The sequence below is a fragment of the Electrona antarctica genome (assembly GCF_951216825.1).
Source record: "Electrona antarctica genome assembly, chromosome: 6".
Classification (NCBI taxonomy): domain Eukaryota; kingdom Metazoa; phylum Chordata; class Actinopteri; order Myctophiformes; family Myctophidae; genus Electrona; species Electrona antarctica.
Window position 1 is genome coordinate 40948078 of NC_136811.1, and position 71541 is coordinate 41019618.

General features: G+C 42.2%; 7 protein-coding genes across 8 annotated transcripts in view; 3 read left to right on the forward strand and 4 right to left on the reverse strand.

Annotated features, from left to right (window-relative positions):
- Positions 1–443: 443 nt before the first annotated feature.
- Positions 444–6990, reverse strand: LOC306924800 (uncharacterized protein). Of its 2 annotated transcripts, XM_079503449.1 has the most exons (5): positions 6613–6990; positions 3422–3601; positions 1759–1869; positions 1593–1671; positions 444–483 (listed from the first exon to the last, which is right to left on the reverse strand). In XM_079503449.1, exons 1-4 carry the CDS (start codon positions 6845–6847, stop codon positions 1622–1624), a joined length of 576 nt encoding a protein of 191 aa, XP_079359575.1. In that variant the 5' UTR covers positions 6848–6990; the 3' UTR covers positions 444–483; positions 1593–1621. The 2 variants fall into 2 exon arrangements, with proteins under 2 accessions (XP_079359575.1, XP_079359574.1); XM_079503448.1 differs by lacking the exons at positions 444–483; positions 1593–1671; positions 1759–1869 and having other exon boundaries at positions 2010–3601; positions 6613–6975.
- Positions 6991–10214: 3224 nt separating this feature from the next.
- LOC306924812 (E3 ubiquitin-protein ligase TRIM35-like) lies at positions 10215–16056 on the reverse strand. Its single transcript, XM_079503462.1, has 6 exons — positions 15275–16056; positions 14805–14900; positions 14070–14300; positions 13604–13626; positions 12900–13018; positions 10215–11544 (listed from the first exon to the last, which is right to left on the reverse strand). The coding sequence occupies exons 1-6, from the start codon at positions 15731–15733 to the stop codon at positions 11006–11008; spliced, it is 1467 nt and encodes a 488-aa protein (XP_079359588.1). The 5' UTR covers positions 15734–16056; the 3' UTR covers positions 10215–11005.
- A 1890-nt stretch (positions 16057–17946) lies between these two features.
- Positions 17947–22863, reverse strand: LOC306924877 (E3 ubiquitin-protein ligase TRIM35-like). The gene is made up of 6 exons (XM_079503559.1): positions 22131–22863; positions 21766–21861; positions 20921–21151; positions 19690–19712; positions 19300–19418; positions 17947–19128 (listed from the first exon to the last, which is right to left on the reverse strand). The coding sequence occupies exons 1-6, from the start codon at positions 22560–22562 to the stop codon at positions 18581–18583; spliced, it is 1449 nt and encodes a 482-aa protein (XP_079359685.1). The 5' UTR covers positions 22563–22863; the 3' UTR covers positions 17947–18580.
- A 10880-nt stretch (positions 22864–33743) lies between these two features.
- On the forward strand, positions 33744–35519 carry LOC306925077 (C-X-C chemokine receptor type 3-like; the record flags this gene model as incomplete). The annotated part of the gene is made up of 2 exons (XM_079503758.1): positions 33744–34100; positions 34683–35519. 2 exons carry the CDS (start codon positions 33744–33746, stop codon positions 35421–35423), a joined length of 1098 nt encoding a protein of 365 aa, XP_079359884.1. The 3' UTR covers positions 35424–35519.
- Positions 35520–41256: 5737 nt separating this feature from the next.
- Positions 41257–42656, forward strand: LOC306925568 (C-X-C chemokine receptor type 3-like; the record flags this gene model as incomplete). The annotated part of the gene is made up of 2 exons (XM_079504482.1): positions 41257–41514; positions 41895–42656. The coding sequence occupies 2 exons, from the start codon at positions 41257–41259 to the stop codon at positions 42654–42656; spliced, it is 1020 nt and encodes a 339-aa protein (XP_079360608.1).
- Positions 42657–51424: 8768 nt separating this feature from the next.
- Positions 51425–58158, reverse strand: LOC306925557 (C-X-C chemokine receptor type 3-like). The gene is made up of 3 exons (XM_079504460.1): positions 57716–58158; positions 56621–56980; positions 51425–55478 (listed from the first exon to the last, which is right to left on the reverse strand). Exons 1-3 carry the CDS (start codon positions 57734–57736, stop codon positions 54699–54701), a joined length of 1161 nt encoding a protein of 386 aa, XP_079360586.1. The 5' UTR covers positions 57737–58158; the 3' UTR covers positions 51425–54698.
- A 4545-nt stretch (positions 58159–62703) lies between these two features.
- Positions 62704–71541, forward strand: part of cnfn (cornifelin) — a 10170-nt gene continuing 1332 nt past the window's right edge. Inside the window, exons 1-3 of the mRNA XM_079503151.1 lie at positions 62704–63038; positions 70945–71070; positions 71206–71342. Of these exons, the coding sequence (XP_079359277.1) occupies positions 62852–63038; positions 70945–71070; positions 71206–71342 (450 nt within the window). The 5' untranslated portion in view covers positions 62704–62851. The remainder of the gene's footprint in view (positions 63039–70944; positions 71071–71205; positions 71343–71541) is intronic.

Here is a 71541-nt window from a genome sequence, read left to right on the forward strand (position 1 = left end):
CCTGAAAAATGATTATGGCGTACAGCTCATTAAAATAAAAAAAATCTATCTCAACGAATTAGAATATTTTACGAGACCACTAAAAATGAGGAAACTCATGGAAACTGGAAGAGAGTACCCTGCAGGACTTTTAGGCATCAGAGCTTTTGTGGTACCAACCTTAAGCATTCAGCGCCACAGAGTTAACATATCACCAAATATTTTGCTGTTAGAAAAAGAGCTCCATGCCCTTTCATTAGATGTCACATTTCAGCCAGCTGCAGAATGTCATTTCATGCATTCATTTCACAGATTAATTTTATTAAAGTAATGTTCAACAAATATAAGATTAGCAACACATTTACTTGGTTTGGCGATGAATGGATCTTCTTTTATGTATTCTGGTGCGAAAGGCCCTATAGGGGCCTCCCACACCCCCAATATTAGGCTACATAAACACAACATGTGGTAGCAGTGGGGTGGCAGAGGGAGGGTGAGCAGCATCTAAGAAACAGCAACAGCAAACGTAAGCAAGAAATGAACAATACAAACTCCTGTTTAAATGGAGAGCTCTATTAGTGAAGTTAGTATGTGATTATTTGAGAAGAGTAGGTAGGTTGTGCACATCCAGTCCCTTGCTGGTGTTGGACTAAAGGTAGTAACAATGTAAAAGGAATGAGAAGTCCGCAGACAGCTCTGCTCTGCTTAGTTTCATTTTACAGGTTGACAACGTTTCGGCCATTGTTGACCTTCATTAGGGGCTTAGACAAAAGAGAGACGATCCGGGCACTCAAAAGTTAAAAGGAGAAAAGCTACTTTTTTTTTGATCTCCGGTGAGCACCTGGTTATTCCCTCTTTTTCTTCATTAGGGGCTATTTAGATATTTCTTAATTTAATTATTTTACTAAATACATGTTTTATGCACGACACAGGAGGGCAGAAGTGATGTATGGCTGTGACATGTAAACATGAAGCATGAACCAACCTGCAGTTTTAGGATTGATGTCCATGCATAGCCGCAAGCATTATATTATTTTTAATATCTGGAATCTAGAGTTGAAACATCAAAACTTGACAGGCCATACGTCCAAACAGAAAAGTCCTATCTGATTTAATTAAACAACATTAAACTCACCAACATTGCAGCTGTACGGTCGGTAAGCTTGAATTATCCTCTTTCTATCTGCAAGACATGTAACTACTTTCTGTAAAGAAATTCCGTACAGGTGCAAGTGTTGTAGTTTGGAAACGATCGTTGAAAATCAAGCAACGGTCCTGGGTACCTATAGTTTTGAAATTGCACATAATGCATTGCACGAGAAACATGCGATTTGATGAATGATGAATTCCTGTTCTGTTCTTATGCGATTTGATGAATGATGAATTCCTGTTATGTTCTTTGACTATATAAGGGTCTATTTGTACGTCTCTAAATGTTTTGATGAATTGAACATGGTGAACCCTCTTGTAAACAAGTGTAATGCTTAATTGGGTCGTCCCCTCACAGTTAACAGTCTTTGTATTGAGTTTGTGCTTGAAATGTAATGTAATTCTGCAAACTGTTAATAAATATTTCAATCAATCAAAATTAAAATGTATTTAAAAATATTTACCTTTTTTTTGCCTCGGTTAGCTTCCGCGGCTAGCATCCATAGGCCTCGCTCTCATTGTATAAACAGCGTACATGATAATCTGCGGTACACGTGCACAGGGTTATTAGTCTTATTTATGCTCAGAATAATTATAGCCTATTAAAACGTTAATCCAAGCTGCGCTGACCATCATCGCTGCTCTGGGGGCCATCGTCCGTCACTTCCGGCTCGAGCGGAAGTGACCCGTCTTCTCTGCTTATTTTTGCGGATTTTGCTGGCACTGGCACCACGCTCTGGCCTTGAGGGATGGGCAGTATTGTTAATGAAAAGTTTTTGTAAAGATCTAGAACAAAGGATCCATAGCGGTGAAACCTTTATTAAAATGGTAACAGAAGAAATGCCTTTAGAAAAATACCTCTATTAAGACGCAAAACATGTGTAATGTCTTGCTGAGACATCATTTGATAGTCCAAACAACACAAGTGAACACACAGTGAACAGCTACAAAGATTGTGCGGCTTCTCAGAACTTTATTGCATATACATAAAAACAACAATGGACACACCTTCTGAAACAGACTAGTGCACAGCACATTAATGCATTTATACCATAATATAGCCTGGTGTTGCCAGATTGATACTGGCTTTAACATTTAACATTTTAGATTAAAAACAAAAATCAACTGAGGTGTTTCTCTTCTGCTGGTCACACAACAAAAAAAGAGAGAAGCAATACAGAAGCAACACACAAACACACAAAGTCCTTCAAGGTGTTCAATGTCATCGCAGATTAGAAATAGTGTGTAAGCAAATGTGTATGCATGCATGCATGTCCGTACATACGTACGTACGTACATACATACATACATACATGTAATCCTGTGTCAACTCGGATGACTAGTTGTCACCACAAACTGTAAGGGGCTTTTCCCCTGCATGAGTCCTCCTGTGTATTTTTAGTTGATCCATGGCAATGAAGGCTTTACCACAAAATGTACATGTAAAGGGCTTTTCCCCTGTATGAATCATCATGTGTTTTTTTAGATGATCCCGTCGCCTACAGCCTTTGCCACAAACTGCACAAGTAAAGGGTTTTTCAATGAGTCATCATGTGTGTTTTTAGTTCACGCCTTTGAACACAGCCTTTGCCACAAACTGCACAAGTAAAGGGCCTTTCCCCTGTATGAATCATCAAGTGTATTTTTAGTTGATCCCTGGCAATGAAGGCTTTACCACAAAATGTACATGCAAAGGGCTTTTCCCCTGTATGAGTCATCATGTGTTTTTTTAGATGATCCCGTCGCCTACAGCCTTTGCCACAAACTGCACAAGTAAAGGGTTTTTCCACTGTATGAGTTTCCACTTTATGAGTCATGTGATTTGCCATGTGCGTTTTTAGATTACACTTTTGAGTAAAGCCTTTGCCACAAATGGTACATGTATATGGCTTTTCCCCTGTATGAGTCATCATGTGTGATTTTAGTTCACCCCTGTGAACACAGCCTTTGCCACAAATGGTACATGTAAAGGGCTTTTGCCCCGTATGAGTCATCATGTGTAGTTTTAGGGTACTCTTTAGACTAAAGCCCTTGCCACACACTGTACAAATAAATCTTTCCTTCCTTGTGTGCATCCTCGTGGAGTGAGTTTGTTTCGATGACGTCATATCTTGGGACAACTTGTTTCTGTCTCCTTTAACATTTTGTGTCATATGTGACTTAAGTGTTTGATTGAGTACCCTGGTCTCCTCCTCCCACTCACCACTGTCTTCAGTGATGTCATCAGCTTGTGTTTTCCTGTGCTCAGTTGAGGTGCTGGCTAAAGACTCTGTGTCTCTGTTTTCATCATCACCTTCAATTTTCACTGCTAGTGATGTCATTGTTGACACATCAGCCTCCTCTGGTCTTTGAAGTAGCTCCTCCTGTTCCTCTTTAATGTGGGGAGGTTCTGGTTCCTCCTGGGCCAGACTGGGGCTCCTCTCCTGCTGTTCAGGTGAAACCTCCTCTTTATAGACAGGGAGGTGTAGGGAGTCTATGCAAAAGATACAATGAGAGAAAACCAATGAATGTTTTAACTTAACGCATTGTGAGCTTGCATTATGAGCTGGCATAAGGTCTATTTCCACTATGTATGATTTGTGCGGAAACGTTATACATTTAGCCCCCTTATGGATATTGACGTATTTGATGTAATGAATCAATAAATCCCTTATGGCCAGTGCCGTAATTGACGTAATCGTTTAATTCCCTCACCTCTCTGTCTCTACACTACACAGAGTGAGAGAGAGAGAAATTGACCTCTCAAATTGACCAGCAAAATCCACAATGTTTGTGGTCCAAAACGGCCTAAACCTCAGGTCAAATGCTTGGCTGCGGTGTGTAGTACCAGCATTCAAATCCGAGGAGGGTAAAAAATGTCTGGCCTTTTTTGGCCCCTGGTCGTGGAATGATCTACAGTCCAGACTAAAATTGGCTTTGAAAGTTCCCTTGAGAAGTTTCAAAAGGATCATGTACAGTCCAACACCTGCACATGTTTGGATATGTACTAGCCTATGTTCATGCCTATTTATTTATTGGTTCAGATCGTGTAGATTGTGTATATGGTGTATTTTGCCCTGCAACTAAATAGTAGGACTGGGGACTTTTTGTATTTATTCATAGGTACTGTAAGATGTATTCTGGATGTTGTATTTGCTGGTCCAAAATGTAACATTGACGATGTGGTATTGAAGTGTAATTTTATTTCTGCCTCTTGGCCAGTTCCCACTTGTAAAAGAGACGCAGTCTCAATGTGTTTTTACTGGTTAAATAAAGGTGAAATAAAAATAAATGTCCTTGTTCCAAATTGCTTGGAAGTCATGTGCATATTGCCAGGCACATGGCAGCAGCAGCTATTAAGACGGTGAGCCTGTGCATTTCACCCTATAACTTGACCGCATAGGCAATCAAGACCATTAATTAATGACAGCTGTGACTGTCACAGTGTGTAGGGCAGGCTAATCCTAATATTATTTATATATATATATATATATATATATATATATATATAAACTTTTTAGATCACTGACTTTAGGGGTAAAAAGGTGCCAACGGTGCCAACACAAACATGAAACACCATTAACAATAAAAAAAGACTATAAGACGTAAATGGCACATTATGATGTAAATTGTCCCTTCATTGTCAATGGCGTTTACAAAACAAACATTGAACTAAAGACAAACATTAAACCTGTGTATAGGGGGGGCTAACGCCCCTCAGAAATCACCCCGTTTTATCATCGTACATCATCATGATGTAACATGTCCATTTGCTCAGACACTATGACATAAAATTGTCCGTGTGTAGGACGGAAATCTACACTAATAGCTGAATATACTAAACATCGGTCCCAAACATCAGCATCGTTTCGGTGGTGTAGGTCACTGGGGGGCGGGGGCCGCTTTTATAGCAAAACATGCACGTGTCACGTGACATGGGTTTTCTGGGTATTGTAGTGCGAATCCAAGTTCAGAGTTGCGCACCGAGTTAATCTAAACATATTAATAAAAAACGGGCATCGCAACAATTGTCACGTTGCCCAGACAACGGTAATCAATCACTTCACGCCTCCAGGTCGCATTGATCTATCAAAGAGTTAATGTCTTCCCACAGCCCTGACTATAACTGCAACCAGCCAGCGGTGTTGTTGAGCAACCTGCGCCGCTCAGTTCACACAGGTGTTATTGAGTGGTGCAAACCACTCCAATAACCAGCTTTGTGAGTCTGTAGTGTGTACCTGTACGTGGGGCCACGTACAGATGAGCATGGTTGCTATGGTTAGTGTGTGACGTAGTGTGTGAACAGTTGCACCACTCAGTTCACACGGGTGTGATTTTTTTTATAAGTATAACAGTTTGCAGAATTACAGTACATTTCAAGCACTACTCAATACAAAAACTGTATACTGCTATATTCTTCTTTTTGTTTCCCACTTGTTTAATATGGTGTTTTTGCATAGATGTGTACATGTGTCTATCACTATTCATTGAGGTATCGAATCTTGTGGACCAGACCCATTGCAAGATGCTGTACTCTGTCGCCGACCCTAAGCCATGCCAGTCTGTCAAAGTGGGCAGGGGTGAGGTGGGTTCGGGGGGTGAGGCCAAGTAGGAGCCTGACCAGTTTGTTTTGGGAGGTCTGGAGCCTAGTTTTAAGGGCCTTTGAGGTGCTGTGGTACCAGGAGGTGCATGCATAGTCTAAAAAGAAGCCTTGTACAAGGGCTCCTGTTAAGGTCTTCAAGGTGTTTTTGTCGACCAGTGAGGAGATCCTGTAAAGGAATCTTGTTCTTTGGTTGACTTTTTTGATTACGTTGGTGGCCATTTTATCACCGGAAAGATTAGCCTCCAGGATGGAACCTAGGTAGGTAATTTCATCTTTACGTGTGATAACATTGTCACCCACTCTAACCAAGAAGCCATTTGCCTTGCTGAGATTACTATTAGATCCAAAGAGAATGGATTCAGTTTTTCCCAGGTGTAAAGATAGTTTGTTATCAGCGAGCCAGGTGCAGATTCTACCGAGTTCAGAGCTGAGGGCATTTTCAACCTGCAGTTTGTCCCTGTCCGAGACCAGCAGTGCCGAGTCATCTGCGAACAGGAACAAGTTGCAGTCACAAGCTGAAGTCATGTCGTTAACATATATTAGGAACAGTAGAGGCCCTAGTATGCTTCCTTGTGGAACGCCACAGCTCACTGGGAGGGGGGGGGGGACAGTGTTCCGTTCACTTCCACCATCTGTTCTCTCCCCTCCAGGTAGGATTGCATCCAGCTCGCTGATGTGCTATCGAAACCAATTGCTTTTAGCTTGTTAACCAGTATGGAGTGGTTCACTGTGTCAAAAGCCTTTTGGAGGTCCAGCATGACCATGCCGCAGTATTTGCCAGCGTCCACCTCTTGTTTGATGTGGTCGCTCAAATATGAACATTTAAGCTTGTAGTTTAGCTATAAGTAGCAGCTGCCACAAATATGTAAATATGTGTTTGAACTGCAGCTTAAATAACCAACCTGCTCTGTGTAGTTTGACGTGTGGCTGTAAAATCACGTCCAGCTGTTTGTCTCGTCTATCCAGCAGAGTTTCTAGTGTCTCTATCTCTCTCTGGAAGAGGTTGCACAGGAAATGTTCCACCGAACTGAGGCGCTCGTTGACAACACATGATATCTCCTCTCTCACCGACTCCATGTGTTCATTTATCGACAGCCGTAGAGACTCCATTTGAAACTTCACTCGTTTTTGAGACATTTTTCACCACGCTCTTTGTTGCGCTTCTGTTCTCACCGCGTGCTACAGACATTGAGTATAAAGGATAGAGACTGAACCGGCACGATAGCTCCGCCCCCCCGAGCGCTCAATGTTAAAGCCCAGCTGCACGGGGTTTATTCGTCATGAATCCACGGGTCCGCCTGCAGTCCCTCCTCTTACCACTAGGGCCGAGCGCCTCAACGTTGGGCCAAAGAGTTAGGCTACAGATAACAACCATAACAACCCGCATTCACTTCCGGGTCAACGTGGTTCAAGCATGCGCATTGCATAGTGGAGAATGGAGATACACTTGTGTGACAAACATGGAAATCATGATGTAGTTTGATTGATTGATTTATTAACAGTTTGCAGAATTACAGTACATTTCAAGTACAACTCAATACAAAAACTGTTAACAGTGAGTGGACTCATGATGTAGTTTGATTGATTGATTTATTAACAGTTTGCAGAATTACAGTACATTTCAAGTACAACTCAATACAAAAACTGTTAACAGTGAGTGGACGACACCATAAAGCATTATTATTACACTTGTTTACAATAGGGCCCACCATTTTCAATTCATCAAAACATTTAGAGACGTACGAATATACACAACTATATAGTCAAAAGGAAATCATCATAGGAGGTAAAAAGGGAAAAGAAACATATAGGCTACAGTGAGGGGGAACAGGGGTGGGTGGGGGATTCAGATTTTACGGGGGCCAGTTTCGAATTGCAGCCTAGGTAGCCTGGGGGGCTAATAAGCCAGACCGAATCAGCCGTTGGCAAAAAAAAGATTTGAGTCTGGCTTATTAGCCAGGGCCCAGGCTAGTCCGTAGGTGCCCTTTGAGAGCAGTTTTGAAGGAGTCAAGGGATTTGCATGTCTTAATGACTGAATTTAGTCCCTTGTTTGTGCCGAATCTGGGTTGCACATGGTTTGTTGAACTCCCTCTGGTGTTGTGGGTGTGGACTTCGTTGACATTAAGGAAGTATTTAGACAGGTACATGGGTATCTTGGTGGTGTAGCGAATCTTGTGGACCAGACCCATTGCAAGGTGCTGTACTCTGTCGTCAACCCTAAGCCATTCCAGCCTGTCAAATTGGGCAGGGGTGAGGTGGGTTCGGGGAGTGAGGCCAAGTAGTAGCCTGACCAGTTTGTTTTGGGAAGTCTGGAGCCTTGTTTTAATTTTTTTGAGAACAGAAAAAGTGCATGCACTGATGTTTTTTTTCTTTACACTCAAATAGCATATACCGAAGCAAACAAACAAGGTATCTCAAAATAGTTTGTTTTAAGTGGGTGACAGGAAGTGCCTGTCTGTATTTCCTGTCACTCAGGGATCTACCAGAGTGTAGAGTAGGAGAGTAGCGACACGCTTTGATCTCGCCGCAAAGCGGGTGCCTGTGGGCTATAGTTCCAAACATTGCTCCTATGACTGGAACTATCCCATTGAGATAGAATGAGCACTTCCGCATTCCATTGTTACAATGGGAGTCAACGCTATATTACTCTGGGTTCTACATGCAGGAGGAGGTCTCTGTGTTGTTCTGGCAGGGACAGCCAGTACCGTCATGTTCATTACATGTGTCTGCATGGCCGTTACACTGACACCTGGAGACCAAAGAAACATTCAATTGAATCACTTTCATATTTGATTGACTAAAATACATGACCATATTTGTGCATATTTGTCAAAACTATCCAAAAAAGCTTGAGCGAGTATTTCTGTGTGTGTGTGTGTGTGTGTGTGCGTGCGTGCGTGCGTTGTACAAGAGACCGTGCGTTGTACAAGAGACCGTGCCAATATCTCAAGAGCACTTCTATCTAGAAAAGTGGATAAATGTGGATATTCTAGCTAGACGTTTTCCTCAGAGACAGCTCTTAATACAACTTTTTTGGACACATACACCGGGGAGGTGTACGTGTCCAACTCTCACGACACCTTCATCGTGGAAGTCGACCCCCTTTCGGGCATTCACACCATCAAGATAGATGCTGCCCCCCGGATGCAGGCCAAGCATCCGCGATTGGAGAGGAAGGTGCGGGGGGAGAGAGCTGAGGGTCTCATCTCCTACGTCACGGTGTGGAAACCCCAGACGGTGCTGATTGTCCATGGTGTCAGGGACTGTGTGGTCATCACCTTTCCCCATGACGTCCACTCACTGAAGTCCAGTCGCTTCTACATCGCCTTGAGAGGAGTGGGCACCGATGAGGCACAGGGAGAGTCCCAGGGTCTACTGTCCCTGCGCCAGGACCAGGCTGGGTTCTTGCAGCGTTTATTTATTTATTTTTTTAAATTAATGTATTAAGTAATTAATTAATTAATTAATTAAAATTAATAATTTATTTAATCAATTATTATTATCAAAATAATGGCGCTGCAGTGCCAGCAGATGAGGCAGATTTTACTCTGAAAAGCCCTGCCTTCCGTTCCCCCAAAAACGTGAGGCATAACCTTCTGTTCTTACCTCACGCTGATTAATCTAAATTTAAAGTCTCTATAGAAGCGTTTATATTCTAAAAGAGATGCTTCCTGAAGTCAGAAATGAAGACAGAACATTGACCTTTTGGTCAAAACCATGGAGGGACAAACAAGGAAGTGAATGGCAGTGCACATCGCACATGCACTAAACACAAGGAGTATACTTTTTTTTTTTAATATATCAATAAAAGACACCTATACACGCCTAATGCACTTTTTGGTCAAAAGGGATTTTTTTCCACCGGGAAAAAAATACTTTTAGTTACTCCACTGCGCCCTCTACCGATATTGCCAAGAGAATATACGTGTGCTGGGGGGCTCAGAGTGCGTCCAGAGGAGAGGCTGGTCTGCAGTTCATGCGAGGGCAGGAAGACAACAGTCCCATAGCCTCTATAGTATTAAAAGGGTACTGAAAATGGACTTGGTCTTGCACTGAACTTTGGACTTTGCACTATTACATTGCACCAGCACTATTGCACTTTGGGTTATTGTACAGTATGGTTATTTATTTGTATGCCAGTGGTGAAGCTCTAAACTGAATTGTGTTGTTGTCAATAAAGATCTATCTATCTTAATGCAACGGCAGCAAAGGGCATTAGGGCTATGGACCAGAGCTAGGGTGACCAGATGTCACCCTTTGTGTTTGACAATCTCATTTCCAAGACTTTTCAGGCGTCCCAATTGAGACCCTGTCCCACATTGTGACTGACAGGCATCAGTGTTCAAATTGAGATTAATAATTGATTAATAAATATTAACATACTCTTACCATACAGATTGGACAAAACATTGTATTCACTATAAAAAAAAGACAAAGCTTTAAGTAGTGCCATGTTACCCGATTGCCTGACACACTACCAAAAAGATTAACTGTGATAAAGAAAACAATTTAAAAACCTTTTATTAAAGAAAAGAGTCACCTTATACAGTGCACAAAATGTATCAGAGACAAAATCAGCAGTCAACAAATACAGCAAAGGTAATGGAAACTGATTCTAGTTTCTGTCCTATTCTGTCTGAGTACCTTGAAAAGCATTATATAAATTGTATGTATTATTATTACTAGTCCTTACCCGTTCTGAATATATGAACAGCAAATGATGCCAGATGGAGCAGTAGAGAGTACTCTCTACAGTAGAGCATCTGGCGGAGTCAGGTTAATATAAGGAAGTGTAGGCTACAGACAGACAGAAGGACAGACAGAATGACTGACTGACAGACATTTTTCGGTGCATTTATAGATACTGTAGATCCTATGTAAGTTTTGAAGATTTAATCCAGATCAAAGCTTGTTTTTCCTGTGCATCCTGCATTTTCTTCATGTCTTCCCGGTCAGACGACCTAGCATGGTTTAATGTCCTGAGATAGGTTGTCTAATACATATAGTACACATAGTACATGCCCTAATGATTATATCTGGTTTCAGTATTTATTTATGGTGTATTGTCTCTATTATTAAAGTTATTGTAGCAGTCAATTTATATTGGGGGTCGGGAGGGGGCGGGGCGGGGGTCCCGAGACATTGCCAAAGCATTTCAGGGGGTCCCCGGCCAAAAAACGTTGAGAACCCCTGGACTAGAGCATATGCAGTAGGTTAATATATATTATTCATATATTCAGATGCTCACATCAATATCCGACTCAGGCCCCAACAAACACTGAGCATGATGTTTCTTCATGAGGTATGAATAGAGATCTTTCCTGGTGCCAGAACCATAGGTGTGCCATGGATCCCAGGGCCAAACAGTGGGAATATCTTTTCATTGAACTGACAAGTCAAGGTACACAGATGCTTCGACGTCTCACCATCCCAAAATGACACCTCGCTCTTATCCATATTCAAGCTGACCCGGACACGCTCTGGCGGTTTCTCTACCTTCAGTTCCTTACGCTCTGGGGTCATGACACTGTATATCCCCTCACTGTGACTGATGGCCCACACACCACGCTTTGTGGACACAGTAAAGGTCTTCTTTCTGATCAGTGACTCTTTGCACACACCAAGGATCCACTTGGGAGTGTCGCCAACAATTATATCCCATTTGTGCCTGCCGGCAGTGAAGCCCTCGTTACCCAGGACAAAGACACAGGGATCAAACCGCTCAGGGTTGGCGGGTGCCACTGCCACCTCCTCCTGGATTCCTTTGAGACTAGTCAGGTTAGGGTCCAAAGCCAACCAGGGAGAACTTGTGTTGGGGTCGAACACCACTGGGTCTGTAAAGAATGAAAAAAGGTATGAGCATGTTTGGTACCTTGCATGGTTTCATGTGTGTGAATATAACGGCCGTTTGTATAAAAGGCACTATATGAATGCACCATTTACCAAGAGAGGAAGGGAAATACCCAACACGTTTGGTAAACTTGGACACTCGACTGATAACTACCCCCAGCGCAGTGTAATCTCAGTAAGAGATTCCCAAATAAAGGCAGTAACTAACTACATTTAACTGTTATGGTTTTATTATAACCTTATTCTCAGTAAAACTAAATAAAGAATACAAGAACTGCCGTACCGGGCGGTCGGTGTGTGGTTGGCGGAAAAAAACAAGGGCGAGATGGATTATGGGCGATGGTACCCGTTACAGTTAGGGATGGTGAGTCTGGTACCGATTCCGGTTCTGCTTATCGATTCCGGTTCTTAACAGTTCCAAAATTGTATAAAATCTCCGGCCAATAGGTGAGAACGGGTTTGCCGACGTGCTAATGGGGGGGATCATTGAAAACAAAGGCGGCTTACATGCTGTGGTTTACTGCTAACAGAAATTAGCATGCACACGGGCTGCCCAAAGTAGGCTCTCTTTTGTTGTTTTTTCGCCACCTATCTTCAAAGTTACAGTAGACTGGCAAGCTCTAAACTGACTGGGCCTCTGGAACCTACGCCGTGATCTCTCTCTCTCACACACTCACACACAACGCGTCGCCTGCTGTAGATTGTAGCTTTGGATCTGCTATAATTCTGTGTGTGCGCACTGTGCACGCCTGCACACTGCACAGCACCCGCGCTCAATTAAGAAAGATTTGGTGCAGATGTGCTCATTGCGCTGATGACAGTCAGGTTCAGAGCCTCAGAACGGAAAGGGCACTTTTCTCCAATGGTCAAAAAGGCAGGGGCTAAAGCGCCCTTTCATAAGCAACACATTGATGAACAACAGAACAAGCTGATGTTTTCAGCAGGAGGAGTAGACAGTAGACACAGGAGAGCAGGTACCGGAATGCTTTTTTCCCTCCTTTTTGGGAGGGGGGAGCGCACCACCCGCCGTGCGATAATTGCGCTGAAACCCTTGACCCACCCGCCCTGCGGGTCAACCCGGGGACCTGCGGGCAACGGCCCGCACATCACTAGCAGTTAGGCTTCGTATTGTGGGCTAAAACTACTATGTGCTAGTTTGACTAATATAATACATTAGCACTCATGACATCCACTTCAAATGACAAACGGGCAAACAAATATTACATCTCTCTTCCCCTCTATTTGAGGTACTAAACATTATTTTCAGATCTATGCCCAGCTGTCACAATCTACAAGCTTCACCCTCAACAAAGGACTATAGTATAGTCACTATACTCACTATAATTGATATGGGTCTGCATGTCCTTCCAGATCTTGAAGCCCAGAGAGCCAACATGTTTTGCCATGTCCAGGAGAGTGTCCTTAGGGTGCTGTGGATTTCCCCACGTTAATTTTGCCCTAATGCAAGATAAAGTAAAACTTTGTGAAGATGGGGAGTGTATGCAGATGCACGCACAGTGTCGCACACAGACACACAATTTCCTTTTAATGCACACATTATTGTATTTTATAACCCATGTCCATGGGGTGCCATTTGATTTTGAATCGGTGTCAAAGTATTTAAGTGTTGTCACTTCTGTACGTGTCAGTCAGTGAGTGTACTGTATGTTAAAATTACCTTCTATTAGCCTGGTTCTAGTGTTACACCCCCTCTGCAACCTAAGTTTCTTGTTGCACAATCAAGATTTTAACTGAATTGTACAGAAGTCATGTTTATAAGGAGATCGACGAATCGAAAGATAGGCCACATAAAACGTGGGAATGGAAGTTTGAATGCATTTGATAGCGTGCATTCCAAAAGGAGCATGGATTGGATATTAGGAACAAGCATAAATAAGACACAATTTCACCATCATTGTATATTTCATGTTTCTAATGCCTGTCCAGTAGACTAGACCAGTCTCTAGTCTAGAGTGACTATACCAACTACACAACTGTGCAGGGCCTTTTGAAGTGCTATTGTCCATTTTTGTAACTGCTTACCTCATAGTTAAATCCGAATATTTCTGAAATACAGACACACAATTTTAAGTTAGTAGCATATGGTAAAAGAAAAAACTAAGAATATTTCACAACAAACAAAACAAATCGAATGTCTCTCGTTGCATCATAATAAATAAATGTAGTGTGGTTTTGGGGAGTGGTTTAGTCTAATTGTTACAAGTTCACTATGTCACTTTTACATTTTTCAACTGCCTTGAGAGTCCCATTTTCTCTGACATTCTAATTCACACTGAAGTTGTTGTGTATTAAATGGATAATACACTAGTGCTCATCCTGTTCCAGTTGAATGTGTTGACCATGTAACTTGCTCTGGCCACTGTTAGAACTATTTATGTTCTCTTGCAAATAAAGAGATATTCTCTCTCTAGAGTAAGAAAGAAACCCTACTACTGGTATTGCAGAACGGCACACAATGTCTTATTCTTGCCATTTTTACTGAACTTACCTTTAAGAACAGTATATCCTTATCCCCCATTTCAGTCTTGATGGTGTCGATGTTATCTGACATGGCCTGGATGTCGTTGCTAATTTTTGCTATCATGTTGTCCAAGGCCAAGATCTTCTGCCTCTCCTCGTCAGCCAGGACCTTGAGACGGACGGCCTCTTCTGTCTCAAGGACTTTATGGAGTCTCTCAAACTCTGCCTTGATCATCTTCTCTGCCTCTCTGGCCTGGTGCTGTGGTGGGAGGATAGAGAGAAAAATAACAATGCTCATAGACTGACTAAGCTTGGCATTTGCTTTGTCATAGCTGTGTTCTCGTTTTTTGAGCACATCCCATAGTTTCCAAAAAAGTAAAAGGTATCAGAACTGAGCTACAGATGATAAACTTAAACTTGTACGCACGTACAATTTTAAGACAGGGGCTTAAATCAGGCTTAATTTTAAAAAATTCCGAGTCAACCCCCGTCCGCATGCACAGTACTGCTTCCGTAAGATTTAATGGGAAAACATGTTACTGGATGACTTCATAAGCTTTGTAAGTGGTTGTTTCACCCCTATCTTCAAAATTGTACAGTACGTGCCTATTTTAAGATTATCATCTGTAGCTCGGTTCAACCGCCGGCTCTATGCAGGTATATGTATGTAACAACAGAGGCATTCTAGGGCTACGGCTATTCCTGCCAATATCAATAATGCAATACTATACATAACCAAACAAACTTGACAAGACAACATTACCTTGATGCATTCTACCGTGTTACAGAAATTATTTTTCGTTTTCATGAAAGAGTCCAGTTTGCTTTCAAAAACCTGGACATTATGTCCCAGCTCCTCCTGCAAAGTAGAATAAAAACAGTAATAATCAAAAAGGATTGCAAAAAATTGTGCAAAATAAACAGTACAATAATTTACATTTGTAACTGAGAATCCAATCCAATGTAGGTGGGCTGCCAGTGTAGTATATTATGTATGTAGGCTAAAAATGTAACCAAGTCATAATTCTTAAATCACTGACGGTGGTTCTCAAAGTAGGGTCCCAGGGAGAACAACCCAAATATTGTATGGGATAATGAGAGTCCCTGGCTGGTACAAACTATATTTTCAGACGGGGGATCCACGACCACGGCCATATTAATTTGAGAGTCCTCGACTGTCGACATGAAAACGTTTGAGAACCAACCCGTCATAATAACATACGTGACTCTCACCTTACAGAAGGACGCCGCCTTCGCGATCGGCAGGAGCTCGTGTGAGCCGCTGCCATGCCCATTCTGTGCCACACATTGTACACAGATGGGCTCCTCGTCAGTCAGACAGAACAGGGTGAACTCCAGGCGGTGCTGGGGACAGTGCTCGGCGGTTGCCAACGGTTGTTTGGGCGCTGGTTTAAACAAGACCCTCTCCTTCAGGAAGGACTCACAGGCATAGTTGAGCGCCCTGTTGGTGATGGGCTGCTGTTCTTTGCACTCCACCCTGCATATGGGACACCTCTGCCTCTGCTGCAAGCATTTCTCCAGACATTCTCGGCAGAAGCTGTGACTGCAAGGCAGGAGCACCGGATCCCTAAAGACTCCTTTGCAGATGGGACAAGTTAAGTCCTCCTGGAGCGGAAAGGAATCCTCTGACATATTGTCATCGAAATCAGAAGTGTCCATGCGCTCAGCCATGATGGCTCTAGTCAGAAGTCAGGAAATGCCTGTTTACTTTCGCTCTCTTAACAAAATGGCTAACTTCTCGAAGAGCAAACTGTGACAAAGTATACGCGCACCCGGCCGGTCTCATTGATTTCCTAGCCTCTATGTTCCTTGTCAAGACAAACCTAAATGTGATTTTGTTTGCCAAAACGGAGAGAGCTACCGAGCTATAAGCAGTAAGTACTACTGTACTGGTCCTACTCGAGTAGTTCCCCGTCCGACCAGCGTCCGACGTGTTATGAGTCTCGATTTTCGAAACTTCCGGGACGGAAGCGAGTCACGTGACAAACGAGAAATACAAGCAAAGTGATTCTCAACCACCCCATTCAACTCAAGGGGCCAGTGATGCTATTCAACGTTGAAGCTCTGGGTCCTAGTGGTAGGAGGAGGGACTACAGGCGGACCCGTCGATTCATGACCGGGAAACCCCGTGCAGCTGGGCTTTAACGTTGAGCGCTCAGTTGCCCTACGTCACTCAGGACCTCAAAGTTGAGGTCCTGGGAGGGACTTCCGGCAGTCTTCCGGGTGCTTCAAAACGCCACTGAGCAACTTCCACTGACATGAATAGCTGGGGGGCGGAGCTTCGCGCCAGTTCAGTCTCTATTATATATATACTCTATGATTCAACTGCGCAGACTTAAGCCAAATTCCAATACCCAAAATCTCGGCTACTCGCTCACTCCTACTCGATCACTCCAGCATGGTGGTGTTACGGTGAAATATGTGACCCTCTTGCGGAGTTCACATAACTTACATGGATGCCTTTAGGGGCGCGTTCGGAAATAGCGCACTGTGCAATGGAAAATAATTTAAAATATGTGGCCTAATTACCGCTAGGTAGAATTTAGCCCCATATGTGCCCTCTCCCTACGCTCATTCTGTAGCTCCGAGATGAGGTCACACACAGGGCCCCTCCCACCCCGTTCAGAAACGGTGCATGTTTCCACAAGGAACGATTCTTACACCGTCTCCACACCATAGCGCAAAACGGTCTTAAGCTGCGCACTTCTTAAGCTGCGCGCAGCTTAAATTCCGAGTTTTTAGACAGCTGGTGGATGGAAAAGAAGCTCCACCTCCGCGGAAGACTTGAGCGGAGGAGAGCGTTTCCGGGAATCTGGCCGTTGCGCAAGTATTCGGCGGAGGTGGAGCTTAATTTCCATCCACCAGCTGTCTAAAAACTCAAGCTTTAAGCAGCGCGCAGCCGAGAACGTGCGCAGCTCTTTTGACCATGTGGCAGCACCTTTACACCGTCTCCACACCATAGCGCAAAACTTTCTTAAGCTGCGCACTTCTTAAGCTGCGCGCAGCTTAAAGCTTGAGTTTTTAGACAGCTGGTGGATGGAAATTAAGCTCCACCTCCGCGGAAGACTTGAGCGGAGGAGAGCGTTTCCGGGAATCTGGCCGTCGCGCAAGTATTCGGCGGAGGTGGAGCTTAATTTCCATCCACCAGCTGTCTAAAAACTCAAGCTTTAAGCTACGCGCAGCCGAGAACGTGCGCAGCTCTTTTGACCGTGTGGCAGCACCTTTACCCTTTTCTAAACAATGAATCAAAAACGTGAAGCGGCAGAAAGGGTTTACACTAATTCAAACTTAGCAACGTCCATGAAAATCCAACTTTAAACGGTTACACGAGCGTCTAGCGGTTGTTTAGCATGTTTTTCAAGGAAGTTGAAAAGCTTTAGCGCCTCCCCTGGTCGAAAATTTCCAACTGACTTCAGTTCACTCGACATGCACGCGCACACGCACGAATCCCTTGATAAACATGGAAGCGGCTGACTAAACCAACCGCTGTAACGCTCGTAACCGTTTAAACTCGGATTTTCTTGGACGTTGCTAAATTTGAATTAGTGTACCCTTTCTGCCGCTTCACGTTTTTGATTCATTGTTTAGAAAAGGGTAAGAATCGTTCCTTGTGGAAACATGCACCGTTTCTGAACGGGATGGGAGGGGCCCTGTGTGTGACCTCATCTCGGAGCTACAGAATGAGCGTAGGGAGAGGGCACATATGGGGCTAGGTAGAACTCTGCTAATAAACAAACCACAATAATTTACACTGACACTGACGTTATGGGACGCCCCTGGAGTCAGAGGACAAAGGAAGACTTGCTGTCACAATACTAGATAGTTAATAGCAGGTAATAACAGGTTTACCAAACAAGAAATAAATACACCAAAACACCAGACAATGCCATATACAACCCATTGTGCTTTATTTCCAAACAAATTATATAAATGTTAATCCATAAATATTTCATGAGACCAATTGAGTAGATTGATGATTACGTTACATATGTAACAGCAGAGTAATTTCTTATATTTGATGACATCAGAGAATACCTTTTAAGGGATTATAGACCTTGCTTTCATCTAGAACCCTGCAAAACCCTTGATATCCTCAAGATTTAGTTTGAGTGACCAGATTTTCTTTTCATGTCAGTAGAATGTGTTCATGGAATAGTTACATATGTTTGGGGGTTACAAGATGTCCTGATACTATGTCAAATCAATCATGTTGTTGATCTAGAACAAACAATACATTTCATACGCATTTTTTTGGGTGCATCTTATTTAAGAGAAACATGGGGAAGCCTGATTTAAACCTATGCTTTTGGAAATAGATTTTTTTATTTCACAAAAACATCCTTTGACTCCGTCCACACACACACACACACACACACACACGCACACACGCACTCACGCGTGTATGTTGTATATGACATAGTCTAAGAGTCGAAAGAGTATAGTTAACTAGAGTCCCTTCCAAGAATATATACAATATCTGGCTCAGACACAACTAACACTGAGCACTATGCTTCCCTTTCATATGGTGTGGTGGACATGAGTCTTTCCTGGTGCCAGAACCATGGGTGCGCTATGGAGACCTGGGCCAAAAAGAGGGAATATTGTGTCATCAAACTGATTGGTTAAGCTAGTCAAGGAACACAGATGTTTTCCCGTCCCACCGTCCCAAAATGACACCAATCCCATCTCCATATCTAGCTTGATCCTGATGCGCTCTGGCCGCCTCTCCAGCTTTAGTTCCATCCGTTCTGGGGTCATGACGTTGTAGACACCCTTGCTCAGGCTGATGGCCCAAACGCCACGCTTTGTGGAAACTGTAAACTTCTTCTTTCTGATCAGTGACTCTGCACACACACCCAGGATCCACTTGGGATTGTCACCGACAATTACATCCCATTTGTGCCTGCCAGTAGTGTAACCCTCATGACCCAGGATGAAGACACAGGGATCAAATCTCTCAGGGTTAGCAGGTGCCACCTGCCTCTCCTGGCTTTCTTTGATGCTAGTCAGGTCATGGGCCAAAGACAACCAGGGAGAAGCCGTGTTGGGGTCGAATATCACTGGGTCTGGAGTGAAAGTAATTGGAGAAATAGGAAGATGGAGCGAAAAAGAGACAGATATAGAAGAATGGGTAGGAAGAAGAGAACCACCATGTATTATAAAGGTGCTAAACATTCTTTTGTGATACAAATCACAATTTTCGAATCAACCACAAACTGACAAGGGACTACACTCACTATATTTGATATTCATCTGCATTTTCGTCCATATCTTGAAGCCCAGAGAGCCAACATGCTTTCCCATGTCCAGAAGAATGTCCTTGGGGAGTTCTGGGTCATCCGCTGTCCACTGGGCCCTAATGCAAGGTGGCAAACAGTAAATACTGCAGTCAAGCTGGGGAGATTGAAAAGTTTACTGGTGTAAACCAGGCACAATTAACCACTTAAACCCTATTCACTGTGTTGTACGTCCAATAGTGAAATTAGCTGATCTACAAGCTAACACGGTGCATGTTGCAGTGAGCTTGTAGATCTGCCATTTCAGCATAATGTTCAATTATTATGACATAGCAGATTCTACATGCTCACAATGTTTCACATGGCAATGCTTTGTGAGCTTGAACTTACCGACTTTTTAAATCTCGAAATTTCTGAAAAACAGACAATAAATAATAGTTACTGAATGGTAGCAGAAAATAAAACAAGTTTTTTACATAGCAATTTCTGAAAAATAAATGGATTTAGCAAGCAAAAAGGTATTGGACAGTATTATGAAACATTTAGTGTTGGTAGAGTATTTGTGTAGGTAAGTGTAGATAGTCAATTAACTAACAATATCCCAGACCAGGTATGCGATAGAAGAATACCTTATTCATGTATATCCTATATTAAATTGTATTGGCTACTGGGAGGGCTCCAGAGCCACAGATCTGGCTGCTGGGCATAGCACAAAAGGAACAGATGTGTACAATGGGTAATCTGACAAAGCCCAAGACTGACTCAGACATATTAAATGGTATATAGCGCCTTTATCCAAGGCGCTTTACATAGATTGTGCATTACATTCACCCAGCATATTCACCCATTCACACACCCATTCATACACCGATTGCGGCGGAAGCCATGCAAGGTACCAACCAGCACATCGGGAGCAATTTGGGGTTCAGTGTCTTGCCCAAGGACACTTCGACATGTAGACAGGAGGAGCCGGGATTCGAACCGCCGACCCATGGATCATTGGACGACCTGCTCTACCTCTTGAGCCACAGTCGCCCCATATTGGTCGGATCGGTTCTGCGACATACTGTAGGTGTTCGGCAGCACAAACCGCTAGTACTGTAAATGTGCTGCAAACCTGCTCAACCTGCTTTTTCCTGTTTTCATTCAAAACAAATATGTTGATGTTTAAGACATCTCTGGATACAGTTGCTCCTAAAGATATTTATCATTTAGGCATTTCAGTATATCCTAGAATCAGAATTCTATTTGCACATTGACATACATTCTAAAGCATCTTTTATTATTACCATCTCTAGATACGGGGGACACCCGTACAGAGATTTGATTTCACACATTTTTATTTAAGGATTATTATTATCAGTAGTAGTACATTCTTACAATGTACTTGCTGTATATAATATTTAGAACCAATGAACAAATCACCTAAATAAATGCACCTCTCAGTGTGCTATTGTTATTACTCATTATGGTACTATATATATATTAGTCATTTCTACTTACTATTATACTTGTATATGGGATGTAAGAAATACAAATCTGGAACGCGGGATGTAAGAAATACAAATCTGTCATGCAGGATGTAAGAAATACAAATCTCTGGAATGCAAACTGAATTTACTTTCAAGAATGACAGATCCTCATTTTCCATTTGCCTCTTGAAGTCTTCAATTTCCTGCTGCAGAAAGGTGATGTCATCACTTAAGTTGTCTAACATGCGCTCCATGGTGGCAATCTTCTCCTGCTCCTCGTGAGCCAGGACCCTGAGACGGAGGACCTCCTCTGTGACGAGCACCTCGTGGAGCCTCTTGAACTCCGCCTTAATCATCTTCTCTGCATGGCTTGCCTGGTGCTGTGATATGAGGATAGAAAGAAAGAATGACAGGGATGCAGACAAAGTGAGTGCATAAAATAAGGATTTAGATTATTCACATTTGGCACAGGGCAGGAATTGCTAAACATGAACTGATTTAAAAAAAAAAAAAAAGAACTTTGGTAATCTGAACATTGTTATACCCATTTCGATATGTTCAATTAGGCGTTTCAGTGTGTGCCACCTTGCTTCTCTAGCACATTTCAAAGTCACTCCTAACTGCCATGTCTGACCTGACAGGTTTTTCAAAAGACAAAAGGTTGTGGGCGGCAAACCACTCCCTGTACTCTCTTAGTGAGTACAGTTCCTGGGATCAATTCGCTTTGCAGGTTGCTTATCCGATCTGGGTCTAGGTCTAGGATAAGAGCGGATACAGAAATGGTGCATGCATGTTGTGTGTAAATTACCGGATACAGCAAGCTCTAGACCGGTTCAGAGCACTGTAGTAAATAGTAAATACAAGCCTGCTGCGGAAAGCAAATATGTGGCATGAGGTTAGCTACAGGAAGTCAGTTTACTACAGTTTAGAATGAACCTTGTGAAATTCATCCAAGGTGCTACGAGACAAACCATCAACACTCTATATTCATTACCTTGATGTACTCTACAGTGTTGTTGTAGTTATTTTCCGTGTTCAAGAACGTCTTCACTTTGCCTTCAAAAATCTTGACTTTAAACTCCAACTCCGCCTGCAGTGTAAAGAAAACACAAAGTGAGGGGGGGAACACACACACACACACACACACACACACACACACACACACACACACACACACACACACACACACACACACACACACACACACACACACACACACACACACACACACACACACACACACACACACACACACACACACACACACACACACACACACACACACACACACACACACACACACACACACACACACACACACACACACACACACACACACACACACACACACACACACACCTTGCAGTAGGGCGCCCCCTCGGGGATAGTCAGCAACCCGTGTCCACGGTGGAGAGCCACACATTCAACACAGATCGGCGTCTCGTCCTTCAGGCAGAAGAGGTTGAGCTCCAGGCGGTGCAAGGGACAGTGGTCCTCTCCCAGCTCGGTGTTGGGTGGTCGCCAGCCCCGATCCTTCAGGAAGGTCTCACAGGCGCCGTTGAGCGCACGGTTGGGAATGAGCGGTGCGTCCCCTCCCTCCTTCCTGCATAGTGGACACCTCTTGTGCTGCTGCTGCCAGCTCTTGTTCAAGCAGTCTCGGCAGAAGCTGTGGGTGCATGACAGCAGTATGGGATCACGAAAGATCCCTGCGCAGACGGGACAGGTTAATTCCTCCTGCAGAAGACTCACGCCGTCGAGAAACGCAGGGGACGTGTCCATGCTCCCAGCCATGACTCCGCGCGACAGTCACAGGCGGCCCTTCCAGGAAGTGCGTTTTTTACTTTCGCTTTTAACAAAAAAAACTAGGTTTCGTCGAGGAATGTCAGGAGGTCGTGTTCTTCAGCTTGTGCTCTCAAAATATAAGCATGTTTTCTACAAACACACTTTTAAGATCAGATGCAGGGAGAGGCGCACGAAGTTATGTTAAACCGCTCCAAGTTCCTCAAACTCAAAACCGTGTATATGGCCTACTATAAAAATAGTCTAGCAATCTCGCGATCTATTCGCTTGACGCTTCTAGACGCTTCTACAGGCTGATGCTATTGGTCAGCGGGTCAGACCGGCCCGACCTATGAGCAGTGAGCACGGGAAGAGAAGATATGCTATTATTTTCCACAGGGGAAGTATATTAAACGTGTGGACACTGTCTGGACAACATAGCTACATTTGTATAGACTAGTTCCTCTCTATAATAACGTTATAATAATGTTTGATATTTTTTTAGTTTTTGTACTCCTCCAGGTGAATGGGATTGGATGCAAATTTGAGAGATACTGAAACAATGAAAGCTCTGACAGGCTGCTCACTAGACATGTACACACCGGGCCTAAGCACACTTTAGATTCCATGCGCGGACAGAAGAAGCTGTATTTTACGTAATTTCCGAGTTTTTAGACAGCTGGTGGATGGAAAAGAAGCTCCACCCCCGCGGCTGAGGAGAGCGTTCCCGGGAATCTAGGTGCTGCCACACGGTCAAAAGAGCTGCGCACGTTCTCGGCTGCGCGTAGCTTAAAGCTTGAGTTTTTAGACAGCTGGTGGATGGAAATTAAGCTCCACCTCCGCGGAATTCTTGAGCGACGGCCAGATTCCCGGAAACGCTCTCCTCCGCTCAAGTCTTCCGCGGAGGTGGAGCTTCTTTTCCATCCACCAGCTGTCTAAAAACTCGGAATTTAAGCTGCGCGCAGCTTAAGAAGTGCGCAGCTTAAGAATGTTTTGCGCTATGGTGTGGAGACGGTGACAGTCAGTCACCGTCTCCACACCATAGCGCAAAACTTTCTTAAGCTGCGCACTTCTTAAGCTGCGCGCAGCTTAAATTCTGAGTTTTTAGACAGCTGGTGGATGGAAAAGAAGCTCCACCTCCGCGGACTTTTTGGGCGGAGGAGAGCGTTTCCGGGAATCTGGCCGTCGCGCAAGTATTCAGCGGAGGTGGAGCTTAATTTCCATCCACCGGCTGTCTAAAAACTCAAGCTTTAAGCTGCGCGCAGCCGAGAACGTGCGCAGCTCTTTTGACCGTGTGGCAGCACCTAGTCACCGTCTCCACACCATAGCGCAAAACATTCTTAAGCTGCGCACTTCTTAAGCTGCGCGCAGCTTAAATTCCGAGTTTTTAGACAGCTGGTGGATGGAAAAGAAGCTCCACCTCCGCGGAAGACTTGAGCGGAGGAGAGCGTTTCCGGGAATCTGGCCGTCGCGCAAGAATTCCGCGGAGGTGGAGCTTAATTTCCATCCACCAGCTGTCTAAAAACTCAAGCTTTAAGCTACGCGCAGCCGAGAACGTGCGCAGCTCTTTTGATGGTGTGGCAGCGGCTAGTCAGCCGCGGGGTGTGGAGCTTCTTTTCCATCCACCAGCTGTCTAAAAACTCGGAAATGACGTAAAATACAGGTTCTTCTGTCCGCGCATGGAATCTAAAGTGTGCTTAGGCCTTTTACGATCTACAGTGAGTGGTTGGATTTCTGATGATCACCTGATGAAGGCCAACCATGGCCGAAACGTTGCGTTTTTGCCAGTGTTTTTATAATAAATTAAACACGGTTGATTTCTGAGCATATCTAAGGCTAAGCATATCATTGAGTAACAGCACACATAAAACAATTGAATCAATAGTGGCCCGCTGCAGAGTCAGCCAGTCAGGAGCCTTCACTGAAAGAACTGCACTCACAGAATTTAGGCAAAGGGTTAAGTTTGGTATTACAGTAAGGTTAGGTTAGGATTTATCAGTGGTGGAAAAAGTACTCAATTGTTTTACTTAAGTAAAAGTACCAATACTGCAATTTAGAACTACTTCGTTACAAGTAAAAGTATCGACATCAAAATGTACTTAAAGTACTAAAAGTAAAAGTACTCATGGTGCAGAATGTGCCATTTCACAAGTTCAAAATGTATAGAAAATCTATTGAAAATAGCAGATCTACAAGCTGTGTCGCATTGCGATGCATTGTGAGCTTGTAAATCGGCTATTTTCAATTTGCCAAAATGTATAGTGTTGAAGTGGTTAATGTATGTTTTCTAATCAAAATTAAAATCTCCAAAGTAACTAGTAACTAAAATGTTCAAATATTGTAGTGAAGTAAAAGTACAAATTTTGGCTCTGAGATGTAGTGGAGTAGAAGTAAAAGTACTGGAAATTGGAAATACTCAAGTAAAGTACAAATACCTCAAAATTGTACAGTTAGTTACTTTCCACCACTGGGATTTATGTTCCGTCAATGCAGGCTCCGAATCTGCAGCTACAAGATTGAATTATAATAGCACATAACCATCCAGATGTCACACATTTGAATCTGACAACAGAGGGAGCCAGAGCAGTATTCTTTATTGGCCAGTTTATTGTGATTCCAGGAACACACTAACCTGACTCCGCCAGATGGGGCAGCAGAGCGGAGTCAGGTTAGGAACACACCATCTCCACCATATACATATATCTATGATCTCCACCTCCAGGAACAGGACTGGGTGGAGGCTTATGACTACTGGTACTGGAATACATCACATGTTGCTCCCCAAGTGTACTGTGATACCAAGCTTGTGTGTAAGGCCTTTGTAGTTTAAACACAGAAAGAAATGTGTAGTTGTAGAAGTTGTACCAATGGCAAGAAATGAATTCATGACATTTACTTAATTCTAGGGAAATTCTTCTCACTACTACTTCACCCTTCTTAACTGAAGAGGATTGTGTGTGTTTGTGAATCAGAATGCTTACCAGGGGGCCAACACTTTGGGTGGTGCAACGAAAGTTCCTATCAGTTCCCTTTTCTTTGAAAAAGAAAACGATAGAGTTGAATATAGTTCTTTAAAAAAAACACATGAGCTGCGCTGTTTTCACAATTTTGGGTAATTTCTGAATTCGTTTTTCACATGTATATTCTAAATTGCAATACAACAACACATTGATATTAAAAAGTAGGCCTAAATGTACATTTTTGGTTTGTTTTTTTGAATATTTACTTGAGTACCGGTATATATACTTTGTCCACCACTTCCTCTGATACCCTTGTTGACAAATCCGCTTCTTTTCACCTGACAGTGAGGATTTATTTTCACCGGGAGAATGTGGTAGAACATGCTATTTTTTATTTATTTTTATTTTTAAGGCAAAATTACCTAAAATTCATTTTGCTTTCAGTAGCATGTGACGTGTCAAACTAGGGGTTTTCATGATTCTGAATCCATTCCAAGCATTATTTTTGCACAAAAAAACACTAATGCTTGGAATGGATTCAGAATCATGAAAACCCCCTAGTTTGACACGTCACATGCTACTGAAAGCAGAATGAATTTTAGATAAATTTGCCTTATTGTGCCAGTTTTTGATGGTGGCCATATGGATTTGGGGCTATCATGAATTTTCCCCGCATTTTTGCGATTTACATGGGGGCTCAATTTGTTAACCCTCCTAGATGACAAATCCATTGAGAAACGGACATTTGCTCTCCGCGGTCACAGAACTGTAAACCGTAAACGGCACAACTAATAGATGAAAGTAGGCTGACAGGAAATGGGAGAGAGATGGGGGGGGTGACACGCAGTAAAGGCCGTCGGGATCGGGACCTGGTGGTTACACACCCCACTAAACTAAACAGGTGCCCTGACCAATAGGAGTCACTATTGCAGTAACGGAGAATGAAGTGCTAAAGGTTGCATACACCACACCTGTAAGACGGTGGTGGAATGGCAAGCCACAAAATAAAAGTCAGGTGCAGATTCACTGAAACAGTATAATTTGTACCAGTACCAATCACAGTGGAAATTGAATTTTGTGACGAATTTTGTGCTAGGCCATGAATGAGCAAAACAAAATCCATGCATGAAAGCCAGGTCAGGAGGTCAGATGAGCGAGCGTTACCTCCAACAGAGGCAGTGAATCAAAGGCACTGGTCTTCATGTTTAGAAACGTTTTAATTAGTCAACAGCATAGAGAGAATATTCCTGTCCTTGAAATCCAGGAGCTAAAAACTGCCACAAGAAGTTAGCCTGATACTTAGCCTGAATTTTCATTTAATTTCACTTCATTATCGCCAGACATATTTTTTTAATGGGAATGGGTAGTGATTCAGGGCTGGGGCCTAACAAGATGTTGAAGATAGTTAGATATGTTTTCAGCACTTTAAGACAATAGGACAATGACCATTGTCACTCTGTGCTTATTAGGCAGACAGGGACACCTGCATTCAGATTTGTGTGAACTAAACTTGATGCCAACCTATTGTTCCACCTCCCTTTCTCCCCTTGATATATTGTTGAATGTATAGTCAATAAAATGATTTCAAGTGCAAAGTAAAGAATTTTTAGTCCGAGTCTATGATATTCGCACTGCAACACGGGACAAGTGGGCCAGTATCTCAATGCCCACAAGATACCTCAAGCCAGGCAAGTGGCTTAGGTGTTGCTACAGCCCTCTTATTCAAGATTCAATACTTTTTGTTGTCATACCAACTCAATTGTTAGAATTCTGCCCAAACATAACAACGCTAAGATAAGATAGGATAAGACAAGACAAGAAAAGAAGATAAAACTTGATTGATCCCCTCATCCCCAGAGGAAAATGTGTCAAGGCTCATACATAGTCTGGATTTTCGGTGGTGAGGTGACCACCGAACTACAACATGACGTCACGAGCCGCGGTGAAGAGCAAACCACCGCCACCACCCCAGCCCTTCTCTCTGTTTTTACTCACCACCGCTCAATGTTATTTCAGCTCCGGTGGTCAGCTCACCACCGAAAATCCAGACTATGAATGAGCCTTCAGTGTGTCAGGTGGTGTCAAAGCAGCAACAGCAGTAGAATGAAAGACAGGAGGGGTATATGAATTAATCTATAGTCTAATAGTAATGACTTGTGTACAGCATGAAGATGAATTTCCATTCACAAGTTCACAACAATTGAAAGAATATGCAGATCATTTATCAAGGTACGTTGGGTTTGGCTATGATCAAACGAATACCGTAGAACGCACACATACCGTACTCCAATATTATATGTATTGACAACATTTCAAGCATCAGCTCTTTGTCACACCAAACCTGAGAACTGGGCCTATGTTTTCACACCCCATTATTAACCCAACTTCCAAAGAAGCAAAACCATTTGTGTTGCAATTTGCAAAGTTATAGATCTGCTATCTTCGCTGGATGTTTGCCCCGGAATAGTGGTTCATAATTTCTCCTCCCCATCTTTATCTTTGGCATTTTAAATGTTCAATTTCAATCCCTTTATGTTTGAGATGCCACACAGTGTTTGACCAAAATAAAATGCAAGACTCAGTCTGACTCTTGGTTGGAGTCTATTGCATATGTGATTAGTTTTAAACATAACTGAAACCTCATACAGAGTGGGCAGCACTTTGACGTTATTTTTCTCTAGCTGATCAAGTTATTCAGGATAATCATTCACATTGTGGATGTATTGTACCACACTGCACCCTGCAGATGTAGCTACTGTAAAATGGCATTCATACAGTAAATAACACACACACACACACACGCACGCACGTGCACACGCACACGCACACGCACACGCACACGCACACGCACGCACATGCACACGCACACACACACACACACACACACACACACACACACACACACACACACACACACACACACACACACACACACACAATGTTCTCACATAAGGTGATCAGGATATAATCAAACTGTTGTTTGATCATCAACTTTTATGAATATTTTATAATAGGGAGGCTTGCATTTTTAGCACATTTAAATGTGTAGCACTGTCTGTTCTGACGTGAACTGGGTTGGATTGGGGGGTCAAATCAACTAATCAAATGATTCCCGAGCGCGGCACGGCTACAGCTCACCGCTCCTTGGCTGTGGGTCACCGCTCCAAGAGATGCTGGGTCAAATGCGGAGAACAAATTTCACTGCGGTAACGTGTGTGACAAATCGTACGACTTTGACTTTGAACTGGCAGAAAAAGACTCGCTCTCTGCGAGACTAAGACTCCTTAGACAGAGACTAAGAAAATAGTATTTTATTTTAACATGCTCATAAAGTGCTCTGTGCTCAAAGTGTGGGGTGCAAAAAAGTAGCAAACAGTTCGGTCCTAGGACCTTCAGTGCAATATGACACTGAGGTTCTGAGATTAAATCAGCTTTTAAATGTTGCATACTGCTAGGGTGCAAATGGTAATGGTGATGTGAAAACGTGACAGGAAAAAGACAGGAAACCCACAAAGGTACAGGGGGGGGGGGGGGGGGGGGCGTTGTACATTGATCCCTTTTACATTGTTGAGCCAAGTTCAACAAATGGTTGCATGATTCATACAGCATTTTTCAATAATTTGACTGCTAATAAATCTTTGAAAGATTGTTTTTTTCTAATTTGAGATGTGTTTAAAACAACTGCTCATTCATAGTTTAAAGAGAATTGTACAGTACTTATCAGACATAATATGACATTGGCGGAATTTGTCAGAAAAAAACATTTAGCGCTGCACTCCAAAATAGCCATGACTTTGAGTTGCACTTTATGCACAAAATAATTGTTGCCATTAAAATAAAGCTCACGTTTGAAAATATTTGCTATTTTTGGCTAATGTTCCACCCAGAATAAGGATGCTGGGGTTCAAGTGGTTAATTCTAATAACAGTAGCATGGAGCCTAAGGCATAGTGTGTTATTGCCTGTATTTTCAAAATATTGGGGAAGAATATGACATTCTTACTTGAACTTTGCTGTGATTAGAAATAAGTGTTCTTCATAGATTCATTCTTTATGTTCCACACCAACACAAGTGAATCAAGAAGGACTTTTGAGTGGTGTAAACCACTCCTACAACTGGCTTTGTTAGTCTGTCTGTCTGTCTGTCTGTCTGTGCTCAAAAAATGAGCATGGTTGCTACGGTCACCCAGTTCACCCGGGTGTGATTTCATTACGTCAGACATTACGTCAGACCACAGCTGATCAGGCTATATAAGACCTTACACCACTCAGTTCACACGGGTGTGATTTTATTAATATAATGATGACAAACTGTAAGTAAGTCTTGCTGAGCCATGAGGCCCATAGGGCAGGAGCCTATCTCCTGTTTCTGTAGCGTGAGGCAGCTTCATGTACAAGTACACCCCTTGGACATGATGCTAGTATGTCGCAGGGACTTACCCCCAATCCAACCCTTGATGCTGAGTGCCAAGCAGGGAGGCACTGGGTCCCATGTTTCAAAGTCTTTGTTATGACCCCGCCAGGCATCGAACCCCAACTCCCAGTCCCAGGGGCCAGGGCGGACATTCTAACCACAATTCCATCCCTACATTGGGTTGTTTATGTGTTTGATTTCAGCTGTGAACAATTGTGTGTACAGTATAGATTTCAGAAGATTTTTCAGTGAACAATTGTGTCAGTGTGTCATGCTGAACCCAGTGATACCCCATCCCCTGCATAGTGCGGGGTGTGGTGTTGATACTATTACCCATTCTGCATTCTGAACTCTGAACAAAACATACCAAGAATGGTAGGTTTGAAGGTTGGATATGAAGGTTGGATATGTCAAGGCTATTAATGATGCCATATATCTGCTCATGTCACTTACAGTACAATCTTGAAAGATCAAATGATAATCCCAGTCTTAGTGAATAGCCTAATCACAATGTCTTTCATCTCTTGCATTGTATCTGTAAAATGACATATATACACATATATACACACATGTGTGTGTGTGTATATGTGTATATATATATATATTATATTATATTTCCACTGTACCCATGCAGGTCCCAGAACTGTAAGGAATCATTCAAGAAGGTGTGTGCTATTATTATTACGTAAACGTAATGGTGTACATTGTGTTATGTATGTTACCATTTAGCTACTTGTGTTGTTTTGGCCAAAGGCTTGTGCTGAATATGAGTTGTTTGGTTATACTGTAAACTGTGTGTGTTGTAATATAGCCTAACATTGTGATGGTGAAGATAGTTGTTAAGATATTTGTGATAGTGACGATAGTTGTTGCCATGACTTCTTCTGAGAATTACAATCATTAGTGATTATAATAGGATGTTTTGGTTGTTTCACTTCACCAAGACCAAGAAATGGAGAACATAGAGTTCCCGAAATAAACAGTAATTGGCTTGTGTGAAACTATAGTTCCTATGGTGACATAAAAGAAAACATGCATTGGGGAAATAATATAATGAATAGCCTACAATTACCTGGCCATGCAAGAACATAACATTTAAATTTACATTGTTCTTTTGTTGAAATGAAATATGAATACAAAGAGTATCCCAGAGCGCTGCCTTCAATTTCCAAGGATCTCTTTTCCAACCTCTGAAAGGGGGCGGCAGTGACTAAGGGGTAGAGTGGCCGGTAGAGCAGAACCGTGAGGCAGAACCGTGAGGCTCCCAGTTCGATCCCGAGCTACCCCAGAGTTAGTGTCGAAGTGTCCTTGAGTAAGGTGCAGGTTGGTGCCTTGCATGGTTTCCTCCGCCATTAGTGTGTCAATGGGCAAATGTAATAATCTATGTAAAGCGCTTTGGATAAAAAGCGCTATATAAATGCACCATTTACCACTACAACAGATAAATGCCAATTTTGTTTTTTCACTCTGCCAATTAAGTTCACTAACTTACTACATTTTGTAGGCTACTAATAATTTAGCACTGAAACAGTATTGATTGTAGGAAAATCTAAATAAGATAAGGAATTATATGTGAATAACTATTGCCCAGAAAGGGGAACTGTGTAGAGATTAGAGAATATATTTACAATGTGCACAGAAGGCCAACTACTGTACCAGTAATAAGGTACAGTATGGAAATCAACTAGAAGTGACTCATGCAGCTCAGCAGCTGGGGCACACACATGCACTGAAACTCTTGTTTTTCAAGTGTCTGAACCTTTCATAAACCCTTCTGTGTTCTAAGACATATATTGTTTTGTATCTTCCTGCTATGTTTTCCAATAACAACAATGTGTGCTTGGGCGTATATGCACAAAGACGTGTTTGTGTGTGTGTGTGTGTGTGTGTGTGTGTGTGTGTGTGTGTGTGTGTTGGCTGATGACTAAAGGTGGAGCATGAAGGTGGCCTGTGGTTTTAACTCACACAATATTCAGGAAATGTGCCCATGCATGCACACGTGTGTCTTTTCTACTAAAGCATGGGTTTTGTTTTCAGTCAATGATGACATCTTTCTTGTATTTTGTATTTGGATTGTTCTTGAATTCATGTGACATGCTGCATGTTATGTAATTTATTAGACTACCGGTATTTATTTTATTTATTGTAGGACCACATTGGATATAAAGTGTTTCATTACAGCAATATGTGTACATCCTGTTACTGTACCTATCCACTTTGTGCCTTGATTGTGGCATAAGGCCTTATGTGTAATTCCTGGGTTGAAGTTAATTATGTTGAATTAACTATTTCTACCTAAATCAAATCAAATAAGCTTATAATTTTTTTTTGCTTGCATGCCGATGTTGAGTTGTTCTTCCATCTGGGTTCTCACCCTCGCCACAGACTGCATCTGCACCGGACGCTGCAGAGACACAAAAAAAAGGTGTGAAGACAAAATAGTTACAGCGAAACTCAACTGGGGAAACAGCCCCAGGTGTTTGAAAAACAGTCGGCTCTTTTTTTATAGGCCCCTCAATGTGGGACCCAAATTTGTGATAGTTCAGACATTGCATTCACCATTCATCATTTGTGGCATTTTTTGTAAAACCTCAGATAACGTTGTAAGTGTGGGACCCAAATTTGTGATAATTCGGACATTCATTCGTTCATATAATTTAGGGTGCATATCTTTGGTCCGACATCCTAACAGTCTGACACGCAATAGTCTGACACCCTAACCCAAACCCTAACCTAGCCCTAACCGCACACGGAAGCCACGGGTGAGTCTTAACCGGCCACGTATGTGTCTTAACCGGCAACGTATGTGTCTTAACCGGCCACATATGTGTCTTAACCGGCCACGTATGTGTCTTAACCGGCCACGTATGTGTCTTAACCGGCCACATATGTGTCTTAACCGGCCACGTATGTGTCTTAACCGGCCACGTATGTCGGAGCCACGGGTGAATACACGTATACTTCGGACTAATGTATGCCCCCCCATGATTTTTAGTGGGTGCCTATCTTTGGTCCGACATCCTAACAATCTGGTACGCAATAGTCCGACAACCTACCCCAACACTAACCTAACTATAACCACAGCTCATGTACATTTCCTTTTGGGGCTTTGTTCTGCTATCATGTCATAAACGTCAGTTAATCTCTGTGTGGTACAGCTGCAACACCATGGACAAGGGACCTAATGATTGGGTAAATCAACACTTTTAAAACTTTGATTGGCTACCATATCCATTAGTTTGAGTAGTAGAATTTGGTCCGAAATCTGAATTTAGATTTGAGTCTTTTCTCATTTGTGTATGATCTGTTATAAATGTTGATTCAAAGAGTGGTGTTGTGGTTGTTGATGATGAGGTTTTTATTTATTTAGCAGTATGCCATTTATTTTGCCAGGACAAAAAGGGGCAATAATATATATATATATATATATATATATATATATACATCTCTTTCCATCTCGTTTGGATCTATCAACCATCAGATACCAGAGCGATGATTAGTGCGGATCGGATTATGGGATGTATGGCTCGGGTCTCAGTTATTTTGACAGCACTAATTATAATACTTTCCTGACTTTTCTTTTGAACAGGATCATACAGTGTATTATAATTCTCATCGTTGTAATACATTATAATGATTTTATAATGCATTATAATCACTGTTATAATGCAATGTAGTGTGATTATAAGTCACTATAAATATTTTTCCTTAAAATAGACTGTACCATAATCTGACTGAACACTGAATGAACACATGCAGAAGGAAAATTAATTTGCAGATTTGTTTTATTTTGGATTTGTTTTTGCAGAGTGAGCATACAATGGCAGAAGACTTCTTTGATGAATACAATGAGAACAGTACTTTTAATTATACTGACACTGATGGTGACCTTGGGACGGTATGCGAAGGTAATGAGACCATGGATTTTGAGGCGGTATTCATACCAGTTCTGTACTACCTGGCTCTGGTAGTCGGTCTGCTGGGGAACGGACTGCTCCTGTGGGTTCTGGTAAAGAGGAGGCGGGACTGGAGTGTGACGGACACCTTCATTCTCCACCTGGGCGTGGCCGATACCCTGCTGCTGGTGACACTTCCCTTCTGGGCTGCGCAGTCCGCTCAGGAAAAGGGGTGGAGCTTTGGGACACCCCTATGCAAGATCATCGGAGCAATATTCACGGTAATTGTATTGTACAAGTACAATGTACTGCTGCATATAACAGAAACAAGACACTTATGTGACAGACTGCCTGAGATTGAGAACGATTTAGATCATCATCCACTGCGCCCCAACCCCCTCACTCTTCTATACACTTCATTCAATTTGTATAATGGTGTCAACTGTTTAGCTGTGGGGAGAGTTCCTGTTTTAAGGGGTATATCCAATTATTTCCTAGTTAGGTGTGGGAGAAGAGGAGGCAGAGGACAGGGTGAGATGGAGGCAGATGATTCGCTGTGGCGACCCCTGAAGGGAACAGACATAAAGAAAAGAAGATGCTATTATTTCCTGTCAAATCACAAGATAAACAGTAGACCAGGGTCCATGCACTTTATACGTGATCTGTTAAGAGTTCACCACTGTAAAGATGATTATCTTTCCAACATGTTGGCGAAAAGGAGAAGGAATTCAGAGGTCAACATTAACTTGCGCCTACATACTGTAGATGACCACAATGAGCATTGCGCTTTGGTTTTGAAACACACCATAATATTTATCTTTATTTCACTTCTCTGGTCTTTCTCTTCCTCATTTTTCCCCTAGATCAACTTCTACTGTGGGATCTTCCTTCTGGCCTGCATCAGTCTGGACCGCTACCTGTCCATCGTCCACGCTGCCCAGATGTTCTCCCGCAGGAAGGCCTGGTTGGTTCATTCCAGCTGCCTGTCGGTCTGGCTCCTCTCCTTGCTCCTCAGCATCCCCGACTGGGTCTTCCTGCAGGCCGTTGAAGATGATAGACGAGGAAACAGGATTGAGTGCATTCGCGACTACCATCACTTCTCTCAGTCAACGACTGAATGGCGTCTGGGCTCCCGTCTGCTCTACCACATCGTGGGCTTCCTGCTACCATCAGCTGTCCTGATCTTCTGCTACGCCAGCATCCTGCTGCAACTGCAGCGAGGCTCCCAGGGCCTCCAGAAACAGAGGGCTGTCAGGGTCATCCTGGCCCTGGTGGTGGTCTTCTTCCTCTGCTGGACACCATACAACATCACCCTCATGATGGACACACTTCAGTCCAACATCTCCTTGTCCACATTGACCTGCAGCAGCAGGACTTCTCTCGAAAAAGCAGTGACTGTTACTTCCACCCTGGGTTACATCCACTGCAGCCTAAACCCCGTGCTCTACGCCTTTGTGGGCATCAAGTTCCGCCGTCAGCTGCTGGGCATCCTGAGGTCTCTGGGCTGCAGGCTGAAAAGTAGTGTCACATTCCAGTCTACTGCCGCAAGGAGAAACTCCCTCTGGTCTGAGTCTGGGGACACCTCCAACTCCATCGCTATCTGAGACTGTGGAGTGGAGGGAAGGATGCTTATAGATACGCATGCAGACAGATGTGAACAAATGGACAGACAGCAAGTAAGTCAGACAGACAATCATGGGAAGGCAGACCAACAGAAAGACAGACAGACATGCAGGCAGGCAGGCAGGCAGGCAGGCAGGCAGGCAGGCAGGCAGGCAGGCAGGCAGGCAGGCAGATCATCAGACAGAAATATATCAGGATCAAAAAGCTTCAACACTTTTGTGTGGCGAGGAGAGCCGTGTGTCTTTTGTGTGTTTCTCTGAGGGATGCAGGGATATCATCTGCCACTACGCTTTGCGTCATCATGGAGCACGCACATGGAGTGCAGTGGTGCGAGGGTGATCTAATCAGCCGTTTCTGCATCTTGCAGGGGACTGGGGTGCATCAGGTGTCTCTTGCCACGTAGCGTCGAAGAGTGGTCTTCTCACATTGGAGCTTGTGCGATTTGGGGTCAGGATCAGCAAGGTGTCCCTTTAATCTTCCTGAGATCATTGATGTAAATGCACTTAGAGTTGGTTACTATATTTTAATTAATTAATTAATTTAAAGCAATCATGAATGCTACTCTTGGTACAATTTTCATTTATATACCTATGTGTGGGGTTTGTTTTAATTTGATGTAGTTTTTGTAATTCTTGTTCTGTTCAGTCTAGTTTTAGTTAGTTTCCAGAGTGGGCGTGCTCATTTCAGTTTGGATTGGTTTCAGTATTAGTTTTTGTTATTTTTATTATGTGAGGTAGTAGGCATGTGTGTCAGGGGCAAGATTTCAGAAGTTCAGAAAATAGATGACTCACCGTCATGTAGAAATCCCAGTCTCAATAAAAAACAATATGCTACAATTAATGCCTCCTCATGCTTATTGTTGTGTTGTTGTTCTCTTAAATGGTAAAGAAAGATGCATTTCCCTGTATGTAGAAACGATTACAAAGCTGGTCTTGTTCCCTCAAGTATCACAAGATGATCAGAGATCTCATCTCTTATCTGGCTACGCAAGACTTCCCTCTCTGCACACTGAAGCCAGTAAATTCTAAACTGTTAGCCAACCTTCCTCTTTGCACAATTAATAGACAGCAGGTGTCATGTCTGGCCCCTCTCAGCTCTCTTAAGAGTATTAACCACATTCAAATCATGGCCTACCTATTTTGGGCATGTCATCATGGGCAGAAATGAACTTCGGAAGTCAAACATTTTGGACTTAAGACTTAAGTATCCATTGCCAGAATTACAAAAGCAGGACAATTATCTGGTGAATAAGGCCTGATTTTGTCTATGCCAGCTGAAGGACAAAAAAAATACTTGACACTAATGTGTCACTGTGGTGTCCTCCTACAATGTAAATCCTGATTGAATTTGAGTGCAGTTGTTGATGGATTTGTGCCTTATATTTCTGCGCATGTGTGTTTTCTTCTTCTTATTATTATTATAATTCATGTACAGTAATTGCCGCTATGTGGACCTAATGATGAGTTACCACTTTTGCCTCTGATTTTTTGGAATTGGAGCTGCCCGTTTTACATTGACTTTGTATTCAGCGTAGTTATAGGGCAGTTATAGAAAGAACATAAAGTACATATGCCTTTTCCAGCTTTTTTCCTACATACAAATAATACAGACAAATAATCATAATTGAACTGGGTTCATAATTGAACACCCACCCTGACAAGCACTTGGAATGGTAAGCATTACGTTTAGTTTGACATTGAGAGCTTGTACTTAAGAAATGTGCAGATACCCTGCATACACTTATACTGTATGTTTCTTTGTTGCGACTGCAGGTCGCATTTACTATGAAAACGTGCATGTCCCATCAGTTAGTTAGTTAGTCCGTCACCCCCAGATGATGACCATATATGGTCATCATCGTGACATCACGTGACATCATCAGGGATATATTAAGCCTATATATGGGAATGCCCATATATGGAGATCCCTGATGTTATCAATATTGTTCAGCAACTCTACTATCTATCTGACCTCAAACCTCAAACCCTTAGATCTCCATATATGGAGGCTGGAGCTGACCTGTTCTGACATTCCATATGTTGATCCTTCCCCATCCATCCTTCCTCTTTCGATGTCTCCCTTTTGACTGATACCTGTCCATTTAAACTCTAGACGGGCCTGCCCCAAAGTTATTAGTGCAGCCATGCCCGGCAGCCGGCGAAAACTAGAGTTCTCAACAGGCCCGAAAATTAAAGCCTGGCCCTACCTGGGCCCTCATCAAACCCTGTACACTCAAGACACTGCACCCGCTGCCACCCTTAGATCTCCATATATGGAGCTGACCTATTCTGACATTCCATATGTTGATCTGACCTCATCAAACCCTGTACACTTAAGACACGCTCCATATATGGCCAGTACAGAATTCATTCCATATGAAGTGCAGTAACTAGGAATGTTTTCCTAGTTGGCTGATATTGGGTTTAAAAGTGTTTCAACTGGTCAGCCAAATGAGATATCGGCAAATAGGTGATATTATACTAATTATAAATATAAATATGTTCTTGAGGTAATTGTTTATCCGCCAAAATCATGAAGCCTAATTTGAACTTTAGGGTACACAAATAAATTGGTGTGTCCAAAAACATAGTTACTGCACTTTGGCTTTGTAGGGCAGAATACACCATGTCCTGACATGTACACCATGTCCTCCCTCAAATATCTCCCCTGTTCACTCAAAGGCACATACACATGATCCATAATATGTCATATGTGTGAAAGCAGCTTAAAGCTCATTTCCTCTTGGGCTTTGCTCTGCTTTGACGTCTGTCATACATTTAAATTCATCTCTGTGCTGTACAACACCATGGCTACTGATAAGGTAAATCAGCACTTTATATCATCCATTAGCAATATTAACAATATCATTTGGTCATATACTGTACATTTTGTATCTTTCATTTAGATTTTTCTCTGTAATAATAGTGTTGTCTATGCACTTTCCCATAGCTTATTGGCACTAGGGGTTTCACAACTACAGATTCTTACTAGTTGGCAACTTTTTCAGAATAGTTGTAGATTTGTCGACTAGTCATCAGATTCAGCTTTTTCTTTTCTTTTTTTAACTGAATGGGTTCCCGATTAGTAATGATTAGTACTAAAGATGCAGGAAGAGGAGTACTATGTATTAGGTAACACATTTTTGTCACACTATGTAGGATCATAGTTTATAGTCATTTATTACATGGCTTGGTTGAATGCTTGATTCTGATTGGTCAATCACTTAATTCAGCGGTGAGTTATCTCATGATAATGACCGCTCCGCTGTATAATGACCGCTGCCTAATCAAACCCTCTGAGCACCACCAGCTGCGCGGCTGCGCCCCGCTTGATTTACTGCCGTTTCCAACATAACAGCCATGTAAACACACACACACTAGTGACACACAATGTAATTTACAGCTAAACATTGCTCTTAAAAATGTTTTTGAAAACATTTGAGCGAGAAATAGATGAAGCAGGACCCGAAAATGGATTCTATTTGTTTTCTGACAGTGCTGCAGCCCTGCAGCTGGGCAGACACAGCCAGCGCGAACTTATGGAATACTTTTTTTGTTGTGTTTTGGGTCAATGTATTAATTTATGTTAGTTAGCCATGTAATAAGCGGGATAATATCCTGTATATTAACATATACAAATAAAATAAAAATATATTTTTGTTATTGAATGAACAAAATAAGAAAAGTCACAAAGATATGCATGTTCTGTTTGTAATACATTTCAAAAGGGAATGTGCACAGTGGTGACTGCAATCTAATACTTAAAAAAGATAAATTGACTTATCTTTTGACCTTGAACATAAAAAAACATGTCCACGACTAGTTGTCTACTGCCAACGGTGTCGACTAGTTGGTGAAACCAGTTGACCGTCAACATACCTTAACTAATATGATTTGTACACGTTTTTCAGTTGAAAATCAGTATGAAGGTATACATTAGGGGAACCTTAGGGTTAAGTTCAGGAAGGAAAGCCTGTATAGGCTTCAGGTTGCTTCTAATGATTGCATGATGTGCATACTATTGAGGTTGTGCAGTGCAACCCTTTCCATGCAATATTGAGAAATGTATGTGATGACAGAATGAGTCAGTCTCAGAATTGTTTTATTATGCTGCTGTCTAACACTAACCTCACAACCCCAACTTCAGTTACAAGATATCGGTCTACTTTCTGGAATGATTGTCTCTTGAAATAGCTGATGTTTTTATGGTATAGGGTGTTTTTGTGTTTTTTTAATTCATGTTGTTTGTTTTTTAATGGATTCCTGAGTCTACACTAATAAAGTTGATTGATTGAATTGATTGATTGATATACTGTAATTATAAAGCTCTGATGCAGATCGAAGCAATGTCTTTCTAAAGTACATTCATTCAAGTGAACAGTAGTGAAACGAGCCACAGTTGTTACCACTGACAAACTCAGTATGTAACAACACCGTTCATAACATGATAAATATGACATATGTTATCAACCAAATTAATTCGTTTATTTATTGATGCCTAAAATAGTGAATTAATATGCAAAATGTTATTTCATATTTAATCATTTTGTAGCTATGTGTAAAACCTTTAACGGTGTCTGGAGAAGTGGATAAGTTCTACCTCAATTACCCAATGCTATCGATTCATACAGTGTTTAAAACAGCATTTCCTATGTGAAGGAAAACAAACCACCATTATTATAAAAATATATAAAATAGCCCAAATCATGTATTTTAGTGGATGTTCAGATGAATTTGAACTTTTACATTTTTGCTGCTATCCATGTTATTATTATCTTGTCTGTGAGCATACAGTGCCACCATGTGGCTTAGGGGAAATTAAAGGAATATGGATGGATTTGTTTTGTCTCCTCAGGAGACTTGTCTCCCACAACCCACAACCTTCCATATGAAAGGCATATGTCGAGTCTAACCACTACACTAGGGAGGCCCCTAAGGAAAATTAAAGGAATATTATATACACAAACCCCGTAATGGCTAATGGCTTGAATATAAGGATAATTTTCTTTTGTATCCCATTCCCTTACGGTTCGCTGGGTTTAATTGATTGATTGAATACTATATTAGTCAGAAATGTAAACAGCGCGTTATACAGTGAGACATTACGGCTAAAAGGATAACACAAAAGGTCCTGGAGACTAGTCTGGATTCCATAGTAGGGTCTTATATATTAGCGGTTAGAGGTCACAGGGCCAGGCAGCAAACAGTGCCAACATGTGGCTTAACGAAAACATACAGACTGGATAGGCCTACTGGAAAAATGAACATGCAGCTTTGTTTCCTTTTGTTTTTGTAGGATGGAAAGTAAACCGTGTTTCTGGGACAAATTTACGTATAGTTATAGACGGGTGGAGACAGTGGATTAATTAATTTAACAAATTAATTAATTTAACAAATTAATTAATTCAGTTAACTCAGCACTAATCATAATACTTTCCTGTCTCTCCTTTTGAACAGGATCATATAGGCTAGTGTATTATAATTATAATTCACATCGTTGTAATATTATAATAATTTTATAATGTATTATAATCACTGTTATAATGCAATGTAGTGTGATTATAAGTCACTATGAATATTTTACTTAAAACGGACTGTATAGCATTATTTGACTGAACACTGAATGAAAACATGCAGAGGGAAAATTAATTTGCGGCTTTGTTTTATTTTGGATTTGTTTTTGCAGAGTGATGGAATACATACAGTGGCTGAACTTGATGAATACTTCTGGGGTGACTACAACAGTACTTATAATTCTAATGACACTGACCTTGGTGACACTGACCTTGGGACGGTATGTGACAGTAATGGGACCATGCATTTTGAGGCGGTGTTCATCCCAGTTCTGTACTACCTGGCTCTGGTAGTCGGTCTGCTGGGGAACGGACTGCTCCTGTGGGTTCTGGTAAAGCGGAGGCGGGACTGGAGCGTGACGGACACCTTCATCCTCCACCTGGCCGTGGCTGATACCCTGCTACTGGTGACCCTTCCCTTCTGGGCTGCGCAGTCCGCTCAGGAAAAGGGGTGGAGCTTCGGGACCCCCATGTGCAAGATCATCGGAGCAATATTCACGGTAATGACTGCTGTAAATGACAGGAAAGAGGTAGGACAGACCTGAGAGCATTGTTAAACCGGTTGGATTACCACTGCTCCCTCTCTATGCACTCCTCTACACTTTCACAATTAGTTTAAAATACTAGGAGATACTGCAACACCCTTGAAAGTAGAAGGGGCTCATTTCTGTTTAGCTATTGGGTTTGTTTTATGGTGGTATATAGGCTATTATTTATTGTCAAATTACAAGACAAACAGTAGACCAAGGTCAATGCACTTTGCATGTATTAAGTGTGCACCAAATTATGGCTGCCATATACACCTTTCTGAGAAAAGGAGAAGGCATGCAGTTGACTTTGTTCCTCTGGTCTTTCTTTTCCTCACTTTGTTTCTCTCCAGATCAACTTCTACTGTGGGATCTTCCTTCTGGCCTGTATCAGTCTGGACCGCTACCTGTCCATCGTCCACGCTGCCCAGATGTTCTCTCGCAGGAAGGCCTGGTTAGTTCATTCCAGCTGCCTGTCGGTCTGGCTCCTCTCCCTGCTCCTCAGCATCCCCGACTGGGTCTTCCTGCGGGCCCATGAAGATGATAGACGAGGAAACAGGATTGAGTGCATTCGCGACTACCATCACTTCTCTCAGTCAACGACTGAATGGCGTCTGGGCTCCCGTCTGCTCTACCACATCGTGGGCTTCCTGCTACCATCAGCTGTCCTGATCTTCTGCTACACCAGCATCCTGCTGCAACTGCAGCGAGGCTCCCAGGGCCTCCAGAAACAGAGGGCTGTCAGGGTCATCCTGGCCCTGGTGGTGGTCTTCTTCCTCTGCTGGACACCATACAACATCACCCTCATGGTGGACACTATGGGGGTCCAACAGTCCAACATCTCCTTGTCCAGTGACAATAACCTGACGTGCAGAAGCAGGTCTTCTCTGGAAAAAGCCATTACTGTCACCTCCACCCTGGGTTACATCCACTGCAGCCTCAACCCTGTGCTCTACGCCTTTGTCGGTGTGAAGTTCCGCCGTCAGCTGCTGGACATTTTGAGGTCTCTAGGCTGCAGGATGAAGAGTAGTGTCAAATTCCAGTCTCCTGCCGGAAGCAGGAAAAGCTCCCTCTGGTCGGAGTCTGGGGACACCTCTAACTCCATCGCTATCTGAGACTGTGGCCTGAGTGGCAGGCAGACAGATGCAGACACATGGACAGACAGCAAGACAGAGACAAACCAGATGGGAGGGCAGACTGACAGAAAGACAAGGGCTGTTCAAACCAAGCACCTTAACTGCAACTATAACTATAAGTAAGATTTAAAAAGCTGTGTTCACACCACAACTATACAGCCCTTAAATGAACAGCAAACAAATAGGTAATGACGTGATGTTGTGCTATGTAGATCGGTGCTTGTAGATCGACGAGCAACACCATCATACAACAAGTATAGTATACGTCAGGAGTTATTCACAGCTACATGGCATTTCAAACCTTTCAGGGTTTTTCTTTTTTCGTTTGTCATTTTTCAGATGAGACAACCTTATCAATGGGGGACTGCCAGCTTCCCAGCTTCTAACAGGGTTAGGTCAAAGCTACTTAAGATAGATTACTGTGTCATTAATTAGTTCTATTCATTATTCTCTGTATTAGTTCTTGGTGTTTTTTATGATTACTTCTTTTCAGCTTGGGTCACACACATATTCAACAGGTTATGGTGTTTTCAAAAATTGTTCAATGTGCCCTTTGTGAACTTTCCCACACCATCCAGTGTTCTCTGCACAGCCCTGGCACTGAAAAGCTTAACCCATTTAGGACTGAGAATAATGTTATGTTGCTCCTGTACATAGACCCCCTTTCCACCGGTTGGTTCCCAATGGGAACCGGTTCAGTTATTTTTGGTTATTAGTCCATGAGCCAGAGCTCCAAAATTCGTGGGAAAAACTAGACCTATATTAAATTGTTTATAGGATCAATGTATAAATGTAAGTATAAATGTATAGATGATAACCCTTCCACAGTATAGCTTTTTCATATTTTCGATTATTTTGCATATTTTCCTACATAATGGATATATAATGCATATTTAAAAACGTAAAATTTGTAATACAATTAAATCATTGTCTTCGTGTAAGTACTCAATTGGAGAAGTTTCATGGTGATAACAATCTAATATAGGTATGGTTTTGCCCACTCAATTCATAATTAACGTTCCAATTTTGGAGCTCTAGCTGGCTCATGGATAAGAACCAAAAAGAACTGAACCATTGGGAGCCAACCGATGGAAAAGGGGCCATACTGTAGCAACAAGAACCCCAAAAGGGGTTCCCGTCCTGAATGGGTTTTTTGTTCTCATGGAGTTCTTCATGTGAGCTTTATCAATGCTAGATTTAGATGATCTAATATGACCCCAGATTGTCACCAGTTTAGGAAGGTTGTGAGTATAGAAGAGAATGGTTCTACGCATTGTGGTTCTCAACACTTGACTCCAGGGATCCAGACTGCTGCTATATTTCTGTTTTACCAGGTAGTTGCATTTCCAGGTCAAAAGTTTCCCCAGGTGACTTAAATACAAACCAGCAGTAGTATAGCGTAGCCTAGTCTGCACCCAGGACAGAGTTGAGAACCACTTGTCTATGCTCGATTCTGTTTGTCTATTTGTGTATTCTCTATCGTGATATTGTGTGCAGTTATTTCCAGAAAAACCTTGAGCTATGCTCAACAAAATACTTTTTTCTCCATCCATATTACTCACTCAATATTAACTAACATTCAAGGAGTAATCACCTCACAGTGACTCTAATGAACTATTTTCCTTCATGGAAGCAATGAAATCCATTTTAAATCCACAAAGAGAAATTGTTGTCAAACGATTTCTTTAAAAGCTGAACATATCTGCACCGGCTGCTGTTTATTTGCATAGTTTATGTACTACTTCTGTTTTATTTTACATAGGCTTAATAGTAGTATTATTATCATTATCAAAAACTTTTAAACCCTACTCTTTCCAGAATTCCAGTCCTATTCTTCTTCCCTTTCCTGAAAACGGTAAATGATGGAGCTCATGTATTGTGTATTGTGCGTGTGTGTGTGCGTGCGTGATTGAACGGTGTGTCTTTGTCTTTAAACCTTTAAATGTATAAATAAAATTGTAAAAAAAATTTAATAAATAAAACATTGATGAAACATGTTATTCTCATTATATTTTGTTGGCTTATATGAAATACATTTACTTTTTGTAAATACCTCTCAGTCCCGGCATAGTGGTTTCCAACGGATTGTGTGGCCCTGGTCTTTCCCTAGTGGGTCTGATCGAGGGTAGCTACTGGGACGTAAGTCGGGACTTGATCACGCCGGCTGGGTCACCCGAGTGAGGGGTATGATGTTCGCGAGATCCGAAACCCCAATGACCTACACTCCTACAGTGATACATCACTGAGGATACGTCCCAGTTGCATCCATGCGATGTATTTTCGCTCTTTCGTTCTTGCACACAACTCATTTATATCTTTCATCAAATCAAGATAAAATCTATCAATGCCTCAAACATATGAGTGTTACTGATACTGTACTACCAGAAAGAAGACACAGACTACCTCTTTCATTTTTAATATAGATAAGCTTTTGGTCTTCAGGCAGAGGCTCCGAGCTGAGCTGCTATCCACAAACTGAATTATTTACACTTTACACTATACTCCAAGGACAGATACAAATATATGTTTATATTATATTTTGTCAACTGTCGAATCTGTAGGCTATATTGCAACTCTGACAGACACAAAGTAACCTTTAATCTGATACTAACGCAGTGAGAGGTAGCGGTGGAGACGGCATTAGTACAAACATTGATGGTTATCATGAAAGAGGAAGGAAACAAAGTGCTCTGGGATGTGTTACAGTAAGCAAGTGTTTGCATTAATTCTAAACGCTACAAGAGAATACTATACGCAGAATTTGTACAGAGAGAATAAAATGTGCGGTTAGGTTATGACATGACATCTGTCATAAACTTCAAATCATCATGTGCTTTCACAGCTACAACACCATGGATATTGATCAGGCAAATTAGCACTATTAAAACTGAAATTAATTAAATTAAAACAGAATATAGAATGAATGTCTTTCTAATTAATACATTTACAACAACATAAACATGATAAAATATGACAGATTTAATCAACCAAATAAAATAGTTTATTTATTGACACCTTAGATAATGAATCAATATGCAAAATCTTATTTTATAGCAAGTAGGCCTACTGTTCAAATATGTGTAAAACCTTTCTTGGTCATGTGTACTGTTGTCTGGATATTAAAGTGGATAGTTCTTGGCCCAATAACCCCAGCAAGCTATAGCCCTATTTGTATACATATATGCTTTTGATTGATTGATTGAAATATGTATTAACAGTTTGCAGAATTACAGTACATTTCAAGCACAAACTCAATACAAAGACTGTTAACTGTGAGTGGACGACCCAATTAAGCATTACACTTGTTTACAAGAGGGTCCACCATGTTCAATTCATCAAAACATTTAGAGACGTACAAATAGACACTTCTATATAGTCAAAGAACAGAACAGGAATTAAAAAGGAGGTAAAAAGGGAAAAGAAACATATACAGTGAGGGGGAAAAAGGGGTGGTGGGGAGTGATTCAGATTGTACGGGGGCCAGTTTCGAATTGATTGGTTTTGAAGGAGTCAAGGAGTCAAGGGATTCACATGTCTTAATGACTGTTGGTAGGGCGTTCCACATTTTGGTGGCATAGGAGCGAAAATAATTTAGTCCCTTGTTTGTGCCGAATCTGGGTTGTACATGGTTTGTTGCACTCCCTCTGGTGTTGTGGGTGTGGACTTCGTTAACATTAAGGAAGTATTTAGACAGGTACATGGGTATCTTGGTGGTGTATCGAATCTTGTGGACCAGACCCATTGCAAGATGCTGTACTCTGTCGTCGACCCTAAGCCATTCCAGCCTGTCAAAGTGGGCAGGGGTGAGGTGGGTTCGGGGGGTGAGGCCAAGGGGTGTCTTAATGACTGTTGGTAGGGCGTTCCACATTTTGGTGGCATAGGAGCGGAAATAATTTAGTCCCTTGTTTGTGCCGAATCTGGGTTGTACATGGTTTGTTGCACTCCCTCTGGTGTTGTGGGTGTGGACTTCGTTAACATTAAGGAAGTATTTAGACAGGTACATGGGTATCTTGGTGGTGTATCGAATCTTGTGGACCAGACCCATTGCAAGATGCTGTACTCTGTCGTCGACCCTAAGCCATTCCAGCCTGTCAAAGTGGGCAGGGGTGAGGTGGGTTCGGGGGGTGAGGCCAAGGGGTGTCTTAATGACTGTTGGTAGGGCGTTCCACATTTTGGTGGCATAGGAGCGAAAATAATTTAGTCCCTTGTTTGTGCCGAATCTGGGTTGTACATGGTTTGTTGCACTCCCTCTGGTGTTGTGGGTGTGGACTTCGTTAACATTAAGGAAGTATTTAGAGTAGACAGGTACATGGGTATCTTGGTGGTGTATCGAATCTTGTGGACCAGACCCATTGCAAGATGCTGTACTCTGTCGTCGACCCTAAGCCATTCCAGCCTGTCAAAGTGGGCAGGGGTGAGGTGGGTTGCGGCAAGTAGGAGCCTGACCAGTTTGTTTTGGGAGGTCTGGAGCCTTGTTTTGAGGGCCTTTGAGGTGCTGTGGTACCAAGAGGTGCATGCATACTAGTCAAAGAAACCTTGTACGAGGGCTCCTGTTAAGGTCTTCAAGGTGTTTCTGTTGACCAGTGAGGAGATCCTGTAAAGGAATCTTGTTCTTTGATTGACTTTTTTTGGTGGCCATTTTATCACCGGAAAGATTAGCCTCCAGGATGGAACCTAGGTAGGTAATTTCATCTTTTCGTGTGATAATATTGTCACCCACTCTAACCAAGAAGCCATCTGCCTTGCTGAGATTACTATTTGATCCGAAGAGAATGGATTCAGTTTTTCCCAGGTGTAAGGATAGTTTGTTATCAGCGAGCCAGGTGCAGATTCTACCGAGTTCAGAGCTGAGGGTCTTTTCAACCTGCAGTTTATTGGTCCTGTCCGAGACCAGCAGTGCTGAGTCATCTGCGAACAGGAACAAGTTGCAGTCACAAGCTGATGTCATGTCGTTTACATATATTAGGAACAGTAAAGGCCCTAGTATGCTTCCTTGTGGAACGCAGCTCACTGGGAGGGGGGGGGGGGGGGGGGGGGGGGAGTGTTCAGGTTCAGGTTCAAAAATAATGTGTGAGTGCTGTGTGTGTGTTATTAAGGAAAACAAGCCATACTACAAAACATGACCAATGATACATCAATTAAAAAAAAAAAAATTACAAGATTCGATACACCACCAAGATACCCATGTACCTGTCTAGATACTTCCTTAATGTTAACGAAGTCCACACCCACAACACCAGAGGGAGTGCAACGAACCATGTACAACCCAGATTCGGCACAAACAAGGGACTAAATTATTTTCGCTCCTATGCCACCAAAATGTGGAACGCCCTACCAACAGTCATTAAGACATGCGAATCCCTTGACTCCTTCAAAACCGCTCTCAAAGGGCACCTACGGATGGCTGCAATTCGAAACTGGCCCCCGTAAAATCTGAATCCCCCCCCACCGCCACCCCCTTTTCCCTCACTGTATATGTTTCTTTTCCCTTTTTTCCTCCATTATGATGAATTCCTGTTCTGTTCTTTGTCTATATAGAAGTGTCTATTTGTACGTCTCTAAATGTTTTGATGAATTGAACATGGTGGACCCTCTTGTAAACAAGTGTACTGTATATATTTCTTTTCCCTTTTTACCTCCTTTATGATGAATTCCTGTTCTGTCTATAGAAGTGTCTATTTGTACGTCTCTAAATGTTTTGATGATTTGAACATGGTGGACCCTATTGGAAACAAGTGTAATGCTTAATTGGGTCGTCCACTCACAGTTAACAGCCTTTGTATTGAGTTTGTGCTTGAAATGTACTGTAATTCTGCAAACTGTTAATAAATTCTTCAATCAATCAATCAATCAATCAATGCTTAATTGGGTTGTCAACTCACAGTTAACAGCCTTTGTATTGAGTTTGTGCTTGAAATGTAGCCTACTGTAATTCTGCAAACTGTTAATAAATATTTCAATCAATCAATCAATCAATCAATCAAAAACGTTACTTTTCTTTACCGTTGTACCCTCACATAGGCTATCTCGTCAACAGTGAGCATACAGTGCCACCATGTGGATGAAAATAAAACTTTGTTCACCCGGGCCGTGATGTCTTGGGATATTCAAGACAAAGAGTTCTGCAAACAGTGCCAGATTTTTTCTTTTCGATTGGTTTGCCATGGCAAGACTGAAGTGAAAGAAAACGTCTTCAGTGAATGTGATGAACACTATTGGGAGCGCAGTGCCTTTCCTTGTTGTGTGACCTTGGGAGTGCTGTGTGTGAAAGTCAAGAGACCATGCATTTTGCATTTTGAGGCGGTGTTTACTGTAGGCCTACATAGCAGTTCTGAAGCTGTACTCACAAAAGCTCTGGTTGTCTGGTATAGTTGGTCTGCAGCTCTGCTGTCTGGGGAACGGACTGCTCCTGTGGGTTCTGTTCTGTTTCAAACTTTAAGGCAGGAGACTCAGGACTTTATCCTCCACGTGGGCATGCCTGATACAGTTATAGGCTACCTCGAGAGTCGAGAGTTGTTTTTTCTTTATTTGCCGATGGGTTATTTTTTCCCTGCTGCTGCTACACTTGACACAATTTGTTTAAAATATATCTCGTGCGCAAGAGTCTATTTCTAAGGCTATTTCTATTTTTTTGAGGGGCTAGCCCAATGGCTTTCAGAAATTACGTCATATGGCTGCTCGCATTGATTGATTGATTGATTGATTGATTGATTGATTGATTAAAGTAACAGTTTGCAGAACAGTACATTTCAAGCACAACTCAATACAAAAACTGTTAACTGTGAGTGGACGACCCAATAAAGCATTACACTAGTCTACAAGAGGGTCCACCTTGTTCAATTCATCAAAAACATTCATCACAAAAATGCCGTGCACGGCACGCAGGCCGCAGCACATGCACACGCGCACACACACACACACACACACACACACACACACACACACAGTCTGATCAGTGATCAATAAGCTTAAAGCAATTGGTTTTAACGTTTGATAGCACATCAGTGAGCTGGATGCAATCCTACCTGGAGGGGAGAGAACAGCTGGTGGAGGTGAACAGAACACCCCCGCCCCCATGACATGGCATCAGCTTGTGACTGCATGCAACTTCCTGTTCACGGATGACTCTGCAGCTGCTGGTCTCACAGCAACAAACTGCAGGTTGAAAAGGCCCTCAGCTCTGAACTCAGTGAACTCGGTAGAATCTTGCTAGTCTGATAAAAAACTATCATTACACCTGGTAAAAACGGAATCCATTCTCTTTGGATCAAATAGTAATCTCAGCAAGGCCGACCGCCTCTCGGTTAAAGTGGGTGACAATATTATCATACGAAAAGATGAAATTTTAATTACCTACCTACCATCCTGGAGGCAAATGTTTCCTGTCAGGCCCGGATTGGACAGTCTGGCAATTGTGGCAAATGCTAGAAGGGCTGGGGGGTCAAGGGGCCGGGGCTGAGCCAAAACAAAAAGAAAAACTAAGACATGGTAGCGTCTTTGAGCCGTCTTTGGGCCGGTGTAGACCACAAACGCCAGGGCCGATTTTCTGTGCCAGTCCGTACCTGATAAAATGCCACCAATGTAATCAAAAAAGTCAACCAAAGAACAAGATTCCTGTACACTGTACAGGAATCTTGTTCTTTGGTTGACTTTTTCTGTACAGTGTACAGGATCTCCTCCCTGACAACTTTAATACCCTACTTTTATACCCTAACACTAACAGGAGCCTCATACAAGGTTTTTTCGACTATATGCATGCACCATGGTACCACAGCACCTCAAAGGCCCTTAAAACAAGGCTCCAATTTCCAAACTCAAACTGGTCAGGCTACTATTTGGCCTTACTCCCAGAACCCACCTCACCCCTGCCCTTCCTCCATTTTGATAGGCTGGAATGGCTTAGGGTTGACCAGAGTAATCTAGTAAGAGAGTGGTGACACGCTTTGAACTCGCCGCAAAGCGGGTGCCTATGGGCGATAGTTCCAAACATTGCTCCTATGGCTGGAACTATTCCATTGAGATAGAATGAGCACTTCCGCATTCCATTGTTACTAGATTACTCTGGGGTTGACGACAGAGTACAGCAACTTGCAATGGGCCTGGTCTACAAGATTCACTACACCACTAAGATACCCATGTAGCTGTCAAAATACTTCCTTAATGTCAACGAAGTCCACAATCACAACACCAGAGAGAGAGATAGTTCAACAAACCACGTTCAACCCAGATTCGGCTCAAACAAGGTATTAAATTAATTTAGCTCCTATGCCACTAAAATGTGGAATAGGCCTACCCTATACAGCCATTAAGAAATGTGAATCCCTATTCCCTACTCCTTCAAAACCACTCTCAAAGACGGCTGCAATTCGAAACTGCCCCCCATTTTTCCATACTGTACATGTTTTCCCCTTTTTTACTTTCCTTAACTGTATGATTTCCTTTTTTCATAGATGGGTATATTTAATGTTCTGATGAATTTAAAATGGAGGACCCTTGTTGTAAACGTCTAAAGTGATTTTTCTGGAAATCAAGACAAGAAATTTGAGTGCTTTTACCTCAAAAACCATTACATGGGTTTTTATTCTCAGGATGTTTCTGCTATTCAATACAAAATAATACAATACAAATAATGTTCCGGTGCAGTTCAGTGAAAGGAATAAACACCAAACATTGTAAAATAACCACAATTTAAAGAAATACATTACCTGGAGTCCGAACTAAAACCATCAAACTTTAGAATAGCTCAGAGACAGTGATCACAAATCAGCCCCATTTTACACATACCTATAGTGGTTTCAGTGGAACTGAATTCCTGGCAGGAAATACAAGAAAAATAAAATCTGGCAATGCCTCAAACACATGTTTTTAGGGCGTATAGGCAACAGTGTTGTCATAGTCATACTGTGATACTGCAATACCAGAATCGAGGTATAGTGCTAAAAATGGTATATCTGCACATGATCACCATAAACTATCTACTATCTACAGTACCTTTTTCAGCACATAATGGAATTATATTTTTTTATTTAATTGTTGACCTGAGATTTTCAAACACAAACAGCTCTTCCTGCACGAACTGAATCATGTGCTCATAACAGTTTGTGTGTACACCTGTACAGTATAATTTTTTGTTGCACATTGCATTTTGTACATAAATTGCATTTCTCAATCATGCTACATGAACACCCCGAGGGGTCCCCATGTAGGATCACACCCATTTTAACCACTTTATCCATATTTTATACATTTTTGAACATCGTTTTAAAGCCCTGGCAGGCTGGCACAACACATTTTCTGTAGAGATCCAAATGCATATCAAATACTACAAATTCTAATACTCAAATGCTAATACTTTTGTACTTGTTGAATAGAGTATGCGCATGCATAAAGTGAGTGGCAATGTGAGTGGCAAAGTGGGTTTAACGTTGTTTAATGCAATCAGATAGGATTTTTCTGTTTGGATGTACAGTATATGGGCTGTCAAGGCCAGAAAGTAGTTTTTTGCCACTCAGGTGTTCCCGCATACCTTTCGGGTATGATGATGTCACACACACACGCATACCCTCTATTCCGGACTTTCACTTGTAACAGAGAGTATTTCTATATTGCAGTATTGATACTTAAGTAAAACATGACAGTATTTTTTCCACCACTGGAACTTGAGCACAACCACTGATACCTTATCAACACAGGTCCGCTATATAACAATGGTCTACATTGTTCTTTGAACATTTGTTTAACAAATGAGATTTGTGGCAATCTTATTCACATACAACATTTGCCTCTCCACTGACAACACCGACTTGGTGCATTTGAATACCAAGCCTGTGTAACAGCCTGTATCTGTGGGTACAGGCTTTAGTTTAGACATACAGGCTTTAGTTTAGACATACTATTGGTCGGACTGTCATTAGACCGACAACCAACAGCGCATGCCATGTTTTAATCTGCGTGTGCATCCCGTATCTGTAGGCTATATTTCAACTCTTACTAGATACAAAGTAACCATTGACTTGATGCTAATCATACTAACTGTACAGGAAGCTGACTCAAGATGAGGAAGGAAACTGCACTCTTAGAAGTATTGGTCTTCTTTGGGTTTGAAAAGTAACGTTTTTACAGTGCAAAAAAAAATAACCAAATACTAAAACTACATGTTCATATGACATTTACCCCCATTCACATGATCACTTTTGAACAAAAAAAAAAAAGGAAGGAAGAAAAGAAAACACAGGGTTTTTCATTCGTGTCACAACCTGCATGGCGAGTTGGTGACATGTGAATGAAAACAAAGCGATTAGTGGCAAGTGCACCATGTGATCTTCAAATGTTGTTTCGCCATTATCTACGTCTTTCCCCCTGTCATGTCTTCACATCCGCCCCCTTCTCCATTACTTCTGCACTCTCTACTGTCTGCACCTCCCACCGCAGGGCCTGGTGCACAAAGCACAGCAGTTTTCTTTCTCCATCTACACACAACAGAGGAGTGTTCACTGTTCAGACACCAGACACCACACATGCACGCACACGCACAAACAAAGCTCATAAAAGGGCACAGCACAAATACGAAGAAAGTCACCTGACCGATGGCATCACACCCTGTTTTTGCTGTTTGTGTCATCCTGCCTGCCATGGGACAAGCACGATGTTGTGACAACTAAGTCTGACCCCCAAAAATACGCACTCTGTTTTGCTACCATTCCCTGCGAGCTATACAGTACACACTCGTGTATAAAGGGTAATGGGATTTCCCCAGTGTTTCCTCCAACATCCAGGAAAGTGAGGCTATGACAACACGATGAATGAAAAGTGAAAGCTATCCAGCCATTATCACAAACACATTTACGACCATCAAGACTGCATAATGAAAGTCACAGTAACACTTGCGGACAACAGAAATAGCTTATATTCCTGACCATTCCAAATGTAATGTTTTATGATGAACAATGAACCTCATGCTATATACCAACTGACACTCATCCAACAGTCCTTCCTTTGCCTTACAGTGGATCATTCAATAATTCATGATATGATTTAGCAGTATATAAAATATAATAACAATGTAAATTGATGCATGTCATTCACAACTATATTTACAATGGGATATATAATACATGATAGAGATTAAACTGTTAAAGCTGTATCAAGGTGAAAAGTACAATTTCCTTTTTTGAGCCATTTTGGTATACAGTAGTTGTGTAATTACTTCGTCCTTCACAGTTGATAGTGATTCAGGCTCTGAGACTGTAGTGTAGCAGAATCATTCCAGTGAGACAACATGCCCAATAGCACCACCCTCACTCCATTTGACCTAAATAGGTCTTGGTATTATTTGTAACACCTGTGAAGAAGTAAAAGTAATATTCCACTACTACTTACAATAATTATTACCCCCACTTTTTTAGGGTATTTTTGTCACCATGTCAATATGGCTGCTCTAAGAAATACCCATTAGCTCATCATGACATGGCACTAAAACTTCACTTTTAAAGACTCTATACCCTAGAGTTCTCGACCACTGTTTCCCAAACAATAGATCTGCTAATTTCACTAGTTTGGGTCCCGGGGAGACATCAAATTTCTCTTCTGGGTCACGGGCTAAAACGTTTGGGAACCACGGCCCTAGACACATCCCCGCAGTTATATTTTATATAAATGGGGACGGGACATAATTAAAAACGCAATAAAATTGACATTGTCTTGAATTAATTTACATTTCGTCAAAGGTTTTCTTTTTTAAATACCATGACTGCTACTTGTTTTGTTTGTTTGTTTTTGGCAGATACTACATAATAATATAAAGATAAATTATGTCAAGTGAAATGCAATAAATAAGTGGTAATTTTATCTAGGCCGGGTCTTTGAGGTACCTTTGATGTGGGGGAACCTCTTAGAAAAAGCGAATGCTGGGATTTTTCATTATGACACAGTGGACCTTCACCCTTCAGCCTCATGACCCACACATTAACTTTTCTCTTTGGAACAGACCGAGTGGCAGACAGTTCACTTGCGAGAACCCTCTCAACTCTGGGTTGACTGTGCCTGTTGCTCAGTGTTTATCTGATTTAAAACAACCTTCTCGGAAGCCTGGCCAGGCAGCAGTTCTTTACCTAGACCTAGCTCCCACAGAGACAGGCTGGAGTCAACATTGCACCCTGTTGCACACCTCAGCATCTCAACTGCACGTTCTCTGAAGTTCCTGCACAAGGCGAAATAGAGCATTGGGTTAAGGCAGCTGTGGATGCAGGCCAGAGCATATGTGACCAACAGACCCGTCTCCAAGCAGCTCCTTGTCTTCTGACAACCGCCAACAGTGTCTTGTGGCATTTTTGGTGCGTTAAAGATTGTATCCACCATAAGGGTTATGTTGTAGGGCGTCCAGCAAAGAAAGAAGACCACCACCAGGGCAAGGATGACCCTGTCAGCCCTCTGCTTCTGGAGGCCCTGGGAGCCTCGCTGCAGTTGCAGCAGGATGTTGGCGTAGCAGAAGATCAGGACAGCTGAGGGCAGCAGGAAGCCCATGATGTGGTAGAGCAGACGGGAGCCCAGACGCCATTCAGTCGTTCCGAAGAGCAGGTAGGTGTGAATACACTCCATCTTGTCTTGTTTCTTATCTTTCACGGCCTGCAGGAAGACCCATTCGGGGATGCTGAGGAGAATGGAGAGGAGCCAGACTGACAGGCAGCTGAAACGAACGAACCAGGCCTTCCAGCGGGAGAACATCTGGACAGCGTGGACGATGGACAGGTAGCGGTCCAGACTGATACAGGCCAGAAGGAAGATCCCACAGTAGAAGTTGATCTGGAAGATCCAAGAGGTTTTATTTGCCACTCACTCATACAAGTACGTGCAGTGACATGTTGCTGAGACATGTGCTAAGAACATATTATGTAATATTAAACAAGCTAAAATAACAGGGTAATACAAGCTAAGAAAAAGCATACTAAAAATGAACATGGGGAAGTTTGGGGGGTTACAAATAGAGTTAAGTAATAGATGAAAGAGAGAAAGTGAAATCAAAATGAAAAGAGAAAGTGAGAGCACACTGCCCCAGCACATTCCTTTCTAGATAACCATTCCTCCCCAAACGCTAATGTGAAAGCTATTTATGACTCCCTGCATGCTCCAGCATGCTCAATTCACCATCCATGTGCGCGTGTGTGTGTGTGTGTTGTGTGTGTGGGAGGGGGGGGGGGGGGGGGGCAACACCTCAGAATTCTTGCCACTTTCTTACATCATTTGACAATTTGGCCAATGTTTGACCAGTTTTTATAGTATTATATCGTTTTTGAGGGGCGCTAGCCCCTCCTATACAAGTTTATTGTTTGTTTTTAGTTCAATGTTTGTTTTAAAAACGCCATTGAAAATTAAGGGAAAATGTAATGTTTGTTTTAAAAACACGATTGACAATAAAGAGAATTTAATGTTTGTTTTGTCACCGTATGTTTGACATCATCATTACATCACCTAATCATAGCAACATGAGTTGATGAGATGATAAGAGCGCCCCTCACTTCCCACGGGTGTGATTTTGTATTACTATTTTGAAACAGTAATGCATGGCCTTTTTTATTTTCTTTCAGGTATTAAAAAGTCCTTAAATTGTCACTTCACTGACCCCGAGTCCCGCCCCACAGGTTGAGACCACTGCATTATACCACCTGTATGAGTTGTAAACAGAAAGATTTAGCAAGGCAGTGCATCGTATCAGTATGTGGTATAGGCTGAGTGAGTCGTTATTACCGTGAACAGTGCATCGTATCAGTATATGGTATAGGCTGAGTCGTTATTACCGTGAACAGTGCATCGTATCAGTATATGGTATAGGCTGAGTCGTTATTACCGTGAACAGTGCATCGTATCAGTATATGGTATAGGCTGAGTCGTTATTACCGTGAACAGTGCATCGTATCAGTTTGTGGTATAGGCTGAGTCGTTATTACCGTGAACATGGCTCCGACGATCTTACACAGGGGGGTCCCGAAGCTCCATCCCTGACTCTTTGTGGCTTGATCTGCCCAGAAGGGCAGTGTCACCAGCAACAAACTATCAGCTATACCCAGGTGGAGCACGAAGGTGTCTGTCACACTCCAGGCCCGTCTCTTCTGAAACAACACCACCGACAGCAGCCCATTTCCCAGCAGACCTACTATCATGGCCAGAGAGTACAGAACCGGAATGAAAATGGCCTCGAAACGATAGATTCCCTCTGGCTTGCACTCATCCACATAAGTGTAGTCGTTGTCATAATCATAAGTGACGTTCTTTTCAAATATCCCTCGGCGGTCCAGATCCATCTTGGTCTGTAGAAAAGGTATAGGTCTCAAATTAAAAATTATATATTATGGTGATTTCTCTATGACTATAGATACAATGCCAATAGTAGCAGCTCATACAGCTAAAATCCTGTCTTGAGTGGTACTTTCAGTTCTAAAACTGAGCTGTTGAGACCAGCTCAGGCTTTTATAAACACAGTGAGAAAGCCCCACATATCCACATATCTCACATGGTGCTGATGTCAACAGATGAAGCAATTCTGGAGTAGAGGTCCCTGCAAGGCCTACAGTTAATTTGAAGACCCATGAAATTACATTTACATTCGCTGTCATGTGACACCTTGCTCCATTTGTGCCGGTGAATTCAATAACCATAATGATGATGGTCATAATAATAATAATAATAATAATAATAATAATAATAATAATAATACAAATATCCTAGTAGGATAATAATAACAACAACAACAATGTTATACTAATACCTTTGTGTGTAAGAGACACTACACACAAAGAAGACTCGTATGGCAATGATAAGCAAGCATATGTTAATGTTATGTAGGCACTAGGCAACGAAATCGCGCGTGCACACACACGCACACACACACACACACACACACACACACACACACACACACACACACTTAAAAGAAAAAACAGCAACAACAACAGAGATTATTATATTAAAAGTCCCATGGAAGGACTGTTAATATCTAGGACTGTAGGACAGTACTATCTACTGGAATGAAGACAGTCACTTACAGTGTTCATGATGTTAGTCATGTCGTCCAAGTTACTTCCATTGAAAACCAGAGCGTGTGATCGCTGCCTGCTGCTGTGCTGACACTATATATAGAGATGGAAAGCTAAACCAACTACCAAGTAACCAACCTTCCCCCAATGCATGGGTTCGTACTACGAAGAAGAAAGTCCACGTGTGGTCTTTCTCTACTTCTAGATTTGTAGCTCGGCTGTCTTTCACACACAAAAGAAATCACACCTCGATGAAGCTCCCTCTCTTTTTTTGCGAACACACGTTTCATTGAATCAACTAAAACCACACGCAGACAGAGGAAGCCGGGTCACAAGGCTCAAGATGATCAGCCGCCACACCACCACAAGCAGAGGATTGTCCTGCAGGGTCAGGACTGAGGAGCAACTGGGATGAGTTTTTTGTATCAACCGTCAACTCAAACGGTCCGACTCCGAAGTGGTTCACTGAAAGCGGTGACCCATCGAATTGTGTGACTCACGCGTGTCGCTGCCTGGCGGTCACTCGTGCACAGCCAGTTGAAATTATTTCACCTCACCCCTTTTCCGTTTTCCTCCCGGAATTGTCCCCAGTGAGGGGTGGGGGAGTGTCTCCCCCCACCCCTCACTGGAGAAATTCAAAGTCCAGCCGTCTGCCGTCCATGCAGTCTCCCCGGGAGACTGCATGGACGGCAGACGGCTGGACTTTGAATTTCTCTAACTATAAACATCTACGACAGCAGACAGCCTAAGCACAAATATAATTTATGAAAAGGCTACCACAGTGAAGTCGGTTCACCGAAGTTGTTGTTGTAAATTGTTGTAAATCCCTCCCAGTGAGCTGTGGCGTTCCACAAGGAAGCATACTAGGGCCTCTACTGTTCCTAATATATGTAAACGACATGACTTCAGCCTGTGACTGCAACTTGTTCCTGTTCGCAGATGACTCAGCACTGCTGGTCTCGGACAGGGACAAACTGCAGGTTGAAAATGCCCTCAGCTCTGAACTCGGTAGAATCTGCACCTGGCTCGCTGATAACAAACTATCTTTACACCTGGGAAAAACTGAATCCATTCTCTTTGGCTCTATTAGTAATCTCAGCAAGGCAAATGGCTTCTTGGTTAGAGTGGGTGACAATGTTATCACACGTAAAGATGAAATTACCTACCTAGGTTCCATCCTGGAGGCTAATCTTTCCGGTGATAAAATGGCCACCAACGTAATCAAAAAAGTCAACCATAGAACAAGATTCCTCTACAGGATCTCCTCACTGGTCAACAAAAACACCTTGAAGACCTTAACAGGAGCCCTTGTACAGGGTTTCTTTGACTATGCATGCACCTCCTGGTACCACAGCACCTCAAAGGCCCTTAAAACCAGGCTCCAGACTTCCCAAAACAAACTGGTCAGGCTCCTACTTGATCTAGCCCCCCGAACCCACCTCACCCCTGCCCACTTCGACAGGCTGGAATGGCTTAGGGTCGACGACAGAGTACAGCACCTTGCAATGGGTCTGGTCCACAAGATTCGATACACCACCAAGATACCCATGTACCTGTCTAGATACTTCCTTAATGTTAACGAAGTCCACACCCACAACACCAGAGGGAGTGCAACGAACCATGTACAACCCAGATTCGGCACAAACAAGGGACTAAATTCTTTTCGCTCCTATGCCACCAAAATGTGGAACGCCCTACCAACTGTCATTAAGACATGCGAATCCCTTGACTCCTTCAAAACCGCTCTCAAAGGGCACCTACGGATGGCTGCAATTCGAAACTGGCCCCCGTAAAATCTGAATCCCCCCCCCCGCCCCCCCCTTCTTTCCCCTCACTGTATATATTTCTTTTCCCTTTTTACCTCCTTTTTGATGAATTCCTGTTCTGTCTATAGAAGTGTCTATTTGTACGTCTCTAAATGTTTTGATGATTTGAACATGGTGGACCCTGTTGGAAACAAGTGTAATGCTTAATTGGGTCGTCCACTCACAGTTAACAGCCTTTGTATTGAGTTTGTGCTTGAAATGTACTGTAATTCTGCAAACTGTTAATAAATTCTTCAATCAATCAATCAATGTTGTAGGCTATGTTGGGATTATCTGACGAGGTACCATTTGAGTGGGCAAAACCTTACATATGCTAAATTATACTAAATTGTTTATAGGGTCAATATAAGTAAAATAATATAGCATTTCCATAGGAGTATCTTTTTATATTTTTCCAAACAGAATATAAACAGCCAATAGCATTACAAGTTATCCCCCTCACTGGGGAAAATTCCGGGAGGAAAAACGTGCAACCACCGGGGTGAGTTATCCAGTAGTTAATAACATTCCCATCGGTCGCGTACGGTCGCGTCCCCATACACATTACCCAGCCCCACAGGCACACCGTTTACACAAATGATGGGGTCTGCCATGATTCATTGAATGATGAAAATAGTCAAACCAAAAAAGAAAACTAAATTGCACACATACTATTAGGGGCACTACAGCATACAGCCGTTGTCTGATGGTCACATTAGACTCAGTACGGTGACCATTGCTCTGATCAGCGCAATATAACATTTGAAGGCGCGCGTTGGCCCGTGTAATCTGTCTCACGAGACAGACTGATTGACTAAGGAAATATTTTGACGATGGGTTCTCAGATGAGATGAGTCTATTTAGGTCTTTATCGAAATAGCAAAACAACGACCCCTGGAGTTGCACAAATCTCTAGTCAACACATTTCGGTGTAACACTCAATACGCCTCTTCAGTTCACTGACACACTCACACACTGTCATACTACAATACACGAACACAATGTGGACACATTTTCTGTCGGGCAACCAGTTGGATTCTACGAGAGATCACATGTCAATGTGACTCATCACATCACTTCATTAGAATAACAAATGAACGGCCACCGCTGTCTCATGTCCTCCACACGGTCAGCTGGACACAAAAGCAGCGTACTAGGAACAATAGCGAGCACAGACTGTGAGACGACCATTGTCCACTAGATGGCAACATGACGGTGTTGTGCTTGAGCCAAAATAAAACGGTTGAGAAATCATGATTCATTTGAGACATTGTTTTATATTTATGGACTGTGAGTGTGACTTGACTCGTACGTGAGTTATCATAGTAATACGTTATCCTAGTAAGTTTCATAGCGTGTGTGCGCGTGTGCGCGCACGCGTGTATGTGTATATAGGCTATATATATTCTTTAAAATAAAAACATTTAACTTAATAAATAGTGAAAAGCAGATCTAAAAGGTCACAATGCATCGCATCTACGACCTTGTAGATTGGAGAATTGTATTAATTCATAATGTATTTCTGTAAGTTTGGGCCTCGGTGCAACAGCCAAAAATATACCCAAACTTTGCATTCAACAGGGTTAAGAATCCAAAGTTAAGAAAGCAACTTCACACAGTCTATTTTAGGCCTAGATCCATCAGGCCTGCTCGGTAATCCACCATAATTTAATGGTGCAATATAAAATAAGATTACAAAAAAAAGAAACAAAAAAAACAACTAAAAAAGGTGTTAATGAAAAACACAAGCAAGGTATAATCTGTCTGGGAATACAATCCAGTAGGCTATATATTAGGCTATTCATTCAAATTACCTCTACCACTGTTACTTTTGCAAACTTTTTTTTTAAAAGATATCTTTTATGGCATTTTTGCCTTTATTTGATAGGGTACAGTAATGTGACAGGAAAGGGGGAGAGAGGTGGGGGGGAAGACATACGGATGATGCGGCAAAGGCCGATGGGCTGGATTACCGGCCTATAGGTGCCTGGACCGCTCAGCCGCGGCCCAGGCCACTTTTGCAAACATTTAATAAAGTATTCAATCAACCAATCAATAATACTGACATACAAGGATATATTTTCAAGCTTTTAGATACATGGTAGCCAGGAAGTCAAGTCATCAATTTAGCTTAGTTAATGGACCATGTAATGGTACAGTACGGTACAGTGGTACAGTAACGTTTTTATTGTAAAACAATATTGTAAATTGTATACACATAAAGAGAAAGCTTTCAAGGCATAACAAAAAGAAAAACAGACATTCATAAAGAGAGTGAATCAAACCACTAAACAAATGCCAAACCCCTGCAATGGTGTATTGAAATTATGGCACTTCACAAAATGTTTTAGAGAAATGAAAGTTGCTTACTTTGCAGGTTTGAAATATGTCCATCTATCTTTGTACCTTAAAACCTAAAGCCACTCATTTAATGTAAATACTTGTGTTTGTACTAGTAGTTTATAGGCTATATACAACATAAATCAATAGGTTGACATTTTGCATACATCACAAAAGCATAGGCTACACAAAATGGACAACATAAAATTAGCTGCACTACTGTTATCAGGTTAGGTCTGGATTGGATCTTTTTGTCTTTCTCCTTCCCCCTCAGACCATCTGTCCTATAGACACATGAATGCATTTGTACATTCACACAAGTACACACTTTGTAATAATTTTGTCTTCATATGAGGGCTCACACCATGACAGAGTAAGAAGTGTTCTCGCTTTCCGCTGAGCTGCATGACGGTTGTCTCGCTTGTCTCTTTGGCGTCGTCTGTCCCCATCGCTCCATCCCCGCCCATCCCCTCTGCCCCAGCAGCCCTTTACACATCCTGCTCAGCTCCCTCCTGAACTTCACCCCTACAAAGCCATACAGCAGGGGGTTGAGTGCACAGTGAGACAGCCCCATACTCTCTGAGATCAAGGTCCCAATGTCCACTGTGCTGCCAAACTGGCATCCGCCACTGATCACACCCAGTTTGTGCAGACTGTCAGCCAGCTGGAAGCAGTTGTAGGGTGCCCAGCAGAGAATGAAGACAGACACCAGGGAGATGATGAGGCGGAGGGACTTGCGTTTCTGCCGACGTGTGGCGTTGCACAGTGATCTGAAGATTCTGATGTAGCAATAGAGCATGATTAGCAGGGGAATCCCAAAGCCCAGAACAAAGTTGACTAACTGTAGCCCAACCTTCCAATGCTTGGAGTGCTTGGTAAATGAGGCTTGGCAAACCAGCTGGTCCTGATCCTGATCCAGCATCATCACCTCCTTGAAGGCAATGTCTACACTGCTAAGCCCCAGGCACACCGTCCAGATGATGCCACTGACAATTTGGGCATGGCAGGAGTTCCGCTTCCAGCCGGAGCTGACTGCATGGACGATTGCCAGATAGCGGTCGAAACTAATGCAGGCCAAGAAGAGAATGCCACTGTAACGGTTCAGGGAGAAGAGTGCACCAGAGATCTTGCAGATGGTCAGGCCAAACACCCACTGGTGCGCCCACTGGACGGCAAACAGGGGCAAGGTGAGGGCCAGCAACAGGTCAGAGATGGCGAGGTGGAGGAGGAAAGTGTCAGTCAAGGAGAAGGTACAGACTCCACTGCTCTGGGAGCTTCGGTAGCGGCGAATTACGCAGAGCACCATCACATTCCCCACCATGGCCAGGACAAACACCAGGCTGTACACCACAGGAGAGTAGCTACGCGTAAAGCCATAGATATCATCCTTGGGGCATGGGGACACATTGGTGTCACTGTCAAATGTGCCATTGTCGTCGTAGTCTGGCTCTGGCTGTAAAGATAATAAAACAATCTGGTAACCTGAATAAAAAACTTTCATTGCAACTTTCTTTAATAGCAAAGACTTTTTTAAATTCACTGTTTTAATTAATTCACTGTTATTTAATCGATGTCTTTGCCTTTACAATAACATCACTTAATTATAGTTTTAAAGAATTGAGGATTGGTATTGACCATGAAAATAACATAACAATGAATATATACTGTATAAATTATAAGTAACAATATTAATCATAGCGATCTTGGGATCCACATGGAACGTTGTGGCTTCAATGTGTATCTCAGACTTCATGTGTCAAGTATAAAACATAATTCTGTTAAATGTGGAGGTACATTGGCCAGCATAGTGTACAAGACATTTGGCACTGGATTGTGAGATTAGCTCTGGACATTCACACACACAGAGACAACCCTCGTATAATAGCTACAGGCCCTTGCGGAACCATGCTGTAAATGCTGTGTCCACACACTTGCTCCAATATGCTTCTAAATCCCAAATCACAATTTACATAATTGAAGTTTCAATCATATGGGCCTTTGCCCAGATAAATAACTTCATCCTGTGCATTTGAACAATGATGCAGACCAATCTACTTTTGCTGTTTTTTTGCCCAGTACGGAACAATAAGACATCTTTTCTATAGATCAAATAACGTAGTCATAGACTATTATTTAACTACTGTCCTTGTTCCAAATAATCAGCAGGTAACCATGCAGGTTGTTTGTATTGTTTTAGTTGTAGGACCTCAATTACATTCTGTTTGCGCTTGTGTGCAGAGATTCACATGAAAGGTCACTCACCGTGTAGTCCCAGTAGTCTTCTGTGGTCCACATGACCTGGTCCATAGAATTATTTATGGACATTATGAAACACCTGCAATCGTCAGAAATTAAGAGTGCACACCCTGTTTATACACACACTCAGCACCTGTTCTAGGCTAATCCCTACCACGTTTGGCCAGGCAAGGAAGGATGAGAAAGGAGAAGTTGTCGTCTCAGGAACTGAAACTTCTCATATTCTTTTGGAACAGCTAACAAACATAATGGATGACTGATGGAAATTGTGAAATACTATTAAAAAAATGTCTGTGGCCAGATGCGTAACTTCTCAGACGGACACAGACAGACATCACATGACAATCTAAAAGTATTTCACGTATATCTTGCATTGTGTGAAAACAGAGAGTCTGCAGATTGGAAAGCTCCCTTGCTATTACACTGCAAAATCACAAGGGTTAATTTAATGGTACATTAATTTTTTGCATAGGCCTAGTTAAATTAACCATCTTGAATTTGTAAGTGATGTGTTCAATACGGAGGCATGTCTTCAAACATGAACACAGGACAGAACAGCTTTAAATACAAAAATAAGATGCTGAATAAAATGCTGCATTATAAGTATGTAAGGGCTGACTTTCTGTTGCCCTGAAAGTCATCACTTTATACTTGTATTCAGCATTATGAATAATACTATACACTGGTATGTCAATACAATTAAACAACCGTTACCTTATGTAAAACAAACACGGCCAACAATATCTTCATAATGTGGATATCGAACTTAATAAATTAATACATTTGTGATGTGGCCTGGGCCGTGGCTCAGCGGTCCAGGCACCTTGGCCGGCAGCCCGAGTCTGGCAGTGTGCCGTGGGTTCGACTCCCGATCCAGACGGCCTTTACTGCATGTCACTCCCCCATCTCTCTCCCCCATTTCCTGTCAGCCTACTGTCTGTCCCTCTATAAAAAATATGAAATAAAGGCAAAAGCCGCAAAAAAAAAGAAAATTGTGATGTACGACTCCAAATGTGGGCAAGGTTTCAACCCGAACCGAGCCCCACTGACTTTAATTATATATAGAATTTAAGTTAAATATTTTAAGTATAACACATGTAGGTAATTGTGTGGCCTACTGGCCTCGTGCTAGGAGGACTTATCAGGAGTGGAAAACAAAACTAGAAAAGTATGCTCGTAAGAGAGAAAAGCAGGTGCGCTTCCTCTGGATGCTCCCCTTAGTTTAGAGTAGACAGTGGGTTCTCAGCTATGAATGCAGCTTAAATCAAATACCACTGAAGTGGACAAAGTGAACAGATGCAATTTCTCGTTTATTGAGAAATGCTACAAATGTCAGTGTCATTACCATTAAACAGGGTTTTGATACTCTTTGCCTGAAATTCCTTGGGGCGAGCGTTCTGGTTGCCCTGTAGGCTATAGTTATGTAAAAATGCACTCTCTAATAAGCCTGCAGTCCCTGAGCATGGATCCAGTTGGCAGCGGTATGGTGCATTATATGCAGAGGGTTGCTTAATCACGGAAGTTATGGGTCCAGTACACATTAGTACACTTGTCATAAGATGTGTTAGACATGGGTTGTTGTAATTTAAAGAGGGAGTGCCACAATTGTTGTATTTTTCCAGTTTTTCATGGTGACCGTACTTCATTAGACACCCTGGAGTCGTTTTTATGTGCAATGGTGTATTAACTTTGTATTTAGGGTTTCTTCCTGGAGGCTGAACCCTTGACAGTCAAACGGGCCAATGAAATAAGCAGTAATATAGTGACATCACACTATCAGCCCCTCCCCCTTTAATACTACAGCTATGGGTGCGGCTTCAGTTCAGGTGGATCACCAGTGTTCACCACCCATCACCACCCACCAGGCAAACCAGGCATACTTAAAGGACAACTTTGGTTTTTTTCAACCAAGGTTCATGTTTTAGGTTGTTATTAGAGAAACTAAAAGATGAATGTTATTTTTTTTTCCATTTGCTGCTTTCTTTCGTTTTAGGGATTTTAGCTGTTTTTGACAGGGGGCGGGGGCATTCGAGCATGGGGCTGAATATGTATTTTACAACATTTTATAGCGATTTATTTTTTAATTATTTACTATAGTCCTAATAAACCCCAGGAAATTTCATCTGGCCACAAAACATCACGAGATCTACTGAATGTGTCAAACTGACATTGAGCCTATGACACACAGTGTGGCTTCCCCCCAGTAGGTTACCTTCACATTCAGTAGATCCTGTGATGTATTTGTGGCCAGATGTAATTTCCTGGGGTTTATTAGGACTATAGTAAATAATACAAAAATAAATCTCCATAATATTTTGTAAAAAAATACATATTTAGCACCATGCTCGAATGCCCCCGCCCCCCTGTAAAAAACAGCTAAAATCCCTAAAACGAAAGAAAGCAGCAAATGAAAAAAAAATAACACTCATCTTTTACTTTCTCTAATAACATCCTAAAACATGAAAAAAATAAAGTTGTCCTTTAATGAACTGGTGGGCGTGTCCACATAAAAGCATGATTTTAACAAATACTGTACACTTTTAGGAAAAAGTTCTTCCTCCTTATATTATAATAATACCCAATGATCATGTTTTAGGGTGGAAAGAATGTGTGGCACTCCATCTTTAAACATCCACGATGAGGGGGAAACATTTCCTAAAATGTGAACTGTTCTGGATATACACTGGGCTGGTGCATGGGGCCCTAACAGCCTTATGATGATTTTGATATTATACCAGTCCTATGAATTATTAGACTATTCTTTTGAATGAATACCCTACCTACACTGTATGTCATGTATTTAACAATGCGGTCCCTTTTGTTCTACTTTCATGGATTATGTATCAGTAAGTAGCACATACTGCATTGTCAAATCATGTAATTTTGATGCTATATATAGCTATATAGCTTTCATTTCGTAAGGGTTGGGGTTAAACTGACCAAAGTTTTATTAAATTATATTTGAGAAACGGACATAATTAAATAAATAAAATGGTTTCTTTGCGTTGTTTTATGGTAGAGAAGTGAAAGTGTTTTGCAGCAGTTGCAAAACAAGCGTATATATTTTTTTATTGTGAGCTTTTTGCTGTATCAGGATCGAGTCCTTTGCCTTCCATAGATTCAATGGTATTTTGTTGTTGTTGTCATTTATTTTCATTTTATAGCATAAATATTTTCTAAACACGGTATTTAAAGTGACCAGTGAACTGGGCAACTCGATAACCGAGTTGCGGGGTGTGTACCGTATGGGCTCTAATGCCTGACACTGACAGCCAGCCTCTGGTTTGATTCCCAGCAAGACAAAACATTTGCTGTATGTAACTCCCCTGCTCTTAATTATCTTTATCTCCACAGTAACTCCACAGTATACCCTTGGTGAGGCCTTTAGGAGGGCCATTATAATCCACCGTCCACTCCTGAATGAAGTGCCTGGTGCTGGGAGTCTGGTGCAACGCACAGGTCCTGGGCCTAGTGAGAGCAGGAGTGGACCTGGTGAGATGTAGGAGGGGCCCGGACAGGAGTCAACCCACAGAGCCTAGTCCTTCTATGCGCCAGAATCTGGTTCTCCCAGTCTTGGCAGAGTCGTTCCGGAGCAACAGATTGTGTGGCCCTGGTTTTTCCCTAATGGGACTGATTGAGGGTAGCTACTGGGACGTAAATCGGGACTTGATCACCCCAGCTGGGTCACCTGAGTGAGGGGTATGATGTTCGAGAGACCCGAAACCCTGATGACCGTGGGATACATCATTGAGGATACGTCCCAGGTGCATCCATGCAATGTTTCTTTTGTTATATCCAATGAAGGCTCAGAAAAGCCCCAATAATAATAATAATAATAATAAAGGATTATCCATAATCTTTCATTCTATATAATGTTACCCTTAACTGCAAATATAGCTACCTTCTCTCTTTTGCACCATGCTCATGGTGAGTTGAAGAGGTTTCAACAGAAGACAAAATAAAATAGAAGAACATTAAAGGAAATTACGTCACTGTTTCCATAAGTGTACCTAAGTGGTTACAATGGTGTGAAAATGATCTCACACCTTGTTTCCTTCTGCAGACCATAGATGCTTGTACACAGTAAAATCCACCGTGTTCATTTATGCATTTGTAAGTTGTAACCGAGGGTGTACACAGATATAACCAGTTGGACCCTTAAGGGTCCATTTGGTAATATTGGTTGCATTAGCACATGTGAAGGCTGTTTTTATTCTCTTCAGAATTTATGTGACTTAAGACACCATACTGTATACTCGCCCCTGGGCTTTTACTTCTATAAAACATTATAATATTTTCCTAAAATGGATTCAAGCTCTTAAAACAGCTAAATGGGTTGAACTCTGAGTCTGACAAAGATGTGAGAATTGTCAGCATTATGGCTTCACAATTACCGTTGGATTTGTGCAGAGGAACCGAACGTCTTGTTCTTGTGGTTTGGTCTGTATATTGGGAGTGTATATTGAGAGTCTAGAAAATCATGTTATTGTGAAAAGCAGTTTCACTTCCTTCTGCTAATCCACATTGGTTTGATGATCTGTACGTATACATACCGCATAAACCATGTAATGTTGGTAAAAGAAAGGGTCACAACATGAGAAAACTCACAAATGCCCAAGGATTTGCATCTTGCGAGAACCATCTCTTCTGTGTCTCCCTTTAATCTGCTTATCAGTATAACTACCATGTTTTTTGAGAGGCACTATAGCCCTAACTATAGCCCCTCCAACATCAGGCTTTTGAAATTATATCACATGGCAGCCAAGTCTATGGACTTTTTTGTTTGCTCTAAATGTTTGTTTAGAGCACTTTAAACAAACATTACCAGGCAGGCGCCCCTCACTTCACACAAGTGTAATTTTGGTTTTAACCAGTAGACTGATGTAGAGGACCTCCCTTTAACCAAACATTTTGTGTTGTGTTGTGCTATTACTACTACTACTATACTAATAATAATCATCACCATCATCATCATCATCATCACACAGTAACTGTCTGTATGCTGTCTTAATTTGGGAAATTAGTTGCACATATTCAGGGGGGGGGGGGGGGGGGGGGGGGGCAGAGACGTTGAACTGTGGCTTTGAGTGCTTATGTGAATCACACGTGTATGACTGTCAGGCACATGAATTACATGCAAATAATACCAAGCATTAATCATCCCATTCATGTTAACTCTGTGTTTACTTTGCTTGCCTTGGAATAGGGAATGTATATAAGTTTGTGTACATAGTAAATCCTATATAATTAAATATGGACCTAAATGGGTTCCTTTTTGGATCCATTTTTACAGTCAAGAGTTAAATTAACATGCAAGATTTTACTGCGTAGAAGGGAAGGGTATAGGGAATTGGAGAGATTGAATAGAAAACACGGAAGACAAATTAAATGAAATTAATACTATATTTACCCAGGGTATCTGGGCTAAGCTCAAGAACTTGTTTCCAGCCAGGCCCTGCTCATAGAACATTTCATCGTAGTGGTTCAATGCCTTGTTCAAGGGCACTTCAGTAGTGGCAATTTTAACGTGTCGGACCGCTGATTCGAACTGGCGACCTTCCGGTATCAAGACCGCTCCGCAATCCGTTCGGCCACCGCTGACACACCTGGGGCAACGTGCAAAATAAGCACACCATGTCCAGTACTTGTAGCACTGTTGGTTTCTTACATTGCAAGAACATAATTTCTTTGGAAGAATCATCTGTTCTGTCCAGTTGAGTAAGATTTTTGAAGATCCCCCCCCGTCAAATGTGACTATACAGCTGCAATAGCCATTAGAGGCTGTTAGTGCATAGCATGTACAGTAATTGAATTCATGGAAAGGTAAATGGAAAGCTATCCATTTGAAGCGAGAAAGTAGATCATACTCAACTGAAATAATTCAACAGTTTTTTTTCTTCAAAGTTCATAGCAGTAGCACTTAACCTTTCTGAAATATATAAAGGCAGGCTTGAGAATGCTCCACTCACCTCGACCCTAGTGACTTCATGGGTCAGAACTAAATACGTAATGTCTTGTTAGGTTCCCACATGACAAGTGTGTAGTGTCGTTTTAAAGAATCTCAGTATGTGAACATAAACGTAAGAACTTGTTAAAGACCAGCCTACTTCCACTGAGTAGCTTTTGTTTATTCTGTAAAACTAGACAGTAGACACAGTAAATATAATGGAGAATTAATTTAGTGTTGTGGTAAATGTTGTGCATATTCTCAAAGCAAATAAAGTCATACACAAGCTTATAAGCCCCACCCAAAAGGGACCACACACACACACACACACACACACACACACACACACACACGCACACACACGCACACACACACACACCACCCCCCCCCCCTCTAAGGGTGAAGCCTAATTCAAGGTTGCACAAATAATGTAAAACATACTCCAACGATAACAGTACCGCGTCATTGTAGGTGTGCACTCATTGAAAGATCTGAAGGCCTCTACGCCCCAAACTCAAACATTTGACTTTTGCCTGTGCAAGCTATTCATAGTCCAAAATGGACAGGCGGATATTGGAAGCGCACCATAACAGCAGAGAAACACCAGTATCCCTGTGACGTCACAATGGGTATAAGAGTTGAATACTGGGACTGTGCACTCCCATTTGCGGACTTTCACTAGCTGTTGGAACCAAAAGTCTAACATCCACAGGTAGGAAATCAAAACTGGGGAAAACAATAAAGTTAATCTCGAACATTAACTTTACGGAACTGTGTGTGTGTATATGGGTTGTGTATTTTAACTATAACGTCTAAGTATTGTACCTAATCTCCTCTGTCTCTCACTGCATGCTTCATAAACACACTATGTCTTGTTCATCTGTTCATAGCCATGGCATTCCAGTCGAACACGATCAACTCACAGCCTCAGGTCACTGTCACAAGCTACAGTGTATCTTCTGGCTCATCAGACTGGAGTTCAAATGTGTGCGACTGCTGTGAAGACTGCGGCATCTGTACGTGTTAAATGATGTGTGTATGAAGTGATGCATGAGCCTATTTTCATATGACACAAGTGTGTGTGGGTATAAGCAATAACCCAGTGTCTTGAATCCAATGAAATAACATAAGGATTTGCCTCTCCTGCCCAGGTCTCTGTGCAACATTTGTTCCCTGTATCCTGGCCTGCAAAGTGGCTCAGGACAATGGGGACAGCTGCTGTGTTCCCTTCCTTCCTGGAGCCATTATTGCCCTGAGGACAAGCATCCGCCACAGATACCATATCGGCGTGAGTGAGCTCCTCCATTAATGAAATTAGCTAAAGGTGGCTTGGGTGAATATAACGACATAGATGCATATTATGAAAATAATATTTAGTTTGTAGCAGTGTTCCCAATAGTCATCAATCATCAATATTGAATGAAATGCAGTGTGTCAAATTGAGTCAAGTTGTGGTGGCATGACAGGTGTCTAGGTGGTGCAGACAC

Coding starts and splice junctions, on each gene's coding strand:
- LOC306924812 (XM_079503462.1), bottom strand. CDS start 15,733: ATGGCTGAGCGCATGGACACTTCTGATTTCGATGACAATATGTCAGAG. Junction 14,301..14,804: donor ACACGGTAGAATGCATCAAG/GTAATGTTGTCT, acceptor CTCCCACCACAG/CACCAGGCCAGAGAGGCAGA. Junction 11,545..12,899: donor GCAGACCCATATCAATTATA/GTGAGTATAGTG, acceptor CATTCTTTACAG/ACCCAGTGGTGTTCGACCCC.
- LOC306924800 (XM_079503448.1), bottom strand. CDS start 6,847: ATGTCTCAAAAACGAGTGAAGTTTCAAATGGAGTCTCTACGGCTGTCG. Junction 3,602..6,612: donor CGTCAAACTACACAGAGCAG/GTTGGTTATTTA, acceptor TCTTTTGCATAG/ACTCCCTACACCTCCCTGTC.
- LOC306924877 (XM_079503559.1), bottom strand. CDS start 22,562: ATGGCTGGGAGCATGGACACGTCCCCTGCGTTTCTCGACGGCGTGAGT. Junction 21,152..21,765: donor ACACTGTAGAGTACATCAAG/GTAATGAATATA, acceptor CTCATATCACAG/CACCAGGCAAGCCATGCAGA. Junction 19,419..19,689: donor TTTCGAGATTTAAAAAGTCG/GTAAGTTCAAGC, acceptor ACCTTGCATTAG/GGCCCAGTGGACAGCGGATG.
- LOC306925557 (XM_079504460.1), bottom strand. CDS start 57,736: ATGACTAACATCATGAACACT. Junction 56,981..57,715: donor TGACTAACATCATGAACACT/GTAAGTGACTGT, acceptor CCTTTTCTACAG/ACCAAGATGGATCTGGACCG. Junction 55,479..56,620: donor TCGTCGGAGCCATGTTCACG/GTAATAACGACT, acceptor TGGATCTTCCAG/ATCAACTTCTACTGTGGGAT.